At 35.2% G+C, this 65,000-nt stretch overlaps 3 protein-coding genes and 1 long non-coding RNA gene across 6 annotated transcripts; 2 read left to right on the top strand and 2 right to left on the bottom strand.

Moving 5' to 3' along the window:
* Positions 1-19,966: 19,966 nt before the first annotated feature.
* Positions 19,967-38,533, bottom strand: LOC136271456 (uncharacterized). The gene is made up of 8 exons (XM_066071515.1): positions 38,450-38,533; positions 27,449-27,485; positions 26,395-26,486; positions 25,176-25,359; positions 24,560-24,625; positions 20,506-20,571; positions 20,142-20,180; positions 19,967-20,049 (listed from the first exon to the last, which is right to left on the bottom strand). Exons 1-8 carry the CDS (start codon positions 38,483-38,485, stop codon positions 19,967-19,969), a joined length of 603 nt encoding a protein of 200 aa, XP_065927587.1. The 5' UTR covers positions 38,486-38,533.
* Positions 30,160-35,100, top strand: LOC136271679 (uncharacterized). Of its 2 annotated transcripts, none has more exons than XR_010709617.1 (4): positions 30,160-30,192; positions 31,887-31,997; positions 32,362-32,397; positions 33,865-35,100. It is a non-coding gene; the product is annotated as an uncharacterized lncRNA (long non-coding RNA). The 2 variants fall into 2 exon arrangements; XR_010709618.1 differs by lacking the exon at positions 30,160-30,192 and adding an exon at positions 30,533-30,863.
* Positions 38,534-49,980: 11,447 nt separating the features above from the next.
* LOC136271455 (uncharacterized) lies at positions 49,981-50,649 on the top strand. The gene has a single exon (XM_066071514.1). The coding sequence runs from the start codon at positions 49,981-49,983 to the stop codon at positions 50,647-50,649; it is 669 nt and encodes a 222-aa protein (XP_065927586.1).
* Positions 50,650-55,602: 4,953 nt separating this feature from the next.
* On the bottom strand, positions 55,603-63,516 carry LOC109617411 (uncharacterized). 2 transcript variants are annotated; one of them, XR_010709284.1, is made up of 3 exons: positions 63,333-63,516; positions 56,257-62,803; positions 55,603-55,727 (listed from the first exon to the last, which is right to left on the bottom strand). XR_010709284.1 is itself a non-coding variant. In XM_066071228.1 (2 exons), exon 2 carries the CDS (start codon positions 62,644-62,646, stop codon positions 56,650-56,652), a length of 5,997 nt encoding a protein of 1,998 aa, XP_065927300.1. In that variant the 5' UTR covers positions 62,647-62,803; positions 63,333-63,516; the 3' UTR covers positions 55,777-56,649. The 2 variants fall into 2 exon arrangements, 1 of the variants encoding a protein (XP_065927300.1); XM_066071228.1 differs by lacking the exon at positions 55,603-55,727 and having other exon boundaries at positions 55,777-62,803.
* Positions 63,517-65,000: the final 1,484 nt, after the last annotated feature.

Here is a 65,000-nt window from a genome sequence, read left to right as displayed (position 1 = left end):
CATTTGAGGGCTTAAAATGTCAATCTTACTGTGTACGGTCTGTGTCTAAGAAGACAATTATGGTAGAACCAAATGAATCAGTAATGGTCAAAGGGTTTACTAAGGGTATTCCTGTCAAAGAGCATATGACGGTAGTTACTGAAAACTGTAATAGTGATTCAACTTTTACGGTGTGCCCCAGAATAGTAAAGTTGTCCACTCTGACTTCAAAACCATGTGTACAAGTTAAGATATGTAACATCTCTGCAAAGCCTATTTCGATAAAAACGTGGTACTGTGCTTTGTAGTCTACAAGAGGTTAAGGTGGTAGATGACCTTATGCCCATACAAGCAACCCAACCCAATACTATACAGTGTGACCCTATAGAGTTAGGAGTCAAAGTTGATTCCAATGCACTGAGTGACAAGCAATATGAGTATGTGAAGTTCATCCTTAGGGAATATAGTCATGTATTCTCAACAGGTCCATTAGACTTGGGGAAAAACTAACTTAGTTAAGCATTCAATTGAGTTAGAGGACAATACTCCGTTTAAACAACCATACCGCCGCGTACCACCTGGTATGTATGACGAAGTGCGTCAACATATTAAAGAAATGTTAGATGCGGGAGTGATAAGAGAGTCAAATAGTAATTACTCCTCCAATGTCGTACTTTGCCGGAAATCGGACGGTTCATTGCGGTTTTGTTTAGATATGAGAATGTTGAATGCAAAAACGCGAAAAGATTGTTATATGTTGCCACGGTTCGATGACATTATTGATACCCTTTATGGCGCGAAATTTTTCAGCAAACTTGACCTAAGATCAGGCTACTGGCAGGTGGAGTTAGAAGAGAGAGACAAGCATAAAACGGCATTTTCAGTGGGTAACTTGGGCTTTTTCGAGTGTAACAGAATGAGTTTTGGTCTCACAAATGCACCAGCCACATTCCAGAGACTCATGGAAAAGTGTATGGGCGAAAAGCATTTGCGAGAATGTTTAATATTTTTGGATGATGTTTTAATCTTTTCAAATTCTTTTGAGGAACATTGTGGAAGGTTGAAAAATGTTTTTTCCAAATTGATTGAACATGGTCTCAAGCTCAAACCATCAAAATGTGAATTGTTTAAAAAGTCAGTGACTTATTTAGGACACATTATTTCAGAAAAGGGAATAGAGACAGACCCGGAGAAATTGTCAGCTGTGAAGGAGTGGCCTGCACCTAGAAACCTCAAGCAGCTGAGACAGTTTTTGGGGTTTGCCGGCTATTATCGTCGATTTGTCCCACATTTTGCCCAGATAGTTGCTCCTTTGAATGATCTTCTGAAAGGACATGGAACCAACAAGCAGATGAAGAAATACACAAACAAGGTAAAACCTGTTCCCTGGAAGTGGTCTGATAAAGAGGATGAGGCATTTAAGGCTATTAAACAGAAACTTATCCAACCTCCAATTCTTGGTTTTGCAAATTACAAACTCCCATTTACTTTGCATACAGATGCTAGTAGTGTTGGTTTAGGGGCAGTTCTTTACCAAGTGCAAGACGGTAAGACAAAGGTTATAGCATATGCCAGTAGGGGATTACGACCAAGTGAGAGGAATTATCCGGCCCACAAGTTGGAATTTCTGGCTCTCAAATGGGCGATCAGTGACAAATTTCATGATTACCTATATGGAACATCTTTCCAGGTAGTCACTGATAACAATCCTCTTACCTATGTGCTTCATAAAGCTAAGTTAGATGCAACAAGCCAAAGGTGGGTAGCTGCATTGGCAAGTTATAACTTTACTTTAACCTACAGGCCCGGTCGGCAGAATGCTGATGCGGATGGATTGTCCAGACAGCCAGAGCTGTTCTCCGATGCTGTCAAGGCCATTTGCCAGTCTGTGTTATGTGCTGTACCATACTGTCATAGTATAGGAGCTGACTCTGTAGCTAATTATGAGGAGTCTGGAGATGTTCAACACATAAGTGATATAGATTGGAGAATAGAACAGAGGAAGGACAAGGTGATAGCAAGAGTGATAGGACTTATTGAACAAGGATTTTATCCCAACAGATTTACCAATAATGTGAAGAGAGAGATTTTTCCCGTCCAGAGATTTTGTAGGGAATGGAGGAAACTTCATCTTAAAGATGGGATTTTATACAGGAACGCGAAAATTGAGGACAGAGAGGTGAATCAGTTAGTTATCCCAGAGGTGTACAGAGAAGTAGTTTTTCAGGGAATTCATAGAGATACCGGTCCTCCAGGTAAGGACAAGACTCTTTGGTTAGCTAAGCATAGGTATTTTTGGCCAGGTTTGGAAAGGGAAATTAGTCAGAAGGTAGACGATTGCCCTAGATGTATTAGGCGCAAAACCCCAGCAAAGCCTTTTGCTCTGTTGGTCCCAATTGAAAGTACACACCCTATGGAATTAGTGTGCATTGACTTTTTAAGTCTTGAGAAAAGCAAAGGGGGGACAGAGGATATATTGATCATAACTGATCATTTTACACGCTTTGCGCAGGCCATACCTTGCCGCAACCAAAGAGCCACGGTCACAGCAAAGGCATTATATGAAAATTTTTTCCTGCACAATGGTTTTCCAGAAAAACTGCATAGTGATCAAGGCAGGAACTTTGAGTCTAAGGTTATCAAGGAACTGTGTAAAATGTTAGGCATCAAAAAGACTCGCACCACTCCGTATCATCCAATGGGTAACGGATCAGCTGAAAGATTCAACCAGACCCTCCTAAAAATGTTAGGTACATTGGAACATGAACAGAAAGCAGATTGGATATCACATGTAGCTCCTTTAGTCCAAGCGTACAATGCAACAAAGAGTGACGCGACAGGTTATTCTCCACACTTTTTAATGTTTGGGTGGCACCCACGGCTTCCTATTGATTCTTTTTTAGGTATCAATCCTGATGAGGAGGAACATAAGAATCACAGCGACTATGTTGGTAAGTTACAGATGAGAATGGAAACAGCTTTCAACATAGCAGCAGCTGAAGCGAAGAAGTCTGCAGAGAAGAACAAGGAGAGGTATGATGCTAAGATACGTGAAGCAAGGTTAGAAGTGGGAGACAAAGTGTTGACCAGAAATGTGGGGTTAAAAGGAAAAAATAAATTGGCTGATAAGTGGGATGAACCAATTTATATTGTGAAAGAGAAAATTCTTGATTTGCCAGTTTATAAAGTAAAAACAGAGGGCTGTAGAATGCGGACATTGCATAGGAACATGTTGTTACCCTGTCCCAATCTTTCAAAGGGGAAGCAGCCCCAGCCTAAAGAAAAGCATGACAGAGTGAGATCTAAAGGCACATCTGATGGTTCATTGATTGAAGAGCGGATGTCTTCTAATTCATCAGATTCTGATTCTGATGTGGCTATTATGAGATATGTTACTCGTACGACTGATAGGAACAATGATTCAGAGGATGTGGGTTCAATTTTTTCTGAGGAAGAAAGTTCTTTAACCAAAAATATATCTTTTCCTTTACAGAATGTTAACCAGTCACATCCGAGTGATCTTACAGAAGTGGATGAGTTTGCTGAACAGAATTTTAGTCATCCAGCCTCCATCGATCCTATGGAAGCAAATAAGATAGCAGAACAGAATTTTAGCCTTCCAACCCATATGGATTTGACAGAATTGAAGGACATGGCTAAGGAAGAAAACGAAGAGAATGAAGAGACGAAAACTACAAGGGAAAAGAATCCGCCTCTTAGACGATCAGGCAGAGAAAAGAGGAGACCAGATTGGTATGGGAATTGGACAGACAAGTAGTGAATAGAATGTTTTTATGTGGAAAAGACAAAGTGAAAGTGAATGATTTGATATTTTATCCATCTTTTATATTAATTGTCATAATTGTTGTCATATGGTTGTGTTTATAATTGAGGGGTAATAAACTGAATTTGTACCTAATCCATACTGAATGTTGTTTAACTGAATCCCCAATGTACAATATGCAAATTAAGCAACCTTAGGCAGTAATGCTATTTGAAAATTGCTGTTGATGTGAGAATTGATCGGTTTCAAATGTAAAGTTGTCATGGGTGCATTGTGCATTTCTTGATCCATTTGTTGTTGATCATGGATGTTGGTCATCTGGGGAAAGTCTCAGTTAGAGGAATTGGTTTGGATTAAGGTTTATGTATATGTTTGTAAATAGTGATTATTTGTTCTGATGATGGGTTTTATATATCAAGCTGGTGGTTATCTTGAGTGAAGTTCCCTGATATTTAGTGTTTGTGCTATGGTGGTTATGATTGCTTGGTGATCAATAGAATTTTATTAATAAATAAATTGTTTATTTCAGACCATGTCAGGAGCCATTTAAACAAAAGGGGGGAATATGTAACCAGTGTAAGTAATTAATATATAATGTTTGTCTATTTGTAAACGTAATTGTTTCTGTGTGCATGTGTGTGTGTTTTATTTACATCTCCAGGTGAGATTGTCCACGTGTAATTGTTTATTTTTATTTGACCATTCGACTACCCGTTTGACCTGTCTGACAACATTCTAAATTTAACTTCTACTAACCAATATTCCCGCCTAACTAACCAGGCCCGCGCACACTTTGTCTTGCCTTGAGAGGGGACAGACCTGTATGAAGATTAAGCGCAAGCTTTGTCTGCGATTAGCTGCCGGTGTCTGGTAATTCTTGTGTAATTTATTACTTATAAATATATTCTATGGTTATAATTTAACAATTCCATGCTATATATTAAATAATCTTTATCCAAGTTATTGTACCGTATTCTGAGATAATTGTCAAATGAGTCAATGTTGTATGTTTCAGGTTTTTCGTATATATTGAATAAATACATTGTATGACCCTCACTGGTGTTCTGTCTACTGCCTGGGTTACATATGTATTTTAAAAAAATAAGCCCGAGCTTACAGCACTATTTCAATCTATCATGCCCTTACCATTAGGCACATAACAGAATAGAGGGTTCAGCCCCCCCCCCTCCCCCCACTTGTTTTCGCAGGACACATAATTGTTCCGTAATGTACGTTTGAAAGATTGAGAAGTTGGAGCCAAAGGCATACTAACTATAGTTTACAATCGTTAAACCTAGTTTATCGACTGTGAAACTATGATTAGCTCATTCTTAGCCGGGCTCTGCTGAAAGCAGAGTACTGGATGTAGGCAGGCAAGTCGCCAATGCTACTATAAATAGCACATTTTCAAAAGTAAACAAAAAACCGAACAGCATCAAAGTAAAACCTTCCGCTATACCAAATAGTTACACGAAGAGCCATGTTTTGTAAAAAAAAAAAAAAAAAGTGTTGGGTTTTTTGTTTGTTTGTTTTTTATTTTCGAGAGAATTGTCTATCTTTATAGTTTTCTTATCAATTACGTGTTTTAAAAACAAGACTATGCATTTTGGACACATACAATGCGCATGAATTTCTATGAACTACTTTGCTGCGCATTGAAGAAATGGGGATTGAATTTATAACGCTTGTTGCAAAATTCAAGGCAGCAACTGTTGAATGTTTTTCTATTAGACAGACATATTTTTGTTAAAAACCGCTTACAACATTTGGTCGCTCTCTGACGCTTTGTCGATATTAAAAGCATGATTAAGAGAGAGAGAGAGAGAGAGAGAGAGAGAGAGAGAGAGAGAGAGAGAGAGAGAGAGAGATTTTCAGTCCTTACTATAAAGACACATCAAAAGAGCCCGGCTTTCAGTACTCCAGTACTTTGATTGTGAATTTGGTGTGCCATAGACATACGGACGTATGTAATCAATATCAAATATAAAAAATTAGATACTCTTAATATGTAAATGTCTGCTAAAAGGCTGTGTGATTCGTACAATGTGTGTGTATGTCTGTGTCTGTGCTTGTCCACCCCTGGCTAGCAGTTTACTGTGAAGGAGTAAGCAATTCTGTAAGTCTTACTTGCTAAGTATAGCCTCTCCATAGTTAGACCTATGTGGCCCAGATATGGGATCCTCCTCGAGGTAGCAGATGGAAATTGGGTACCTAACGGCCCCAAGCAGAACTACATGGTCTTAGAGGAAACTAGGCCACTAAATGCACGGCGTGTATGGCCTACCGGCGAGTGGATATGCCCTGGTGCCTGTAATCCTAGTTCCCAACTATGGGTTAAATAGTTCCACTGCCTTGTGGGAGGCTTGGGAAAGTCAAAGGCAACGGAAGAAAATCTAAGAAAGGAAAACTCGGATACAAACCTGGAGAGAGTGGCTTCATGAGTTGTGGCAGGCAACCATTCTAGAGGAAGGTAACCTTGAAAGCAAATCTCTGGTCCAACAGGTTGGAGGTTTGGCAAGGGGCTTAACTCCCCTTCCTGTGAATCATTATTGATTACGGAAACAAGGACTAAAAATATATCTACTAGCATCGCGTCTTAAGCATACCAGCAGAATTCTGCATGCTTGACTGTGAACAGTGAAATCCGACAGGAAGCTATCCACACAAGAAGTACATGTATGCTGAACACAAGATCCAAAATGAGAGTCGGTTTCTGGAACGTACGCACCATGTATGAAACAGGAAAAAATTAAGGGTCAAGTACTAGAGTAAGAGATGAAGGAAAACCGGCTGCATGTACTAGGCATATGTGAATGTCGATGGACGGACTTCGGGAAGAGTGTTACCAGTACAGGTGAAGTAATTGTATACTCTGGAAAAAGAGACAACCAATATCACGAGGAGTATCAATCATCCTAAGTAAGACAGCAGCTCAGGCACTAGTAGAATACCATCCTACTAATGAAAGAATTATCGAGTCAGATTAAAAAAAACCTGTAGAGACATCTACAATACAGGTGTATGCCCCTACAAATGATGCAGAGAATGAGATTAAACAAGAATTCTACGAGGCTCTAAAAGATGAACTCCAAAAAGTTCCAAAGCAAGATCTAACAATCTTAATGCGATATCTCAATGCAAATGTTGGAAGTGAAAATGCAGGCTATGAAAGAGTTATGGGAAGGCATGGCTGTGGAAGTATGAATGAGAACGGAGAATGCTTCACAGAATTTTCTGGAAACAATTTGGTCATTGGTGAAAAACTGTTTCAGCGTAGGAGATACACAAATTAACATGGGCGTCACATATACATACATGGAGGGAAAGATAAAAACCAAATAGACCACATTGCCATCAATGGAAAATGTCTTTACAAGATGTACGAGTGAAGCGCGGGGCTGATGTTGGGAGCGATCACCATCTTGTTACTGCTAACATAAAACTCAAGCTGATGAAGCATCATTAGGCGAATAGATACAGGAAAGATTAAGGTCAACAAAGTGAGACAAGACTTTAGACTAGAATTCAAGAACAGATTTCAGGTCTTGCAATATTATGGGGATGAAAATGGGGAAGTGGTTGACGAGCAATGGAGTAAAATCTGCAAATTGTTCAGCGAAGCAAGCAGGAAGACCTCAGGTTTTTAAAGACAGGTACGTATACACAAAGATTGGATTACAACAGATACCTGGAAAATCATTGATAAAAGGAAAGTTCTTAAAGCCAAGTTGTGTAACACCCACTCAGAGAGAATAAAAGAGAGACTGAAAGAGCAATACTCCAGTTGTAACAGAGATGTAAAGAAAGCAACAAAGAAAGACCGAAAAAGCTTTTTAGCTCACCTGAGCTGAAAGCTCAAGTGAGCTATTCTGATCACATTTTGTCCGTCGTCCGTCCGTCCGTCTGTCCGTCTGTAAAATTTTTACATTTTGAACTTCTTCTCTAAAACTGCTTATCCAATTTCAACCAAATTTGGCACAAAGCATCCTTATGGGAGGGCGAATATAAATTGCAAAAATAAAAGTCCGATCTGTATTCAAAGCGGAGAAAACCTTGAAACTGTAGAAAAAGGGGGTGCATTTTAAAAAATCTTCTTCTCAAGAACTACCGAGGCAAATTCAACGTAGTTTAGCATAAATTATCCTTATGGGAAGGAAAATATAAATTGCAAAAATTAAGGGGTAATTTTGTTTCAAATCTAAGTTATTACGAAAATGATAATAAAGGAAAGGCGTGTTTCAATCAGTTTAATAGCTTCGGGCTCGGTATCCGGTAAAATGGGTAGGCAAGACTTGGCCTGGGCAAAACAAAAGATTGGCAGTTATTAATCTGCCAATCTCATTAAAATGTCAGGATATTTGATGGACTAGTATATTTGTATTCGCTGTAGATATTGCTGCAAAATAATGCGTATTTGGAATTGACGATTGCCGATTTGCCCCGGCATTTATTCTGCCACGGCCCGGGTTTGCAAACCCATTTTAACAAGACTCGTATTCCATACCTCTAAAACGAGGTTCTTTGTTTAAAGCAGCCATGACATTATACGAAAAAGGGTCGATCTGACGATGATGAATTTGCTTGTTGTGCAACAGTTCGCGTATGAAGGGAAATTTTGAAACATGAAAAATATATTGGTGCCGATTTTGTGAAGTAAATTGAGGCTAAATATTTCAATGCGTTGACAGTTTTCACACATGACGTTGGTGTTAGCCTGTTCTGATTTTCGTTTCGTTTTCATTATTTATGCTTTGTAACCTGGAAACTATCGTCTGTATTTCGTGATTTTTACGTATCAAAATCAAACAGAGACTTCGGTAAATCAAACAGTTACGTTAACTGTTTACCTGCGCAAATTAAGCAAAATCTGATGTAGGGGTACTGAAATACAATTCATTCTATCGGTAATTCGGCATTATCTTTTGCGTAATGGTAGATTATTGCAATAGGTTTTGTTGAGATGCTCGGCATTTTCTCTAGTTTATTCAGTTTAAATAGAGTTTGATATCGCTGACGGAAATATGTAGGTATATACATGTATATATATATGATTCATTTCGAAAAAATAAATTGTGTTCTTTATTTGTTTTACATGTAGTGCATGTTTCTTGTGTTTAATTGTTTACAATTTCTATTTACTAACCATATTTGAGTGTTAAGCTTCGAATTATAAGCAAGATACAGAGATTTGCTCACAATTCTATGTTTGTACACAGATCTTAAAAGCTAAAGATTAAAAAAGTTAAAAAAAAAATTGTCAATATTTATTACGAAAATTTTCAAAATCTGTTCTTCGAGAAACCAACTTATTGAATTGTAAACTTAACCTTTTCAGCTCACCTGAGGATGGGGTCACAATGGGGGGTCGAAGTTTAACAAATGAATATATAGAGTAAATCTTTAGAAATCTTCTTCTCAGAAACTAATTGGCCAGGAAAGCTGAAACTTGTGTGGAAGCATCCTCAGGTAGTGTAGATTCAAAGATGTGAAAATCATGACCCCTGGGGGTAGGTTTGGGCCACAATGGAGGGTCGAAGTTTAACATATGAATATAAAAAGTAAATCTTTAAAAATCTTCTTCTCAGAAACTAATCGGCCAGGAAAGCTGACACTTGTGTGTATGCATCCTTATGTAGTGAAGATTCAAATTTGTGAAAATCATGACCCCCGGGGGTAGGGTGGGGCCACAATGGGGGATTGACGTTTTACATAGGAATATATAGAGTAAATCTTTAAAAATATTCTTCTCAGAAACTAATCAGCCAGGAAAGCTGACACTTGTGTGGATGCATCCTCTGGTAGTGTAAATTCAAAGTTGGGAAAATCATGACCCCCAGGGGTAGGGTGGGGCCACAATGGGGAATCGAAGTTTAACATTTGAATATATAGAGTAAATCTTTAAAATTTTCTTCTCAGAAACTAATTCGCCGGCAAAGCTGGAACTTGTGTGGAAGCATCCTCAGGTAGTGTAGATTCAAAGTTGTGAAAATCATGACCCCTGGGGGTAGGTTGGGGCTACAATGGGGGATCGAAGTTTAACATATGATTATATACAGTAAATCTTTAAAAATCTTCTTCTCAGAAACTAATTAGCCAGGAAAGCTAAAACTTGTGGGGAAGCATCCTCAGGTAGCGTAGATTCAAATTTGTGAAAATCATTACCCCTGGGGGTAGGTTTGGGCCACAATGGGAGGTCGATGTTTTACATAGGAATAAACAGAGTTATTCTTTAAAAATCTTCTTCTCGGAAACTAATCAGCCAGGAAAGCTTAAACTTGTGTGAAAGCATCCTCAGGTAGTGTAGATTCAAAGTTGTGAAAATCATGACCCCTGGGGGTAGGTTGGGGCTACAATGGGGGATCGAAGTTTAACATATGATTATATACAGTAAATCTTTAAAAATCTTCTTCTCAGAAACTAATTAGCCAGGAAAGCTAAAACTTGTGGGGAAGCATCCTCAGGTAGCGTAGATTCAAATTTGTGAAAATCATGACCCCTGGGGGTAGGTTTGGGCCACAATGGAGGGTCGAAGTTTAACATATGAATATAAAAAGTAAATCTTTAAAAATCTTCTTCTCAGAAACTAATCGGCCAGGAAAGCTGACACTTGTGTGTATGCATCCTTATGTAGTGAAGATTCAAATTTGTGAAAATCATGACCCCCGGGGGTAGGGTGGGGCCACAATGGGGGATTGACGTTTTACATAGGAATATATAGAGTAAATCTTTAAAAATATTCTTCTCAGAAACTAATCAGCCAGGAAAGCTGACACTTGTGTGGATGCATCCTCTGGTAGTGTAAATTCAAAGTTGGGAAAATCATGACCCCCAGGGGTAGGGTGGGGCCACAATGGGGAATCGAAGTTTAACATTTGAATATATAGAGTAAATCTTTAAAATTTTCTTCTCAGAAACTAATTAGCCGGCAAAGCTGGAACTTGTGTGGAAGCATCCTCAGGTAGTGTAGATTCAAAGTTGTGAAAATCATGACCCCTGGGGGTAGGTTGGGGCTACAATGGGGGATCGAAGTTTAACATATGATTATATACAGTAAATCTTTAAAAATCTTCTTCTCAGAAACTAATTAGCCAGGAAAGCTAAAACTTGTGGGGAAGCATCCTCAGGTAGCGTAGATTCAAATTTGTGAAAATCATTACCCCTGGGGGTAGGTTTGGGCCACAATGGGAGGTCGATGTTTTACATAGGAATAAACAGAGTTATTCTTTAAAAATCTTCTTCTCGGAAACTAATCAGCCAGGAAAGCTTAAACTTGTGTGAAAGCATCCTCAGGTAGTGTAGATTCAAAGTTGTGAAAATCATGACCCCTGGGGGTAGGTTGGGGCTACAATGGGGGATCGAAGTTTAACATATGATTATATACAGTAAATCTTTAAAAATCTTCTTCTCAGAAACTAATTAGCCAGGAAAGCTAAAACTTGTGGGGAAGCATCCTCAGGTAGCGTAGATTCAAATTTGTGAAAATCATGACCCCTGGGGGTAGGTTTGGGCCACAATGGGAGGTCGATGTTTTACATAGGAATAAACAGAGTTATTCTTTAAAAATCTTCTTCTCGGAAACTAATCAGCCAGGAAAGCTGAAACTTGTGTGAGAGCATCCTCAGGTAGTGTAGATTCAAAGTTGTGAAAATAATGATCCCCAGGGGAAGGGTGGGGCCACAATGGGGGGGGGGGGTCAAAGTTTAACAAAGGAATATAAAGGGTAAATCTTTAAAAATCTTCTCAGAAACTAATTAGCCAGATGATTCTTTATAATTGTTAAGACTTTGGCCCCAGGACAATTCTTTTGCCTCACGAGAAGGTTCAGAGTTTGATGTACGTTTATATCCCATATATAAACTATTGTTAGGGATCTTTTTAGGGCTGCAATACTCAACATATGATATGACTATAAAATCATCCTGTTAGAAAAGGGACTAATAATTATAAACATAAGAATATCCAGGGGAAAATGGATTTTATTTATACAGGATTTACATGAATTATTGTACATTGTCCAGAAAGTTTGTATTATGACTCCATTGAGCTGATTTTATCATACCTATTGTTCCTCAGTTGAGCGATGTGGCCCATGGGCCTCTTGTTAGAGGATATAGTGAGAGAAGCTGAGAAAGCTGCTACTGAACAACGAATAGGAGATTTATATCAGATTGCTAAAAAACTGAGTGGAAAGAGGAGAAAAACAATCATGCCTGTAAAGGACAAGCAAGGCAACCTCAGTGCATCTGAAAAAAGAGCAAGATGAAAGATTGAGAGAGCATTTGCGTCTTGAACCGTCCAGAGCCAAATGAGCAGGCACACATACCGGAAGCTGATGCTGATTTAGAGATTGATACAGAGGAACCATCAAAAACTGAAATATGCAATCTGGGGATGACCAACTACCAGCAGAGTTATTCAAAGCAGATCCAAACCTAGCAGCTGACTTTTACACCCATTATTCACTAAGATCTGGAATAATAATACTATACCTACAACATGGTCAAGGGAAAAATCATCAAACTGCATATGAAAGGAGATCTAAACCACTGCAATAACTGGAGAGGCATCACCTTACTGTCAATACCTATAGGAAGATATTTAGCAGAATAATAATTGACAGAAAGAAATTTATTCACTTACTATTATAATAGTAGTATTTTTAATATATACACAAAGGAAGTTACATTCATTGTTTTGATAACTAAAGTCTGTCCCAAGATATTAGGCCTAATGCTGCATATTTATCGATGAAAGAGAAAATTCCCAAGATAACTTCATTCACACATTATCATTTTTCCCTTGTAAAAAGTCACAGGAACGAAAACAGATTTCCTATACGGAGATTTATAATGGACATTTTTTCTCAATTCGGAAGTACATGTACTCGTGGCACCTCGCGCAATTTTTCAACTTTGTAGACGGGCGTCTTCATCTCTTTAGCAATAGAAAAACCCCATAGACGTTTTATTTTTAGCCATGTATTGATACCTGACAAGCTAGAGGGGACGTTTCAAAGGGGAAATTTTGGGATGTTTTCATACTATTGAATGAACATCGTCTGAACCAAGAGGTATTTATAAATATCGAATAATGTAAGGAAATATGCGGCAAAAATATCTTGGGACAGACTATAGTACATGTACCGGCCAGAAAATTACTAATACATGTATTCAAATGTCTTTGGCTAAAATGTAAATCTTCACCGGTTTATATAAGCCATGCGTGATCATAATAAAAAATTTTCACTTCAATTTTGAATTTAATAATCGTTAAAAAATCGTTTTGTTGAATAAACTATTTATATGTACTTTCGAGATAGATTACAACTTATTTCTTGTTCAACATGTACGTGTATATGGTTGCGTGTGTGCATGTAACGTTAAATTATACAAAAAGCGCGTGCTTATGTATTTCTTGAATGACAAGAGTATCAAACGTAACTTACACTCAAAGAATGAACATGTGTTGCTTAATAAAGGGGCATAGTCACGATTTTTGTCAAAACTTATTTTTTCGATTTTAATTTTTATAATGCTTCAGTAAGGCATTTTCGATAGGCAACCAAAATTTGAGTGTCATTTGACGAGTCATAAGCGAGTTACAGAGCTTACAATTCTTCGCTATGTAAACAAAGCGTTTGTTTACATTTTGAATGTTAAAGTGAAAATTCCAGTTTTAGACCTAAAATGAATGTTAGTCGTTCGAAACGGTTTATTTATGTTTAAAATGAAGAATAAGATACTAGTAGACAAACCAGCTTTAAAAAGATATTTTTTACTGGTATATTGAACCTATGTAAACCAAAACAGGGCACGAGCCTTGTTTAAATGACGAAGAATTATAAGCCCTGTATCTTGCTTAAAACTCAACGACTGGCACCCTAATTTCATTTGATTACTAGAAATGCATTTCTAACGCATTGCAAATAATAAAAAAATAAAAATAAAACTTGAACAAAATCGTGACCATACCCCTTTATATGACTATTTGTTTGTATGCCAAAAGCTGCACATCCTTATAAATATTTTCTTTACCCATAATAGCCCTTATTTTAATTTCTTTTCCTTTGTTTTGGATCAATTATTATCGATCACTTAAATATATCTAAGAAAATGTATGTTTAAAAAAAAAAAATTAAAATTACTGGTTTTAGGCCTAAAGTTTTACCAACACCGAAATACTTTTCGTTTTGAGAAGTCGAACCGACATGTGATCAGTGAAACTATTTCATGATTGATTGCTCGTTAAAAAAAATCATCATGCGATTTAATATTTCATATTATATTAATGTTTTTAATTTACACATAATTTAACAGAATATTCCTATCGTTCTTTCTATGTCATTTATAACAATTTTTAAAAATAATTAAATACATGTCAAAAATCTGCGTATTTTGATACGAGTAATCGGTTAATCCGTCGGGACGAATTGCGATTAGCATTTCTGCAATCGATTGCCATCCCTACTTAACAATGAAATAAGACTGGACTCTCTCTCTCTCTCTCTTTTTATGTATATATATATATATATATATATATATATATATATATATATATATATATATATATATATATATATATATATTATACAAATATTGACTGGGGTTGAGGGCAACATTGATTATATTAGCCCCCGAGGGACGAAATATTGCCCGACGCAAAGCGGAGGGCAATATTTTCGTCCCAAGGGGGCTAATATAATCAATGTTGCCCGAAAACACAGTCAACATTTGTTTTGTTATTTGAAGAAACAAACCAAAATTTAAGAAAGTAATTGAAAACGGATCGCCGTAATTTTCTCAGCTCAACAAAGAATTCACGAATTCAATTTTGTGCAAAGTTCATTTCCAAAATATCCTCAGCATCAAACGGTCACTGGTGATATTCCGCCGACCGTAAGAATTAACATACAGATGTTCTACCTAATTTTACTTCACACTAATATTCGCAAATCCTTACATCCGTATCGATAGCAAACCGTCGCATTGCGCGTCCGTTGTTTACTTGCCTTGACTGACTGTCTATTATGACGTCACCTTGTTTTTGGAGTCGCGAAGAGTTATTTACGTCATAGTTTACGAATCCTCAAATCAGAGGCGATTATTTGAAATAGAGGGAATGTTCTCTAGATATTATTCCTAGCCGGTCAATATCAAAAAAATATTGACCGGTCAATATTTTTCGGACGAGCTAATATTACATTTATTGACTATTCATCTATATAGAGTTATATAGTGAGAATATACTACTGAATATAACAAATATATATATATATATATATATATATATATATATATATATATATATATATATATATATATATATATATATATATCTATATCTATATATCTATATCTATATCTATATATATATATATATATATATATATACAAACACACCGTGTGAGTGTGTGTGTACGTGCAAGCGTGTGATTTTAATGATCAAGTCCACAAGTATAATATACATCTGACAGCAAAAGATATCTTTAAAAAAACCACGATTACAGGTTCAATAAACAATTTATATTTAGATTATAATGTACATTCAAATACTATAAACAATATTAATGTACACGAAGATTCAGAAAAGGGAAAATAGAAACTATGATAATTATAAAAAAAAAAGACGGACTTTACCAGAACTGAACAATTCAAAATTTTATTAGAGTAAACAGTAAAGACTTTTTTTTGTTAATAGATATAATATAAGTAATTTATTTATTTATATTTACATACATCAAGTATGATTTCCTGCAGTTCTTACGAAAATTGATTGTAATACATAGCTCTGTAGAAAATGACAGGACTGAGTTTATCGATTGGTCAATACGTTTAGCAACCTAGGAAAATTGTGGACTGCACGAAATGATCATGATGATGTCAGACTCAAATTCCCACGAGAGATGATTCGGCTGTTTCTGTTAGCTAACGTACTCACGGACATTAACATTAATTTTGTTATTTGACTTACTTTTAATAATCAATTTATTAATTTGCTAAAGAAAGATGAACATATTATAAGCAATAAATGCTTTCTTTGATGATTTATGCGGGATATGAAGGTAGCGATCATTGCAGAATTTTTTTTTTTTTTTTTTTTTTTTTTTAATTTTTTTTTACAAAATCCGCTGACGCTAGATAAGCATTTTATTGTTTAAATAACGCAGCATACATTTGTTCTTAAAATAAAAAGCTGACTCTCAATTTCTAACATAAAATTTTATTTTACTTGTACCTATATATACAGTACATATACATAATTACATAATGTAAATGTAAAAAAGAAAAAAGAAAAAAAAAAAAAAAAAAAAAAAAGGTTATCACATGCACATTGATATGGAATGTTTTTGTATATGTTAATTGGTCAAACAAGGGAACAAAAAATTACATTTGCAACAATAAGTAGGTTTGCTTTTATTACTGTGTTTAATTTAATTGTGATTTGAACAATTTAACCCAACATTTTGTATTTTTTTTGTTCATGCTGCACAAATTTTTTTTGGCATTAATGTTATTAAGTGATAATTTAATTACCTTCCTTATTATTTGAATTATAAACACCTAGTAAATAAAGTATCATACAAGGATACATTTCATCACTTATCACAAACTTAATGAGTAACACTAAAACAAAAACTGTTTTTAAAAAGGAATTTTATTGACAAAAACTAGGGAATATTCAAGGTACCAGTAATAACATCATTTGATATGTTTGTTTGTATTGATATGTTGAGATATGGTACATGTATATTGATTTCATATTAAAGCTTTGTAGTTATAACTGCCAGTCTACATTCAAATGTAAATGATGTTTAAAATGTTATAAAAAAGATAAATGTTTATGTTAAAATGTTTTTTAAAAAATCAGATCCATTGAACAACAAGTTATAAATTCAATTCTTCATAATTGCTAAACAATTATATATTTTACCTAAAACAAAAAAAATTCCTCTCCTCATTCCAATTATCTCTATTGTTCTCTCTTCTACATAAAAAGATATATGGACAATCATTATAAAAATACAATGAATATAAAATGTCATCTAAAAGACAGCGAGAATGATGCTATAGATATTCATAATAAAAACATTAGTGATAATGTAACCATGCATGAATAAATTGTAGAAAACATACATAATAATAACAACGTTAATATAAACTTGATCAAAAGTCAAGGGGTCAAGAAAAAACCATTCACTTTAACATTTTAATATCTCTCTCTCTCCTTTTTCTCTCTCTCCTTTCTCTCTCTCTCTCTCTCTCTCTCTCTCTCTCTGGTTTGTTTAAAATATTTGCATAATAGAAGAAAAAAAAAATAACAAACATAAAAAAGCATACACAATTACAATAATAACTAGACACGATCTCGTTGCGAGCAACGAGGAGGTCTTCCGTCTGATTTTAGAATTTGAGATACATTTTCGATCTTGATTTTGCTATTTAACAGCTAAACATGATTTAGAATAGAAAAACGGGGTCTACATTCTAAGGGCCAGATACTATTTTGTTTCAGGTATAAGAGCTTTGTTCAACTAGTGTTTAGAAATTCGTCACCGTTCTTGAGATATCTGAGAAAAAAAAGTTTTATGGATCAGTCCCTTACCTCCTTATTGGAGCCGCTGAACCAAATTTTGAAGGTTGCATTTTGTAAAGTACATCATTTTGAGCATCTTTTCTTCTACACTGCATTTCAAAATATTTTCATTTTTGAGATATAGCTGGTTTATGGACTCATGACCCCTAAAAGATCCTTATTCCATAACACATGAATACATCATTACATTACTTGGATACCGAACTGTAAGATAAACATATTTGCTTCTATATATATTTTTTTTATATCAAATAAAAGGTCATTTAAATCTCAACACATTTTGTTCAACAACTGTTTAGAAATTCGTTACTGTTTTTGAGAGATATGGGAAAGAACGTTTAAGGGGCTGATCCTTTAACTCCTTATAGGGGCCGTTTAACGAAATTTTGAAAATTGCATATTATTTAGTACACCATTCTAAGTATCTTTTCTTCTTTACTGCATTTCAAAATATTTTTCCTTTCTGAGATATTGTTGATCAAATTTCTATAATTTTGGCCACTAAAACCCCCTTATTATGTAACACATAATAAAATCATTACATTACTTGGATACATAATTGTAAGATAAACATATTTGCTTCTATAACCGTTCACAACAAATCCTCAGTAAAGGGCTACAGATAAAAGACTTTAGAGCCCTTTGGTCCCCTAATTTTAGGGGCCAGCATCTTTTTCTCGATATCAAATAAAAGGTCATTTAAATCTCAACACATTATGTTCAACAACTGTTTAGAAATTCGTTACCGTTCTTGAGATATATGGGAAAGAACGTTTAAGGGCTGATCCCTAAACTCCTTATAGGGGCATTTTAACGAAATTTTGAAAATTGCATATGATTTGATACACCATTCTGAGCATCTTTTCTTCTATACTGCATTTCAAAATATTTTCCCTTTCTGAGGTATATGTGAACAAAATTCTGGACTATTGGCCCTTAAAAAACCCTAATTACGTAACACATGATAAAATCATTACATTGCTTGGATACATAACTGTGAGATAATCATATTTGCTTCTATAATTGTTCAAAAAATATCCCCCAGTAAAGGGCTACAAATAAAAGACTTTAGAGCCCTTTGGTCCCCTAATTTTAGGGGCCAGCCCCTTTTTCTTGATATCAAATAAAAGGTCATTTAAATCTCAATATATTTTGTTCAACAACTGTTTAGAAATTCATTACCGTTCTTGAGATATATTGGAAAGAACATTTTAGGGGCCGATCCCTTAACTCCTTATAGGGGCCGTTTAACGAAATTTTGAAAATTGCATATGATTTAATTCATCATTCTGAGCATCTTTTCTTCTATACTGCATTTCAAAATATTTTTCCTTTCTGAGATATTGGTGATCAAAATTCTGGACTGTTGGCCCCTAAAAACCCCTAATTACGTAACACATGATAAAATCATTACATTGCTTGGATACATAACTGTAAAATAAACATATTTGCTTCTATAACTGTTCACAAAATACCCCTCAGTAAAGGGCTACAGATGAAAGACTTTAGAGCCCTTTAGTCCCCTTATGTTAGGGGCCAGCCCCTTTTTCTCGATATAAAATGACAAGTCTTGTAAATATAAACTTTTTTTGCATTACATGTGTTAACAAAATATTTTTCAGAAAAGAGATAAACTAAGAAAACCATGAAAAATTACGACGTCTTTTTGGTCTCAATTTTCGGGACCGGGCGAGCTTTAACGCCTTTTGAGCATGACAAATATGAATGCCAAATTGCACATCTACAATCTCTTGTCTACAATCCCTGAAAGTTTGAACTCAATATCTTTTACCGTTTAGGAGGAGATCCCTGGACAAGCCGACCCTCTGAAAATCGCTAAAACGTCATTTTCTCAAGAACGGAAATGACGTCATCAAAATAAAAAATGTATATTAAGTTCGGACTAATATTTATTTGATTTGAAAGTTTTACGAAAATCGGTTCAGCCATTTCCGAAAAATCGCCTGCACAAATTTTGTAAGAAAAAAAAAATAATAATAGGGAAAAAGAAACCGAACGAAAACAATAAGGTCTTCCGTTGGAAAACGGAAGACCTTAACTAGATTCGATCTCGTTGCGAGCAACGAGTGGGTCTTCCGTTCAATTTTTGAATAGATTAGATCAAACTTATCAATTCAAAGATAAAACCGTAGATCTAAGCGGAAAATAGTAAAAAAAATTTTGCGGCACTCGAGGCTTGAACCCGGGTCGCCTTCGCCATGTCCACGACTCTATCGACTGAGCTACTCGGACTCTCGCTTCAGAACTTTGACGCTTAATTTCTCGAGAATGCCTCAATCGATTTTAAAACAAATTACATATTCTGAATCAGTGAAAGGGTCACTATAAGGTTTAAAAATTTCAGAGAAAAATATTAAAAAATAAAAAAGTCGAAAAATTCAATTTTTCGAATTTCCTTCCGGTGACGACCAGAAGTGACGGCGGACATTCTCTATACCGAGGTACACCAGAAAAACGGTAGTGCTATCATCTCTGAAAATTTCAGCTCTATATCTTCACTCGCTTTTGAGAAACGTGACAGACAAAATTGACTTTTAAAAATCGTAAAACGGCGATAACTTCCGACCGGAAGTAAATTTTGAAAAAATGTCACGGGGGTACAAACTTCAGATGACGAGGCATCATCAGTAAAAATTTGACGGAAATCGAATCAGCCATTTCCGAGAAATCGCCTGCACAAAATATGTAAGGAAAAAAAGAATAATAATAATAATAGAATTGAAAAAGAAACCGAAGAATAATAGAAGGGTCTTCCGCTGAAGACGGAAGACCCTAATAATTCCAAAGACTGGAGATGTCGAGTCTACAATTGCAAATATATCTGAATTATTGTTTTGCTGTATACATATGTATTTAATGTTGGGTACCTCAGAATTAATATACAAGTCTGTAAAAATGACATTGGCTATGTTATGCAACAACATACAATGTTACAACAAAAATTTCATTAAAAAAATTAAATCTTTATCCATTGTCATATCTTTCTGATAAAGTAATCTTTAAAATTAATTAAAAAAAAAACACAAGTCGAGTTAATTCCTATTACATGTACTAGATTGATCGATTTACAGGGTTTGATTAAAAAAATAAAAATTAGGCAATAAATGAACTTTGTTCTAAATACTCACCAACAGTTTGTGGTACTGGTATTGGACTGGTGACATCACGCTTAAGATTCTTGCACTCTTCCTTTCCTTAATAAAATAAATCCAGACCTCAATTTAGCATAATCTAATCTTCTTTCAAATGTCATGCAAATATTTGTTAATTTTTTCACACTTGCTTATGCAATGAACAATATATTTTCAATAAAGGGTCATTTTTTCAAATCATCTACAACTTTTTAAATACAAGTGATTAATTATAAAATATAAAGATATAGGAAATTGCCAGGCTTGGGGTAATGCTAAATGTAATGGTAATGCATTGCAATGCATTACATGTTTTCAAAGTAATGCTAGTAATGTGTAATGCCTCAAAATTAGCATTACAAGTAATGCTTATGTAATGCATTACTTTCCAAAATCTAGTGTAATGCTGGCATTACATGGCATTACTTTGCATTACTATGCATATTTATGCATGTTCACTTTAAAAAATGTGATGAATAAATGAATAGTTGAAATTGAATTTGATTAAATTTATTTTTTAAGAAGAGAGAAATAATTCTAATTAAAAAAAAAAATTTTTAATTGTACATGTTTTATTAAAAAAGGTTTTTTAAAATTCATTTTTGAATTGTTTATATTACTAAAGATAACAGCACAATTTCATAACATTTTTAAGAGTGTTGTTATTAAGAGTTTTTGATCATTTGAACAATTTACTCCAATTAGTTTGCACTTCAATAAGAAATGTGTCAACAACACACTATGCCCCCAGGATAATCTAAGTATCAAAACAATCTATTGTTATAAGAAGTGCTAAACACCCCAATCCCCTTCCCTTCGCTATGTCACAATAAAATAGGAGACAGACATGCACCTTTAAAAGCAAAATGAATGCACTGTCCATCCATGATGAAAATCAATATCACTTCCAATATTATAACCCATTTGAAAATAATCTTACTTATTTTCTCTCTCTTTCTCTCTGTCTCTTTGTCTGTCTCTCTCTCTTGTATATTAATTACACTGTACATTAGTTTGGACTGATAGAAAATACAAGATTTATGTATTTAATCTATTATTGCACTCAATATATCCTAAGATAAAGATCGTCAAACAGTATTTTCCAGCCCAAGCTTTGACTGCTCCTGCAAAACATTTATTTAGTATAGCCCAGAAGATGGATGCATTTAAAAGATGAACCCTTTGAAACTTCGATTATAAGTGCAACAGCAATCTTTTGTCTTAAAGTGTCCTCCGTAAAAAGAAATACGATTAAAATATATTAAGAAATATAACTGGGAAAAATCATCTGTTTATAAATTAATAAAATTAAGTGTCCAAAATTATAAAGATTTGTGTAATCTGGGGATATATCTATATTTAGCTTTTAAAAACCGCAACATTATTTCATAAATTGTTTTTTGTTACGCATGTTATCCTGTGTCTCTATTTCATACCTGATATTGTATCATGCCAAATGTCTATAAATATCATTTTACTTATGTAATATGTTGTTCATATTGCCACAATATGATTATATATTGAGCAAATAAAGAATGACTCTTGTTTATTCATTGAATTTAACCTGATACTGAGCATGAGGCTGTAGATATGTTAAAGAGTGTTGTATATTTGAAATATTTGCAAAAACTCTTTATTAGCTTTACTTAAAAAAAAGAAAAGTAATGGTAATGGTAATGCATTACTTTACTCATATAATGGTAATGTAATGCATTACTTCAAGAAAATCAAGTAATGGTAATGGTAATTTAATGCCCAAATTCATGAAGTAATGGTAATGTAATGCATTACTTTACAATGTAATTCGCCCCAAGCCTGGAAATTGCATACTCTAGTATTTTGCAGAAATGCCTGGTATGGTATCCTAATTTTTTTGCAAGAAAGCTTGTCAAAATAGTAGTAAATCAAAGAAATTCCTGGAAAAGTTATATAAAGTAGAGGGGGGAATAAGATGGCGCAACTGCCCATTTGGCTTAGTCGTAAAATACAATTCCAAATTTAACATTTTTCAATTAAATATATTTGAAATGTTATAATACAAGTTTACAAAGGGGTATTTTTACTATATTCACTTGGAAATATTTCAAAAAATGATAAGAAAAAAATATAAATCCTTAAGCTTTGGTGGTATCGAACCCACAACCTAAAAACCCAAGTTGTATAAATGTACCTAACATCTGGTGCTCTAACCACTGAGCAATTTCATTTACAACAAAGTGCGTTGTTTAAATGCTATATGGGACACTGGCCACGGTTTAACGGACTTGTATTATTTTACTACGTTCAATTGTTGGGCTACAAAATGACATATTAAAAGTATAGTGGGTCATCTCTCCACATTTTTGTTGATGAAAATCGGTTTTAATTTCATTAACACGCATTTAGACTATGACAAAAATATCAGGCTCAGACCCACTCTATAAAAGAAAAGGCATTGAAGTTATAAAAATAACACTATTTTGGAGGTTTTACGCCAGTTTAAATCAACATATTACATGTATTTAAAATATTTAAGGGTTACAAAGCGATGTTACGTTAAATATACATTGTTTTAAATTATTATTTAAAAAAATTATCAGATTTAATGATATTTTAATTTTGCGGTATCTAATCATTCCTCATATGGGCATTTTACACGCCTTAATCGCCCATCTTCTTAAGGAATGTGTCGTCTGACCTTAAGAGCATGTGGGTAAAGGAGTGCGGTCATCTTGAATCAAGTTTCCAGGTCAAAGGTGTGTAAAATTCAATTTTAAATTTTAATTCTCTTCTCTTTCTTTTAACCAGTGAATATAGCTTATATTTGGTTAGCCAAACAATGACCATAAAAAGAGGAATGTACAACTAATTAAATGTTCAATAAACCAAATATTCAGGTAAGAGGTCATGCTTAGTGCATACAGGTAGATATCAAGGTCTGGTCCTTGTTTTTTCTACTCATGGCTCAATTTGGCTCATGCTTCATCCAAAATTGTTTGCTTGTGCATAAAAAATGTTAAGTAATCTTAAGGTCAAGGTCTAGTAAATAGAGGAGCATATATACAGATTTGTAAAATCTGAGATAACAATAGCTTGGTTTTAAGCAAGACCCAGTGTTATAGAAATTTGTGTCAAAGCAAACTTTATAAAAAAAAAATTTGAACACTGTTCCCAAAAACAACTTAAAAACTCACTAAAGAGGCCCAAATATATATCTTTGCATTTTTGTTTCAAATTGTAACAATGAGCTTCAGCTAACAAGGTATATACATTCAATTTTCTAACAGCCAAAATTTTACACAATGAAGCATGATCTCATAAGGACTTTCTGAAAAATACGAGCAATATATTTGTACTGAAACCACCAAACCTGAACTTTTTTAGCCAGATTACCGGAAAGCTTAATTACTAAAGACTAGATTTTCCCCCTTTTAACACTCTGGTAATGCTTATTATTAATCATATCTAGCAAGATAATCTTTAGAAGATATCTTAAGATCTATGATGCATCAACTGGCAAATCTCATTAGCCTAGGCCTCAACGTGTTGAAGATAACAAAAATGTAAAATGAACTAAACATAATTATAAAAAGTGAAAGAAGGTCACTGTGACCTTGATATGAAGACATGATGATGTAATACATAGTTAAATAACCAAACGTAGCATTGTTTTTCAAGAAGAAGATTTTTAAACAATAATAACAACTAAGAATTTACTAGTACACTATGCTATTTGCAGTTTTAATGTAGTAAAACAAATTTTAGTCACAGAAATCCCAGCTTTCTAGAATATTTTAACCTAGACGCCATATTAGTTGTTTCCGAATCAGCAATGCTTGAATGACGAAGAGCTGCATGTTAGAGGGATGAAGAGCCGTTAAATTGACAGACTGATCACTCACAGTAGGGTGCCATCTTTACAGTTAGGGGTCTTGTGAACACAGGTAATTGGTTATTTTAATCAAATGCATAGTAAAATATAAACATGCAAATTTGTTTTCTTAAAAAATTGTTGTAAACTAAATCTATTAAGTTGCGTGATTATAAAAGATAATTATCATTCGATCCTTACCATAGCATTGAGCCACATATTTGTCCAGTTTCTGAATATGCGTTACTTTAATGCACTGGTCATCTACTTTGAAAATTAAAAAAAAAACACCACATACCAAATTAAACACATTTATTTATAATTTTGATAGTTTTCAGATCTTAACAGTCCAGTCCACAGTTTACAAAAGTTGTTTTTCTTTGCCGGGTCAACCCAAAGGTCAAAGGGAAAAAAAATCAACTTTTTCCTTCTTTATGCAACCAAATATGCATTTTGTGAAGAAATCTGTTTGAATTTAGTATATTCCTTCCATGTGTGGGTTGCCCCATCCTGGGACAATCAAAATTCACAATAGAAACAGAATTTTGCTGTTAAATGGCTAAGTTACAACGGTTTTATCTTAACAAAGGCAACTGTGATAAATCTATTTTCCCCAAAAATGGCGGTGAAGGGACATAACTTTTGTAATGTATAGATTGGTCTATTGTTCATGTACGTTTTGATATTTAAACTTTTAATGCTTTTATGTCAATTAATAACATGCTTGTTACATAAGATTTTTGTAAAATAAGATTTCGAGGTTCTTTTTACAAAACTATATAAATGTACACAAGTAGAGTATGCATTTAATCCATACCATTCTGTAGGCCTGATGCATTGATGCAGCAAGCAAATTCATCATTATTTGCAATGAATGGTAGACATTTTTTTTTCAGTCCACTCTGACACTGGATTTTTTGTAGGTGGATGATACACATGCTGACATTCAATGGACCAGAGCTGTTATATAAATCTGATATAAAAATGGCACATTGTTCATCCTGAAAAAGAGAAAAAAATATGTCACAATCTTCTTAATTTAAAAAGAAAATTTATTTGTTTATTCACACAGGATCTACAGAATCAGCTGATAATTAACATAATAAACATAGGCCTATTTATCTTTTTGGGAATTGATTTTAATCAACTCTCCTATGCAGTTACTCTGACAAACCGAAAGTGAAACAGTGTTTGGACCAAAGCACAAATCATCGCTGCTGACAAGAATTAGTTCTTTAGAATAATTGATAAATTCGAAATAATGTATGCTAAAGCATTGTTTTTCAAGGAAACATATTTATAAATACCTTGAAAATAGTCAGATTTTAAATGGTACGAACAATTTAGATATGTTTTGTACTTGTATGTATTCTTACGCCAGAGTTCAATATAGTCTCGTTCAACTCGACGCCCGGCTGTCTCCGTAAATCTCCGACAAGCAGAGAGTCTCTCTTGCTTGTGGGGGATTAACGGCGATAGCCAAGCGTTTGGTTGAACGAGATGAGAGTTCAATATTGCTTGGATCCATAAATTTTCCAGAAATATTTCTATCACTGATACATATTTTGATTGAATTTATTCTATCTTTAAATATTACTTAACATGATTCATATGGGGTTTTATCAACATTCTTGTGTCGAAAAAGTCGAAAATTCATATGATAAAAATGTGCGTAATTCAAATACAGATTAGAAACTACCTGTTCTTGTCATGCAAAATAACATATCATTGATTTTAAAATAAATAAACATCGATAAAATCAACTCCCGTCAGTTCTTCGGTACTTTGATTTTTACTTTGTATTTGTCCATTCAGAGAGTTCAAAAATATTGGTATGACATACTATGCTAGTTATAAAACTGTGTTTTACTTAAACGCTTTTGGTTCTATGGTCTTAATTAATGAAGTTAAGTGGTATAATTGTATTTTTTTATCAATTACCAAGAATGAAGAAGTACATGGACGAGACTAAAGCCATGCATTACGTGGCTTATTAAGAATCCTTAAATGTGTACATATAATTGTGCATAGTGTACCTGCTGATTTTGATGACCATCACCTGTTTTGGTAATATTTCCTTCAGCACATGAAAAGCAATAGAGACACAAGAACACAGCATATATAATGCCTGAAATTTAAAAAATTTTACTATAAAATTTATCATAATTTATCGTAATATTAATACATATAGTAATTAAGTTAAGTTAATTAAGCTTTTTTTAATGAAAAGTCAAAGTCAATATTTCCTTTGATTTAACTAAGTGAAATAAATAGATCAAAGTATATTCATGCGCTTAATTGATCATAAAATGTCTCAAAATTCACAACTTGGTTTAATTGTCAAGTTCACAAATAATGCAACAGGCATTGGAAGACATAAATAGTACATAATAAAAATCGATCTCTAAAGAGTAATACCAGGTTATAATTTATTGTTGTACTCGAACTCATTCCAAACCATTTACCTTCAATTGAATCAAAATACACAATTTTGCATAGCTGCAGGTCTGTAGCTCCCGGTCTGAAAAAACTGGGTCGTCCATCCAAATTTTTTCAGACCGGCAGCTACAGACATGCAGCTAAATTTTACATATTAATCTTTTTTGATTGCCATATAAATTAATACAATGGAAAACACAATAAGAATATTTTTATGTGTAAATCCTAATGAAGGAATTTGATTTCTACTTGTGTCGTTTGTTAAAACATAACTTAGGACAGTATACGCTCTATATAGAATTTTAAAATATCTAATTTTTTCTTCTTTAGTCTGTAGTACTATTTGATTACTGGTTTTGTAAACAGTAAATAACCATGTTCTGACCAAGTATTAAATGTTGATCAACATCCCTGAGTAAAATAGGTATTGTGGGATGATATATTCACAAATTTAACGTGGCCTATGTGTTTGACGTGATTCATCATTATGTGACTGAAATTAATTATTATATGTAGATCATTCTCATTAAAGTGAACTTCCAATTTGGTGCCGTGACAAAGAATGATCCAGGATACTTTTAATTGTCATCTTTACCCATAGTCATTTCATGACTTTTCATTTAATACACAATATTTCTTAAGTTTCTTTACCTATTCTAATAACAGCTTCTTTGATTCCAGTAGTGGTCTGAAATTAGAATATATTATTTTGTAATTTTACATTTCTTGCCTAAATTGCACTTTTTATAAGAAATAAAAGATTCGTAGTATTGCATGGATTCAGAGTTTTTATATAATAGTGTTGTGTTGTGCATGTACTATGCCTAAATAGTAGTCAGGGTCTCAAACCCTGACTACTATTTAGGCATAGTACATGCACAACACAACACTATTGTTATTATTATGCCGAGTGTTGTATATACTGACGTGTTATGCTCTAAGTAGCTGTGACGTTTGAGTGTTTTTTGTCCCCAAAAAAATCACCGGAAAAGCTAGCATCACAGATTACAAAGCTTACATTACATATTAATTCATCGAGAGGTTCCAACTTCAGATTTTTTCCTAAATTCAGTAGATATAATTAAGAAATTGTTTCAAACAATTTGAAATCAAATAACTTCAAATATTCCTTTATTTCTAATTAAGAATTATTTAGAATCTACACAATATAAAAACAATTTTTCAAAAGTTGAAATTCCTATTTCTTTATATGGACGAAATTTGGAAACCATGCCTCCGAGAGCGCGTCCACCAGCTTTTGATAACGTATCGGCATTGTTTTGGAAATTCAGTTTTTCATGCAATATTACATCAACATATTTATAATCTGTATCGTATACTGGAGAATATTGCAGTCAATTTAGAACTGAAAATCGCTTCGAGATCCTTCTTTTTTGAAAATGTATAATTCCTGATTTTTTTCATATTTATTTGAAGACGCCATTTTGCACACCAGTAAGACACAGTATTCAATATCTTTTGCAAATTTTCTTTGAGTCTGATATTAAAAGAACATTATCATCTAAAATGAGGTGGCCTCCCCGTGGCTAGAGCCAGGCAACGTTATTTCAAATTATATAAAGGCAAACTGCCTCTTTTTAAATGAGACAAGAAACACATCGATATTAGAGTAACTTAAAGCGGGTCATGCCATTTCCTGAATATAATCCACAGCAAACTTTGGTGCGCTCGTGGAAATAATTAAAAAAAATCGAGGTATGTATTATGGGGCGCTCGGGATAATAAGGTGTATGTTTAATGAGATTCCATCGAAGATTAATTAAGATTAATAAGCAAAACCATTTGATTTTGGGGCGCTCGTGAAATTAATCCAAACTTGGGGACTCATACACAAACGTTCATTTTAGTTCAAAACATAACAATCATGTTTTTGGGGAGTTCGTGTCAATGATGCATATTTTACGTAAAAGTGAGATTCTCCAACAAACATTTTAAAGCAAAATTGGGTTTCAAATAATTATAATACATGTAGTCATATATTAACTTTATAGCAACACAGAATGCTGATTTGAGAGCAAACTTAGGTAAACTTTTTTTTGGGGGGGGGGGGGCGCTCGTGGAAATGATATCTAATCATAATATAGTTTTTTACAAATCGTAGGCAACTTTGGGGCGCCCGTAAAAAAAATCCAACAAGATTCTATGCAAAATCGAGGCATCATATTTTTGGGCGCTCGGAAAATGATATCAAGAATGTGTTCATTGAGATTCTACGAAGATATTAAGACATAATCAGGAAAACCATTTTGGGGCGATCGTAAAAACGTTCCCGATTCTAGTACAATATTTGAAAAACCAATTTTGGGGCGCTCGTGCAAATTATCCAAGACCTGAAGACGTAAGGTGTTATGTTAATTTTACTTCGGGGCGCTCCTGAATACATTTGGGGCGCTCGTGACACGTAATTGGTGCACTCCAGAAATAATTTGGTGCGCTCCAAAAAAATTTGGGGCGCTCGTGCATGGGGCGCTATGGCTTTGGGGCGATACGACAGTAACCCTCTAACCTTGAAGTCGAAATAATTCGACAAATGCACCTCTTACTACACTGGCGTCGGAAGCAAATTGAAAGTGGGGGGGCTAGACTAATCCTCTGAAATATTGAGAAAAAAGTAATTCCCAAAATCATGGAAATCCTAATCCGTGGGGGGGGGGGGGGGGGGGGGGGGGGGGGGGGGGGAGGATGAGGATACCTATACTTCCCGTAAAAAAAAATTACTTACCCAAAAATTTTTTTCCCCAAAAATCAGGAAATTCCTAATCCGTGGGGGGGGGGGGGGGGGGGGGGGGGGGGGGAGTAGTATGCTTGTGAATCCAACTTTTCAATCTTTCAAGGTAAATTTAGAAACAATAATCTTTCCTGCGAGAAAAAGTGGGGGGGCTGAACCCTCTATTATGCTATGTTTCTAATGGTAAGGTATAAATTTGCAAAAAAAGTGGGGGGGCTAAGCCCCCCCTAGCCCCCCCGGTTCCGACGCCTATGTACTAAACATCTCGTTTGATTATACAAAAAAAAACCCACCGGAAATACACCGCCGCTCTTTAAATTTCTGAAGAACGGTCAGTCCTTCGAATTCCGCTTTTAAAAAATGACCTGTAGTTGTGTATTTCTTTTACCCTTTAAATTATTTATATTCATAATGTTATGAATTAGACGTTAGAAAATTGTTATTAACATGTTATGACTAATTAAATATATTCTTGGGAAATTCAGATTTCGGAATTTGAAGATCCACAGAAATGGGATGGACACATTTGCAATTCTTGAATACCCTCTACTGGCAATTGATAAAAATGGCCGACGCAGTGGAATTTGTGGTCTATATATGCATGTCCGTAGCTTAGTAGACTGTTATTCCATTGCATAATTTTATGGTAATATAAATTTTACTGTATTGTTCTACTTTTTAAAAACAATTTCACAATTGCTTCGTGTGCATAACAGAATTGCTAAGGAAAAGTCCTTGGAACATTTTTTGTCTTTGCATTTTATGAAAAAAAAAACCAAAACCCTATGCCAAGATATCACTCTACAGTCTACTACAAAGTGATGAAAAATGGATTGAAAATTTTAACTTAACTTAATTTTAACAAGAAAATGAGGATGAGCACTGGTTTTCTCATTAAAGAGTTTTTCACAGGTTTGTGGACTAGCTACCACCAAATTTGTACAGTACCATGCAACCAGATACAACCTAACAAAAAGCAAGCACCAACCTAGATAGAATGTTCTATCGTTAAAATAACAGATGTCCTACGGACCCAGTTTAACGATAGAATTTGTCCCATATACTCGCTTCGTAGCAAAGAAAAAATAATATGTTTTACGGTGCTACCGTTCTGGCGAGCGCAGCAAGAATTACACATACCTTGCATCATTGTCAACTTATAGTTTTATTTAGGTATCAACGAACGTCAAAGAATTTTTGAGAGAGTATTGCTCTACAATAAGTATGCCAAAGGTACTTATTTTAATGGTTATGATACATACAGCGCAACCCCCTACCCAGAGAGAGAGAGAGAGAGAGACCTGTACCTGTTTGTAGGTGTGTAATTTCCCACTTTTAAATTAAATGGTCTGACTATATATGCTATATCTACATAATTTTTTTACCTGTTTATTTTTTTATTTTATTCCTTTTTATTTAGTTCAAAATGTCCTATTGTTTATTTCCTCCCTACTCATATATATACTTACCTGCCTACTGTACATGCATGCACAATTAGTTTAAAAATGGATCGATATGGCAGTAAAGTATGGCTCTTGCTAGTATATATATATAAAATCTCTATATTAAAAAAAGATTAAAAACAAATCATATGTCAATGAGGCAGGTATCGCAGACTATACTGAAATAGCCAGTACACTCATTACAGATGTTTGATCCACCTCTAAATTTATCGCGGGAAATATAACGCGAGTGCACTGTGACGTCATCCATGACTTTGTTCGTATTTGTTTACGTTTCTCGACTCAATACGAAGGTATGGAAGCATGTAACAAATCTTCTGAGTCTCGCCAAAGCATATGCGGTACTCAAAACGTGTCTTCAAACCTTAAGACACCGTAAATTACGAGTTAAAAGTCGGCCATTTTTGGCATAGCACAACGGGTGAAAACATTAGAGAGCATTATGGGAGGTAGACAAAAAAATTTGTTTGATAAAATGTAGGTTTAGCTCGTTCTTTTTCCCGCGCACACTGGTTCTTAGAGCTCGCTTCGCTAGCCGGCGCTGCGCTCGCTATTATTTCGCACTGTTTCTCGCCTAAATTTTCATATGATTGGTCTAAATTGTTGTTCTTTTATAATCCCATATTAACTATTTTTGCAACGAAATCACTGCCACTTCTAACATCACGTTTGAAAATTCGCTGTTTATGGTCGCCATGTTAATGATAAAATCCGAGACATTCCAAGTGCGATTTACAACAAAATGGCAGGCAAATTCAAACATGTATATTAACAAAATGCCTAGGTACGACTCATTAAATGGATATTTTGTGGATTAAACTACATATGCCTCTTCATAACGGTTTGTAATGTATAAAAATGTGTTTTTCCCATGCAGATTATTTTTAACAGACTTAAAATCGACGCCAATTTGATCCGCTTTGCGGCTGCTACATTGCAAGTATATGGGACGAAGTCTTACTGTCGGCCTGAGCGTAGCCTGGTCACGGTAAGATTATTCTTTCTATATTTTTCAAAGCTGTTTTTGAAGATTTTTCCCCAAAAATTAAAATTGAAAAACACATTTTTACACAAAATATATGTAATAGGGATACAACCTACCAACTCCTACCCAATACCAATAATCCTTAGAAAATTCCCCCTTAAAGTTTGTTGAATATGCTGAATTTTCAGAATGAATAATATAATGGTATGGTTGAATTCATCCCCCTGATTCAGCATATAAAATTACAACTTCTTTTTATATTGAATTCTTGAAAATTTGGGTCGGCTGGTTTTGAAAAACAACAGACTTACCAGTAATCTTTCACATTTTTGGAACTTATTTATAATCTTTTTAATATTTATTGCAGACTCTTGTAACGGATATATTATATTGGAATGACCAGGTAAGAGTTTTAACCTTTTGATAATAAGGACAATACTAATTTTTTTTTTTTTCAGAAAAAATACAAGTTTTCTAGTGCAGAATTACCTCTGAGGTTGAGAAATGTTGTTTTGAAATACAAAAACTGATGCTTTTATATTTCAAACAACATCTCAAGATCGAGCCATCACATTTCAAAAGCTATAGAAGAATTATAGATAAATTGATATTCATCTATTACCACTCAATATAAATTGTTTCTGTCAAGTTTTTTATTTTAGGTGGACAAGCTATAAAATTGGCTTTTGAATTGTTAGGTTTGCTATTTACCTTCTTTAAGAATCAAATGTTTATAACTTGCTAGCATCCAGTTCCCCATTAAGCACTGTATACAGCCCCTATTAATATGGGGGAGTTGCCAAAGCGTATGGGGGAGTGAATTTTTTCCTTTTTTGGAGAAGGGAGAAATTTAGGTCATGACTTATGTAGTATTTATAACAATTTCTTCAAAAATATATACACCACACGGAATAGGGCTGGGACGATACTGTACTGAGCCGATTCGGTACATATCACGATACATGAGATGCGATACGATACATATCACGATACATTGCAATTAAATAAAAACATGAATAAAAGTTGAAAATTTATTCAATCTGCCGATGTATTACCGCATGTCCAAAGTTATTTTGTTATATTCATAATGAGCGTTGCACAATTTACAAATTACTTTAGTCTCGTGTACACTAGTTTTTCATAAACAAGTACTCCAAAAGTTTTCCACACTCCATATTTGGCTTCCTAACAGTTTTGACAACTTTACGAGGTTTTCAGCCATCTTAATACTTTCATATTAGGCGCGCGGACTAAAAATAGCCGATATATGAAGCTCGGATATTTTTGAAAAATAAAAAAAGTTTGGTAAGGTATCGATGTATTAATGGTAAATGTATCGATCCAAATATCGTCAAAATAAATACCGCGATGCATCGGTGGATCGTCCCATCCCTAACACGGAAGACAGCAATAGTCAGGCTTTGTGTTGGTCATTGGTCCAAATGCTCTATGCATCTAGTAGTCTCAAACACTTCAAGACAGGGTAAATGGTGGTCAAAATATGCATGGTTTGTAAAATATACAAGTTGCTTTGGGTTACAGACAGTTGAAACAGCAAAAAAAAAAATGATAAACCTCCGAAGTGCAATTATTCAATCTTAACTTAGGAAAAGAATGGGGATGTTACGCTATAAGACATGCCCATTTTGTGTCGTTCATCTTTTATGAAATTATTTGGCTATATGCTTCAAAATTGATTTATAATGTTATCACAAAGACATTTGAAAATGTAAATACCCCAGTAATATACAGTTTATCTAATATGGATTATGAAAGTTTGCAAATATTTTTATATTGGTAGTTAATAATTGATAATTACATGTACATGTGTGACTCTGATTTTTTTCTTCATTTTTTTTTTCATTTATAGAAACTGATGGGGATCATTAACACAAAGACAAAGACACTCATGGATTAGAGAGAAAACCATGGAAGGACCCTTGAATTTATGGGGACCTGAATACTTTTTACCAAATTGGACACTGGAATATTCTTAATCAGCTACATAGAACCATTTTAACAAGACCTTGAACTTTCAGTAACATGTAACAATCTTTTTTATGGTCAAAACAAGTTAAAAATGATGCTGTTTTTAAATGAAATATACACAGATTGCGTAGTCTTAGTTCAAAAGCCAGACAAATCTTGTTGTTTTCAAAGAGCCATGTCTGAGAGGCCAGCAATGAAATAGACAGGCCTACGTCAAATTGATGTTTGACACAACTACCCAAAGTCCAAGCTCCTGTTAAAATGGTTCTATTTTTTTCTTGCCAAAATAAGCAGCAATATTGCCCTTGCATGCTAACCTTAAGGAATGTCTTCAATGTTAAAGTTAATGGAATTCACCAGCAAAGAAAATTATAAAAATTGTGTAAAAAAAAATCGGAGGTGGGACATGTGCTATTTGATATTATGTCAATTTGTGCTTTTGCCTACCGATGGTGCCAGCATTGAAAAATCTACATACAGTTTGCCTACCGATGGTGCCAGCATTGAAAAATCTACATACAGTTTCCTTAAAACACTTTTATTTATGAAATGAAATTTGCCAAAATTTGACAAAAAACTCCCAGATGATTCGCTATCTAGCAGTAAATCACAAATAAAAAGAAAAACCAAGCTTGCAATTTGTTCATTAAGAAATTCTTTAGGAAATATGAAAAGTAAAGGTACAGAGGATCAAATACTGTACATTGTGAAACAGAAAAAATTATCAGCAAAAAATGGAAATGAAGTGAAAATCAGACGAAACAGGGAAACGTGGAAAATCAACAGAAAAGGGAGTGCAATCAGATGTGTTAAGCTTCAGGGGACTTGTTTTGTAACCACATAATAACAGTTACTCCAGCAGGAGCTTTCAAATCAAATGCACAGCATGTTGTAGTGTTGTATGAATGTACATTAAAACATGCTAGAATGATGCCGTGTGTTTGTGGTTATGCACGAGTTCACGGTTGGATGTCGTCTAGTCACTGTGGATAGTGCATGGAAGTGACTTTTTATATGCATTGAAGACTGTTGTTAGATCATGTGAGGAGAAATTGTTATACATTAATCTGTAAGTGTAACTGTTTTGTGCTGATCAATTATAGTCTGTTCCAAGATATTTTTGCTGCATGTTTTCTTAAATTATTCAATATTTATAAATACTTCTTGGTTCAGACGATGTTCATTCAATAGTATTAAAATATCCCAAGATTTCCCATTTGAAATGCCCCCTCTAGCTTGTCAGGTTTCACTACACAGTCTACTGGGATTTTCCATTGCTAAAGAGATGAAGGCACCTGGATGATAACTTGGAAAATTGCGCGAGGTATCCTGAGTGACTTCTGAATGTACAAAAGATGGCAACATTCCCCATTATAAATCTCCATAGGAAATCTGTTTTCGTTCCTGTGAATTTTTACAAGGGAAACATGATAATTTGTGAATGATGTTATTTTGGATATTTTCCCTCTCCGACATGGATTTCAATTGCACTTCTTCCCAAGGTATGTGTATTTTTATTAGAAATCATCCAAATGTATGGAACGCCTCAACTGCCTTATGTAGATAATCTTCATAATATGATGATACTTCAACATTACATGCTGATACTTTAACATTACAAGATGGTACTTTAACATTACGTGCTGATACTTCAACATTACATGCTGATACTTTAACATTACATGATGGTACTTTAACATTACATGCTAATACTTCAACATTACATGCTGATACTTTAACATTACATGATGGTATTTTAACATTACGTGCTGATACTTCAACATTACATGCTGATACTTTAACATTACATGATGGTACTTTAACATTACATGCTGATACTTCAACATTACATGCTGATACTTTAACATTACATGCTAATACTTCATTATATAATGGTACTTCACTTATATAATGGTACTTCACTATGCGGTAGTTCTAAAAATAGGGTTAGGGAAGTGTCGCCTAGGGAACGAAATACGCTAAAACTCAGAACACGTGGATGCCTGTAAAGTTTTTAACACTGAGCTGTTTCTCTGTTTCAGAGATTGGTCAGGTTGGACTAAGGTCCACTAAAACTAGTTTTGATCGAGATACTCAACAAATGCTACTATTTGAATAAGTGTTGTCTTTTAAATGGGTCATTTTAAATTTTAAAGAATGGCTGCATTGTGAGTTCATTGGGGCTTAGCGCATAAAAATCAGGGGGTACCAAAAGTCCTTCAGGAAATTTTGGTCTAAAAATGTGCATTCAGAACCCAATCTTTTGGCGCTTAGTCAGAGCAAACAGCTAATTTAAAAAAAAAAGCAGCACCTAAACAAATACTTCTGTCATTCATGTTACATGTAGATTCCTGGAGATCCACGTGAAAGAGTGGGCAATGAAAGCACTGATTTATTCAACAGTACAGTTACTGTTAAAATCAGATTCAACAGCAATGCAATGCTTTATCCTTTGCATGATCTTATAAGTTGCATGTGTGGTTGTCGTTTGCCTAAATACATTGCACCAAAACAAATCGTATTTTTCGACAATATTTTTATTCAGTAGAGATCCTCTCTCATCAGCTGTAATGTATTGTGTACTTCTTCAGTTCCAGCTTTTTTTTTTTTAATTTTGTTTATTTTTGTTTACACATAAATCCACATACACACATAATCCAGACATATTTCATACATTTCAAGATTCTACATATTGTAATATCTTATTAATCTAAAGGAAATAGATTATCCATGTAGTGTGAAAACGTGTTTTCTTGCAAAAAAATAAAAAAAATTTATATATATATATATATATATATATATATATATATATATATATATATATATATATATATATATATATATATATATATATATATATAAAATAGCAGTAAATGAAAAGAGAAAAAAGGAGATATTGAAGAAAAAAAATACAATAGAAAAGGGGGTACATGTATATTTGTTCACAAGTCAATATAATTAAAAAAAAAAAGAGAATAGTTTAAGCAATCACATATGTCATAAAACTTGTTATAATTTCTCACAAATTGTTTGCCAGTGGTTTTCATAATCTGAGTATCTACAGTTTTTCAATAACCTATATTTTTCAAGCAGAATCCTGTTTTTTTTATTATTTGTAGTTCCAGCTTTTTGACAATATCCAAACTAGTCTCAGTGGACCTTAGTCCTATATGATCAATCTCTGAAACAGAGAAACAGCCCAATGTTAAAACTTCCCTATTTTTAGAACCACCGCATAGTGAAGTACCATCATATAATGAAATATCAGCATGTAATGTTGAACTATCAGCACGTAATGTTAAAGTACCATCATGTAATGTTAAAGTATCAGCATGTAATGTTAAAGTATCAGCACGTAATGTTAAAGTACCATCACGTAATGTTAAAGTATCATCACGTAATGTTGAAGTATCAGCATGTAATGTTAAAGTACCATCATGTAATGTTGAAGTATCAGCACGTAATGTTAAAGTACCATCATGTAATGTTAAAGTATCATCATATTATGAAGATTACCTACATAAGGCAGTTGAGGCGTTCCATACAAATGTGCAGCTTAAATATCTTGGGACAGACTATAAACACTATACTGATAATTGCATTCGTTGCAAGTTATGAATAAGAGCATATTATACTTCATTGTCGCTGAGAGAAATCAACTCTGCACAAGTGAAAATTTTGAAACACGTTCTTGTGGTGGGTTGCGCTAAAGTGCCAAGATAGTCAAACACAGCATTTATCAGTTATTTTATAAAAAATGTATGAAATTAGGTTGAACGATTTAAGTTGAAATTAAAACTTTAAAAAAAAACAATTGAACAAATAAGTTTATTTCTAAAATATCTAAAAACTGCATACATATACGGCCGACTTTTCTTTGATTTAGTATTGGCGATTTTCGACGCTGTGTCTGAGGTTATAGTTTTAAAATTGTTGACGCAGGAGACAATCATTAGAGATATCGTTTAGCATAGGCGTCGGAACCTAGGGGGGGGGGGGGGGGCTTAGCCCCCCCCCCCCACTTTTTTTGCAAAGTTAGACCTTACCATTAGGCACATAGCATCATAGAGGGTTCAGCCCCCCACCTTTCTCACAGCAAAGATAATCGTCATAAATTTACCCTTGAAAAGATGGGATTAATGAGAAGATAGAGGCATAGGTAAACTCCCCCCCCCCCCCACGGATTAGAATTTTCATGATTTGGGGAAAGGAAATAGGGTTTTTTTTGTTTTGTTTTTTAGGATCAGTCTAGCCCCCCCCCCCCCCCCCCCCCACACACTTTCAATTTGCTTCCGACGCCACTGTTTAGTGTAAGACTATCGGAAACCCAGGACGCCAGGATACTTTTCTTATCACCCCCCCCCCCCCTTTATCGGTCCGAAATATAACGTATTCATTTCTGATCTCCAGTATAATTGATAACTTTAAATTACATACAAACATTAAAGTAAATTAAAAACAAATACCATTATGTTCGCTTTGATAAGAATTCCACAATCCATACTTCTAGGGCTGCCCTTTACTGTCGATTTCCCAGTGCAAGGACACTGAAGTCTATAGGCAGGGTAGAGTGGTTTCGAATTACACTGGGCCTTTACACTCAATCTCTCAAATATACACAATTAAAAAAAATATAAATAACGAATATACAGTAAAATGTTAACGTGTTATGTTTATTAATGTTATTACAAAAGTTTTTTTTATCGAAAATAATTATTTTAAAAAAATTACAACCGCGTATTATGCCCAATATTTCTGTCTTGCGGGAGTTACGTGCCCTTTGTTTTGGTTTGGCTTAGCTAATGTGTTCAAAGAGGCGTGCTCAGCCACTCGGAACTAAATTAGCTAAACCAACTCGTACCTGTAAGTAAAAAATGACTTCTGTTAAATTACACCTGCCATCAAAGAGTGATAAGAATTTATAAATTTGTCAATATAATAAATCGGTTTCTTAAAGATAAGATTGCATGTAAACATAAATTTTCTATCAAATGTTGAAATAAACCTCAATCTTTGGCAAACTTTTTGGAGATGACATTATATTATCAAAAATCTACATTCATTTATCTCATAATTTCTTAATTATTGTAAATATATCAAAACCTAACCTTAACAGATTATCTTTTACATTTACAACCCAAGTATCAATGTTTACTACCGGACTAATGGATTATCAGTCTATTTGGGTACGAGTCGGTTTAGGTACGACTTCACTTGACTCCCCTGCTACACAGTTGCGCATGCGCACACAGACTTCCGATTTCTCTTCTTCCACTTCGTTTCAACATGGCGGGTAGACGAACTGAAATGAATCTTGAAGGTTTTTTCTTCTTGGTAGGTTCCATTTTAATCAAGTGTCATTTAATTGCAATTAGACATATGTACAAATTTGGAGTGATGTAACTTAGCTCATCTAGGGTTTTTTGATCAAAATTTGTGCAATGTTGTTGTCAAAGTAAACTATTTTTATTTCATAATTGTAAATAATTACATTTCAATTTTAAACAAATAATAATTCACACTGGGCATGCATTAAATGTATTTAACCCATAGCAGCATTTACAGTAAAACTTGTCTAATCCAGTGGAGGGTGGTTCTGATGTTTAAATGTAATTAAGAAGTTGTATGATCAAAGGAGTTATGCAGGTACTTTTATTATTTGAAACAAAAACCATTTTTGAACTTTCTAAATAAACAAATAGAATTGTTAGTAGTAAAGTAATAATTGGATAACCAAAATCACTGATAAGCAGTACATGCGAAATGATTTGGGTATAAATGCAAGACGGTATGAGTGTTCGTGAAGGTTGAATGTTCAAAGCTAAAGTGAGTAACATATTATACCCTTTAAAGCTGTTTCTTTTTGTAAATGCCCACAAGGAAAGTTTCTGTCTGCCCCTGGGGATGGGGGATGGGAGGTTGTTCTTTTTAAATAAAACATGTCTACTAGCCACCTTGTTTTAGTTTATCTGTGAAAACATAAACACTTAAAACCTATCTTGAAAGTTAACAAATATGAGAAAATCATTTTCTATCAGAGTCTTGCACCTTTTCAATATCAGGTCATGCACTCTATAATGATCTTGAAGTTTTTTGCTAAAATGATAGATTTCATAGTCCATTTTGAAAGATTTTAGGCAGGGAGGTGGTCAACATTACGATATTATAATTTTTCTACTCCAGATTGAGAATTAATTAAATGCATATATGAGACCCCTCGACAAGTTTGTGTATGGGCTATGGTACTAAGGTGACCGTCAAGGCTTATTTGTCTCTTGATATGTTTAAGATCTTATTGAGAACTGCAATGTCCAATATTTGGGATATGGCTATGAAATCATCCTGTTACAAAAGGGACTCAGTATTTAACATAAAGAAATCTTTTGTATACATGATTATTTTACTACATTGTTCATATATTTTTATATGACTCCATAAAACTGATTTTATAATTGCTTAGGTGAGTAATTTGGCCCATGTAACTCTTGTTATGTTTTTGTGATTGAACAACAAATATGTTGCTGATAAGATTTAATAAGATTGGAATAGTAACTTTTATGAAGATGTTTGAAATTATTGCAGGATTATGAAGAAGAAGATTTGGGTTTGATCCCCATAATTATATATAACTCTATCTTGCTTAATTGTCTTCTGCTTTCTTTTTGTACATTAACACTTGATATATAGAAATAACAATATTTAGATGTATTTACCTTGCACCCTTTTTATCACTTTTATGCACATTTTACTTGGAACTCGCATTGCTTTGTTTATCTTGAAAAATACTTATAGATTGATGGTGTAAAATCAGTCAGACCAGTGATTAATCTAGGTTTTGGGGAAAACTACCCTCTCTGGAGATTTTGGGAAAATCAGTCTGGGGTCAGAGTCCTGTTCAGGGGACCAGAGGGCCAAAGCCACCTGGCTGTAATTGAATTTCAACATTTTATGACCTTTAACAGTACATAAAATGCTCACACAATTCAAATGCTCACATAACTTACATATTTAACCCCATTTGGAGTAGCTATAAGCACAATAAAAAGAAAAACAATATATGAGCTTTTTATATAGTAAAGGGAGAATATTTACTTATCAAATGGGGAAAAGAGGAGATTAGGGGAAATTTTCTCTTTTTTTTTGGGGGGGGGGGTACTGAATATAGGCTGAAAATATGCCCTAGATTAATCCCTGCATACATTAATAAAGTTCAAAACACTAGCCTACTTTATATCACTTCCTTTTCTTGCCTTGTCTTGCTTACACTTTGCTTACCAAATTCTTTGCAACTTTCTAACATAATATAATATTTTGCTGCACCAAACTAACATCAGGACAGGTAGTGTATGGACAGTCTAAGACATGCATGGGTTCAATTCCCATCACTGCCAGAGTTGAATGGCCTTTTGTATGACTAATGGATTATAGCATATTTGTCACTGCCTTAAATTAACAAACTAATCTATTTTTGTTTGAAGTACAAAAACAAAGTACATATTTATTATAATTATTATGCCTCATAATTTTTTTTTCTCTCATTTATATGATTTAAATTAACTTAAAATGTCTTGTTAATTTATGTTATGAAAATTACTTAGAAAATTCCACTATTTTATCTTCAACAAAAAACTTTTCTTATTTGAACAAAAGTGAATCAAATGTTTCAAATTTCTTTTGTTGTTTACAAATGGTCTTTTTGATGCATCTTTATTTCGATTACTTTCTATTTTCTTAGGAACTTCAGTCAACAGAAAACATTTTGCATGAAATAAGTAAAACTCAGACAATAGAACTTCAAATTGTTGATGAACACCAAATGCAAGTAATTCAACAGGATGAATATTTGCATCAGTACGGTTTGTATAGGGCCCATATTCAGGGAGATGGTAACTGTTTATTTCGTTCTGTTAGTTTTGGTTTATATGGCACTGAAGACCATCATTATGCATTGAGAGAATTGGCTGTGAATCACATCCAGGAAAACTTAGATGACTTTAGGTTTTATTTGTATGGAGAAAATGGATTACCCATGACTGACACAGAAACTACCAGGTATCTAAATAATTTAAGACAATTAGGAACATTTGCTGGGCAGGAATCCATACTAGCTTTATCAAGAGTGTTAAATTTGAACATACTTGTAACTATAGGGGGGGGGGGATTCTCAAAATCCAGTGGTTAATACTTTAGAACACAATTTTCACAACTCAGATAATATTATTCATTTGGTTTGGACACGGGCTGGGGGTGGGCATTATGAATCAGTAATAGAAAATCCAGCATTAAAGGAACACACAGCTCCAACTGGGTCATCACAAAACACTGCCAGTGTTTCAGACAATAATACGGGTAAAAGCAGTTACAATTGATGCCAAAACTTGCAAACCTTTTAGTTTAGATGTGCTGGAAGATATTAAAAGCCACAAAGTACAGAATCAAAATACTGAACATTCATATGGTAGACAGTATGTTGACAAAGGTGATAGTTCAAGGTCTCAGACAAAATGCCCTAGGTGCAATAGAAGTTTTTACAACAAAGCAACTATGATGCGTCACCAAAAGTTGGCTCATGAGAAAGAAAATGGCCAAAAAATATTGTGCTCTATATCCACATGTGCTTTGAAGTTTCATAATGTGGATACATTAGTTGATCACCTTCGAAATTTTCATGGAGCACGTATAGATGTTGAAAGTCTTACTTTTGAAAGTATTGATTTATTTGAACAGTTTAAAGAGCAGGAGAGTATTAAAATACACAGCAGATATGTAAAGCAGCGGAAAAATAAAGTAAACAAAGATGGTAGTCAGTCCTATACTCTTGTGTGTCACAGGGATGGGGTCAAACGTATTCACTTTAAAAAGGGTAAAAGTTATTTAGGAAAACGCAAAGAAAATATTAAAGGGTCTTGCAAAATTCAAAAATTGTGTCCTTCGAGGATGTCGGTTAAACTTAAGTCAGATGGATCTGTTCAGGTAAAGTATATCAAATCGCATACACACTCATTGTCCTTTGAAGAAAGCAAATTTTTGCACGAACGTGATGACTTAAGTAAATTAAAATACTATCATTTGTTGGATAGGAAAACTATTCACAATTTAAAGAAAACTATTGTTGACTCATCTGTAATGAGACATTCTGACGATGCAACTTCAACCTTTTTGAAAGTTAATGAATTAAGAAATGAAATTTGCAATCCAGTATTAGTGTACAAACAGCAAAACATTGACGATCCATTGACAGGTCTACAGAAGGAAGATTTTATGCTTGCAATAATGATTAAACAACAGCTTGAAATGTTTAAAAAATTTGCTTCACTTATACTTTGTATGGATTCAACCCACAAGACAAATGTTTATTCTTTTAAATTGATAACTCTCTTGGTTTTAGATGAATTTAGGCATGGTTATCCTGTGGTATTTTGTGTTAGCAATAGAGAGAGTGAGGATGTAATCTCTGTCTTTTTGAACTCAGTCAGAATGAAATCTCCTAATACTAAAGTTAATATACTGATGACAGATGACGACAATTCAGGTTGGAATGCTGCGAAGAAAGTTTTGGGGGGACCTTAAACATTTTCTTTGTCATTGGCATGTTCATGAAAATTGGAAAAAAAAGATTCCACAACTTATTCAGGATGAGGAATTACAAGCAGAAATTTATACTTATTTATGTGCTTGTTTACAAGCACAGTCTGAAAATCTATTCTCTTCTTATGTCCAGGAATTGTTGAAAAAACTTCAGGAATCTAATCAAGAATTTTTACATTACTTTCAGAATTTTTACCTGAGCAGAAAAGAAATTTGGGCAAAATGTTTTCGAAGTGGGGAATTTGGAAATGTTCATACAAATATGTTTGTAGAAAGCTTTCACAATCAACTTAAAACTATATATTTTGAAGGAAAACGCAATAGACGGATTGATGTTTTGGTTGATACCCTCTTCCAAATTGAAAAAAATCTGTTCATGATAAGACTTCGTCGTTTAAGTTATAATTTGCCCTCTGGTGAAAATATTAATAATTTTGATCGTCATCAGAGAAGTTTAGAAATTGATGATTCCTGTATTTTTCAAATCAGTGACTTTTTTTTTTACAGTTACTTCATCTGATTCAACGTATGACATAAAGAAACTAGTTGACATATGCAGTGAGAAGTATTGCTTCAACAAGTGTAAAACATTTCCTTGCATCGACCTTTGTAAACATCTTTTTTCATGCTCCTGTCTGGATTACAAAAATGGTCATGTTTGTAAACATTTGCACAAAATACATGCATTTGCCAACCTTAATTCTTATAAAGATCATCCATCTAATGCCAATACATACTTTTCGTCAAAACAATATGCAAGTAACAGGGACATTGATTCTTCAACATCTACACGTGATTGTTCTGAACTAAAGATACAGCACATTGAACAGAAATTAAACACAATAGCTGAACAGATTAAAAACAACCCATCAGTTCAAAAACACAGACTAGACAATATTTTAAGTGCATTAGACCATATTATTGCAGCAAATGAGGGTAGCAATCAAATACACAATTCTAAGATTTCAAAAAGACAGAGAAAATTTCTTCTAATGCTAAGAATTTGTTGCAGCCTAGATTTAGACCAACTGTCAAAAAGCCTGGTCGGATCCCAAAACCCCGTCTAAGGAAACCAAAAGAGGAAGAAATGAGGAACCTTCTTCCTAATGTCTCTGGGTATGGCTTCAATCTTCTCTTTCAAGAACGATTTTAAACATAAAATTTCAGTGTGAATGATGCCAAAATAATAATTTCAAATCTTAAGATGATGTGATATACACAGTAAAAAACGCTTATAGCGAAGTGCCAGGGATTGGCAATTTTGCATGTTCATTATAACGATCACATTCACAACTATGTTACTTTGAAGTTGGCCGTATAAAATATAATTAATCTTATACGTTTGTGTGTAAAAATACAGGTATATATGTGAGAAAATCTTACTGCTTTAGCAATTCAATGTTTACATCCTGTTACTTTCACTTTGTGAGTGACGTCACAGTGATGGTCATGTAGTGTATTTTGGGGGTAAATTTAAATGTTAATTGGGATCGGGTTCGGGATCCGGGTTAATCGTTGCAGTGTCGTCCCGTTCGCCAGGCCGAGGCCAGTTGCACGTTGTCTGTCTTGTGTTCTTGTGGTTTGTTTGCTTTTATCTTCTTTGTTCTTAGTTCTTAATATACGTTTTTATATAAGTGATTTGTGTTGTTGTTTCGTTCAATAGTAAAATCACTTTATTGGCGCTGCGAGCAGGGTATTTTAGCGGTCTTTTTAGACCGGCGTGGTGCTTAGGGGACACCACGTTGTTCAGTCATGTTTAAATTTTGGTAGATTTTGGGTTTGTGTTATGTTATTATTGTGGTAGGGTAGTGCATTGTTGTTTAATTGTATCTTGTGACAATGGAGGGGAAGCTGGGGTTGAGTAGTCAGGGTAGGAAGAGTTCCTGTTTCGTGAGTGGCATGGGTGTCCCGGGGGGCATGGTAGTTGAGCCGGACGGCTTAGCAGGGGCCCAAGGGAGGGATACAGTTGCCTGGGAGGGATTCAGGTCTGACTGGAATGACCAGCTTTGCGGTCTTTCATCTCCATTTAGTCCACCAGGGTGTGCTGAGGAGGTAGAGGTGTCTCTCCCCCAGGGGTGTAATGGTGGTGGCACAGCTAGGGATATAGACTCTGTTGGGACTGCACAGGGGGATCCTATGTTAATAGCAAGGCTTGAGGCCTTGGAGTCCCAGTTGGCCCAAGTGACACAACTGCTGATCGGGCTGTCAGGCTCAATGGTAGGCAGTTGCTCTCAGGGACTTAGTCCCAGGGAGGACAACAATAGTGTACATAGCACACCAGTCAGTGGGGATGCCATTTCCCATTCTAGTAACACTGGGGTCACAGATACAGTTACTAGGAGTGTAGCAAGTGTTCCTTGCTACACTAGTGTCACACCAGTCAGTATGGGGGTAGTTCTGTCCCAGGGAACTCTATTTGGGCAGAGTCAGGTAAACCATGCTTTAGTCAGTCAGGCTGGGATACATTCTGGCCAAAGTAAGGGGGCACTATCCTGTTGGAAACCTTTGTATAGTGATGGGGGCCCGTCCATCCTTAAGGTATATGAGGCTTCTCTGCCTGTGTTGGGGAGCTCACATGAGGGTAGGGATTCCCCTGGAACCAAAGGCCACTCAAGTCTTACGGCAGGACAAGGGTATGGTAGGAGTTACTCTGGCAGCGGGGTGACACCTGATGGTAACCTCGCAGCTGGTATGACACAGGGGGATAGTGGTGTTTCATTAGTCCCTTCATTGGCTAGGAAAAATGGGTCGCATAGTTGTTCCAGGTCAGTGCGGAATGTCCCAGCAGAGGCTAAGTGTCTTCAGTATACTGGTAGCTTAGAGTGGGGTCTGTTCTATGCTAAGTTTAGAACACTTGCCAGGTATTATGGGTGGAATGATGATGATTGTCTGTTAGCTCTAAGTGTTTCAGTGGAGGGGCCAGCACTCAAGTACTTCTATATTCTCTCGTCGCGGGGTGAGGAATTGAGTTTCCCTGAAATAGCCTCGCGATTTGAGCAGAGATTTGGTAAGGGAACACTTCAGGCTGCATCTCAGGTAGAGTTCTACTCTATGACCCAAGGGGAAGAAGAGAGTCTAGAGCAGTGGGGTGACATTGTCATGGAGATTGCACAGCGGGCTCTAGGGGCTCAAGTCCCAGGAGAAGTGCTTCAGGAGCAGGCAGTCTTGCGATTTGCAATGGGTTGCAATGACACGAGAGTGGGTAGAAAGTTGATAGAAAGTCCCCCCTCCACTGTAGATGAGGCAGTCCACCGAGTGAAGACATACCAGCTCAGCCATCAAGTCTTTGACCCATGTCGCAGGGAAGTCCGCATGGTGTCCGTTGGCAGGCAGTCACAAGGACTTGGTTGTACCCCTGGCGGTAAGGTTATTCCATCTGACCAGGGAGTATCTACCTCTGGGAAAGGCAAGCGCTATCGGTGGTCGGTTCTTTGCTTTAAGTGCAGGCAACGGGGACATTTTAGGAGGGAATGTCCGAAGAAGTATTCAGAGTCCTTGGCTGGTACAGGTGTGAGGAGCAAACATGCTAGGTCAAAAGGGTCTCCGACAGTTGGAGCCTAGAAGGGCATTGTGTCGTCAGTCGGGTCTTGTGGTGCAGTAGGTTATGTGGAGGGCGCATGGCAAATACCAGTAAAGGTAAATGATGTTCCGGTCAGCGCTGTGGTTGATACAGCTGCTGAAATAACCATTGTGGCCCAGAACATTTATGATCAGATGTCTCCTCGCCCGGAAATTATATCAAGCAAAGATGTGAGTCTAGCTGGGGGCGGGGAAACCATGACGGTGGGTTCCCTTGGGGATGTTCTTGTAGAGATTGGAGGGACCCATGTCAGGCATCATATATACGTTGCACCATTACAGGCTGACATGCTCCTGGGGATTGATTTCCTGCATGGGAATGCTGTTGAGCTTGATTGTAGCACTAGAGACCTCAGCGTTGGAGCAAACTGGGTGCCCATGTTTAAGGCAAACTCACCCTCTGGATTGCGGGAGGATATCTGTACGTCAAGACCACCCTATGGATGTGAGAGGCCAGCGTGACCCGGAGCCATGGACCCCGCACATTGCGTATCCTGATGCTCGGATGAGATGATGGACTGTGTGTGAACTTTCCGTTGTGATTGATTGACTGTTAATGTATGTGTTCTTATTTTAGTTTAAGTATATTATGAATTGTCCATCACAGGGGTTATATATTTTGTTATGTATCATTGTGTATTTGTGATGTAAATGGCTTCGGTGGGTCGGAATTGGGGCATTCCTCCTCAAAATGGGGGGGAATGTAGTGTATTTTGGGGGTAAATTTAAATGTTAATTGGGATCGGGTTCGGGATCCGGGTATCTTTTGTAGTGTCGTCCCGTTCGCCAGGCCGAGGCCAGTTGCACGTTGACTGTCTTGTGTTCTTGTGGTTTGTCAGCTTTTATCTTCTTTGTTTTTAGTTGTTGATATAGGTTTTTACCTAAGTGATTTGTGTTGTTGTCTCGTTCTATAGTAAAATCACTTTAGTCACATGGTGTGCAGGGAGCTGCCTTTAGACTCGTTCATATCGAAATGTACATTTAGTGACTGATTTACGATTGTTGGTTTACTTAAAAAACCTTCTAATGCAAGAACAGTCTATGTTTTATTCGGGAATTTGCACATCCTTTTAGGTTTAGATTTAGACATGTTCCTAGAAGTCAGAAAATTTTACAAATATTCATATTTGCTGCAAGGAAATGAGAAATGACAAATTTTTCTACTTTTTGTCCCTGTGTAATTTTAATAATCATAGTTGGGCATAAGTGGTTTGTCTGTCATATCTCTCTATCGTCTGCTTCTCTACAAAACAATGGCTTCCAGTGAACACCAAGATCATGAAGGCTCCAGCTCCAGAATTTCGAAGTAAGATGCAAATGAAAACGAAATGTAAACACTGGTAAACAAAGCAAACAGAAATGAGGATTATACATGTATGTTAAAGAAAAAATATATTTGAAATTGATTTTGTGATGACTATTACAATATTTTTCTTTGTCTAGATTAGGATGTACCCAGTACATGTACATATGTCTATGTTTGATGTAGGTAATATCACAGGGACCTGAATTTTTATCAATCAGTCATACATGTATATCGAAAAAGTCATATATCGAAAAATTCTACCCCTACTAATATAAATTGGTGTACCTGTTTATCATTTAGTTATTTACACACATTAAATGCTTAAGTTACCACAAAATTTAAAATGTGTCTCATAAAACAACAATTTTATTTAAATATGCATGATAAATATTTTATGTCATTATATATTACATGTATCTACTTAAGAATCTAACAGGTGCATCACATGATTTTATTAATCTGAAAAAAATGTTGATGCTTTGTTTTGAATTGAAAAAGTCAGTGGCATTTACATTGAGGTAAGGATGTATCCATGTTTGCTTTTCAAATGGGCTTGCACTTGTTCCTTATTAAAAGCACTTATTTATCCAAATCCTTGCAATCTCTACACTAGCTCTTATATATATCACTGTTTTCTAAAGTGGTAATTGTGTGGATATAACAAAAAATGTTTTAACTTTTTAAAAAGTATATTCTTTTTAGAGGTTTCGGAGATCCTCACAGAGTATTGAATAAGCTAAGTTTGTGCTAAAACTTTTGATTCTTCTTTTATATCAAAAGATGACTATTTAGTAAAAATATTTCTATGAGAAAAACAAATATTAAGCTTTTTAGATTGGGATGGAATATGTTTAATATATGTTCCAATAATTTCAATAACACTTCTTTTGCTTGTTGCATGTAGATCCATATAATCCCTATCCATATTTCCTTTTCTTAATGCATGTTCCCTTTGATCCTCCTTCCTTTTACCTATCACAAATCCCTTGTGTGTTGCTAACTGTCTTATATGAGAGTCTATGGGTTCAAATCCCATCACTACTTTTGTACATAGATTTTTGCAGTAGTGAATATAATGGACAGATTCACATTTTCTTGCTAACCACCTACACTCTTGGTTTTTTTCCTCTATGATTTTGTCATTAAACTAGTAGTACCGGTATTTTTAATGTAGGGTATTCCTTGTGAATAGTTGTGTCATTTATATAATATGTAGTACTTGGGGGTGAATATGTGTCATCTATATTTCTTATGCCATAACACAGTGCATCTAGTTCTGGATGTATAAGAAAAAGCCATTGCCAAATTAATTGAACTGGTTTGTTTTTCAGGAGCTCATGAATATCATTGGACCGAAATTTGAATCCATAAGAAGTGTTTCCTTGGAGAGTAGACCGTTTTGACCGTTTTGACATGAGCAAAGGAACTTTACATTTTATTTTAGGTCAATTTAACACTGTATTTAAAGATCATGAGATGCTCAAATCTCTAATATCGTGGCCTACAACTGATGATCAGTGGAACATGTTATCAGAATCATTTGCAGAGAGAGCAGGGTTCCCTAATGTAGTGGGGGCCATTGATGGGACGTATGTTCCAATCAGCGGACCTTCTGCATTTAGGGAATCCTATATTTGCAGAAAAGGTTTCCCAGCAATGCATTTACAAGCAGTCTGTGGGCCTGATTTAAGGTTTTTGGATGTCTTCTGTGGATACCCTGGATCGGTTCATGATGCCAGGGTATACAGAAACAGTCCTCTTTTTCAAGAGGTTCAGGTATTGCCACCTAAATTTCATATTTTATGTGACTCTGCATACCCCATGTCAATAAACTTGATGACTCCCTTTCGTGACAATGGTCACCTTACCCTTGAGGAGAAAAAATACAACAGTGCCCACAGCTCCACAAGAGTGGACATAGAGTGGGCCTTTGGTCTTCTTAAGGGTAAGTTTAGGAAGCTTAAGTTTCTTGACATGAGGAATGTAGAGGACATTCCCTGTACAATTGTAACCTGCTGTGTATTGCATAACTTTATTTTAATGAATGAGACTCTGGATGAGAGTGAAGTTGTTTTGGAAGATGTAGATGTGGATGAGAGGATACAGAGTGAAAATGTGCAGTGTGAAAATGAAGCGAGAGAGGTTATTACAGGACAGGAGAAAAGAAGAAGTATCATGCATCTTTTGAGGTGAAGTACCTGTAGTTGTTTGTACTTGTAAGTACATGTATAAGTTCAGGAGAATGTTACATGTTATTGTATATTTAATTGAAGAGAATGACAAGTTATTTGCATTAATAAAACATGCAGGTGAAAATAATTTATTGACTTTAAGGACAATGGATGCAGGTCAAATAAATTACCCATGAAATATGGCCTAAGGGACCTCACTACATCAAGGCTTATACTTTTCATGACATTTCATTACAAGATGGTAATTTAAATGTTTTGTTAACTTAAATAGTTTGTAACAATAGATTTTGTTAAACATCACCGTAGCTCAGCAGTTTAAGTATCGGGCTTGTAAACCACACATCACAAGTTCCAATCTGCGTGGGGATTTTGTTCATATTTTCTAAATCAATTTTTAAAAATCATAAATTTTTATTGCAAATTTTTTCACCTATTTGACTTAATTAATGCATCATGCTGTCTTTCATAATCATGTAATTGTCTGCTGATTTGAGAATTAAACTATTCCAAGGTGTAGTGAGCCACCTCAAATTTTTAAATATGATATTATCTTTATAATATAGTAAAGAAATAAATGAAATACTTAATTTACCGGTAGATATACTTAAAATATTTTCATACAACGTTAATTAATTTTATATCTTTTATCATGTGACATCATCATCTGCAGAGCAATTATACTTTAAGCGGCAACCTTTCGACTACATGCCCAACAATATTAATCAAAGAGCCCTGCCCACATAGCATGTAGAGATATATATATATATATATATATATATATATATATATATATATATATATATATATATATATATATATATATATATATACATATACATATATATATATATATATATATATATATATATATATATATATATTACATGTACCAGTAACAATCACTAATTGGCAAAATTATGACTCATAAATTCATACCTTGAAAATAACCAACAACAACAATTAAAGATTTCTATTTCTTTACTTCCTCTACCAGTTTTTCTAGGGCAATAACCCTCCGCTCGTCCAGTTTAATGCGTTTATCCTCTACATGCATCCTCTCTTTATGCATGCTTTGCAATTCCTCACGGAAATTTCTTATCTAGCTTGGTTCCCGATCCTTACAGGATGATGCCGTGCGCTTCCCCTTCCTTGATGGTCCATTCTCAGTTGCTACTGGGTCTTTCTCCTTTGATTTGTCCTCTGGGATGGCTGCTTTCAAAGAAGAGGCTACAGCGATTGGAGATACTGCTGGGTCTCCATGCAACAGATCCTGCATCTGGGAGAAGAATCTCCAAGACTGATGACGGCCATGTTCAGTCTTGGAGTTTCTTTCATTTATGATTTTGTACCTAAAATTCACCATTTAAATGTGTTGATAAGAAGCATTGTAAATGTCTAATGATCACTTAAAGTGTGGTGAAAAAATGTATAGCTATACAGGGTGATCAATATGTATTAAAATATAATTTTGGGGAATTTGATTTCAATTCTATCCTGAACAACCCTGGTGTTAAATAGATGAGTGAGTCAATAAATCAGATAACTTTCAATAGCCACTACATGCATGGCTTCATTCGTGTCTGAATACACAATACACAGTCTGCAACTTGGGACTACAAGTATATTTAATACCTGTCACTTTATTTAAAACTAAAGTTATGAATGCAAAATAAGTTTTTTTAAAAGAATTATACTGATAAAAGCTAGAACGGTATCAATTGTCTATTGAGGGTGAGAAATTGACAAATCAATGGAGAAATTACTGTACAAAGCCCTTTAATTAGCCCACACAATCTTCAGTGGCTGGCACATGTGTGTGGGTGTATTGCACAAGCATAAATACGGAGTGCAAAATCTAGCAAAATTTCTGTAAGCGGAAGTTTAATTGTGTTATTGCATTGTTGATCTGGCACTATCTTTCAGGTAAAAATTAAGCTGACACACATGCAAGTGAAAAATTGAATGAGAGAGAGAAAAGAGAGAGAGAAAGTGAATTGAGTAAATTATATGTGATGCCGATGAAAAAATCACCATTAGCTATAAACTGGCAAACAAATTAAATAAGATCTGTATATTACTTGTGTATCCTTTTTTGGTGTAACTTTTAGGGGTTTTAACCTTTCAAAAGAGGGAAATCTTGTGTAAGAATGACGTAACTAACCAACTATAAACCTGGCATGGAGTCCGAGAATACGGACATTAAATATTTTGTAATGCGAAAGAATGATCAGTTATGAATTAAGATATATTAAAACGGAAAGGCGAAGCAGGCGGATGCTTAGTAGAAAAATGAAACACTGAATTGCGGACAAATTCGTCCTTAGGTAAAGAATGTTTCACACAGAGTAGCCATGAATTTAAGAAAGTATTTATACAGAGGTACAACCTATGTTTAATTCCAGGAAGATTCTGCATGCTTTTATAAGATTACTAACGGTGACACTTGATATGAAAACAGTTTCTTAAATACTCGTACAATCTTCGATGTTTGACATTCAGTGAAAGAATTCCAAACCACTTTAAAGTTACATTTTGTAAAATATACTAGACCTTGACTTGTCACTTTATAACTATTGAAAGAAACATGTAGTTCGCTCATCTGCGTCATCTATAATTCAATATGATTATTGTCTCAATATTCCCGCCTAATACGATCTGATTGGACAGAACAAGATAAGTCAAAACAGTACGTAAACATTACAAAAAACTTTTCTGGAGTTAACGCCTCTTGAACGCGTAGTCATGGGGACCAAGTCCGTTTTGATTACATTGAAATATATGTTAAAACAGGCTTTGCCCCTGTGCGCGTAGTTCGCTGTATATGTGTACTGTTCCAAACAGTTTCATGATATGGCAAGTACTGATTCTATTTACTGATTCTATAAATCTAGTTAAAACCACAGGCACCTGAATTTTTATCAATCAGTGGCTTAATAATTAGTCATATATCGAAAAATTCTACCCCACTCTCAAATCGACCAAACGAATACTAGCACACCCAGTTGCCACTTGCAGGTGTAGGGGTCATGTGATTAAATTGACAGGCTGCTTGAGCATGTGTTTAGTCAGAGATCATCGACAAGTGGAGTAGCAAGTTGGTAATATTGAGTAGTGGAATTATTTGTGATTGTTGAAGGTTATTTACTGAAGCCGAGACATTTTAGTCGATACGTTCTGGTGAGTTATTTCTGGTTTTAAATTGTTTTATTGGCATTGAAGTTGAATTCATTTAATTAAGTGCAACAATGTCTTACGATCACTTAAAGTGTGGTGAAAAAATGTATATCTATACAGGGTGAACAATATGTATTAAAATATAATTTTGGGGAAGTTGATTTCAATTCTATCCTGAACAACCCGAGTCAATAAATCAGATAAGTTTAAATAGCCACTACATGCATGGCTTAATTCGTGTCTGAATACACAATACGCAGTCTGCAAGTGAATGTCATCTGAGTAACCACGACTATTTGTAGAGTTGTAAGTGTTTTAAACTTTTATATTTACACTTACCAGGAGTTAAAAAGATCAACAATCTATCTATATGATTTTATAAAGTGTCACGATTAACAATTCAATGAAAATGATAGTGCCCAGTATTGCTGTACGCAGTTACTGTGTCGGTGGGCTTTTGACTTAAGGCAATTTAAAGCTCATTTTGTATCTGTGACGTTTAAACGAACATATATATTGGAGAAAAATCAAATTCATGATGTTCTTGTTCAGGGTTGCTGTCTAAATTGTAAGGGTGGGACAAATAATTATACCGGAAATCATGTCTGTGAAGATGCATCAAGTCTCTTGTTGATTTACCAAGTGTGAGCTAAATCGATCATATAAACCTCCATCGATTATAATCCAAGTATCCATAAAATAAAAGCTCAATCTACTTCAAAATTAATTGTCAAAATTCATGGCCCCTTAATGAGGGGTTTTGGTTTTTGAGGGTCAGAGCTGACCATGTAAGTATGAATTACAAATCTTTGAATTCTAACAAAATTTTCTACCCCACATAAGTAAGATAAAAAAGTAAATGTTTAAGCATGTTACATGTACATTTACTGTGTCATTTGCGTGGAGCCTCCTATTCTATGAAAATAATAGACCCTATGTACATATAGCTGTGTTCAAATTTAGTTTCGGATCTTATAATATATAAGATTGGCAAATGTAGTTATTTACAGTTTATATGCTGAGAGTAGATGATTATAGACTTAAAATTGAAAAATACTTTTCTTGGCCTTTGATCATGATGCCCCAAATAGGCGAATACACATGGAAGTGATGCATATAACATTTTGTTTATAAATCTTAAAAATTGAATTAAGCAATTTCCAAAATGTAAATGTGAATCACGAGAGAAAAAGAGATCAAGAAATGATTTAAAATTTGCTACTGTACACATGTAAGAATGTATTAAGAAGACTGAATCTTTATAACCAGGTTAGATTGGGGGGGGGGGGGGGGTGAATGTGGAGTATAAACATTTATAATTTGAATCGTTTATTGTTATTAATTTTAACTTGTCAATGAATACTACTTATTGATCCCAAGGTAGAAATATGACCTCTGATCATATCTCAATAGATCATTTGTCAATTATGCAAGGTGTAATATAATTTTTTTTAAGAATAACATTTTTTACCAGTTTATAAAAGTTTTTAGACACCCAAATTATATTTTGATTTTAATAGATCATTCGACAAGGTGGGGGGGGGGGGGGGAGAACAGTTTATATTTGAGTTTGTTTGGGAGTGGGGGTTCCAAGTCATATATTTGACAATTTTTTAATGTAATTTAAAATAAGACTAAGCCATACTACAGTCATGAACATGAACAGTATAGAACAAAACACAAACTAATACATGTACATGTATATATACATAGGAAGTATTACAAAACAGCTGATTGATCTATATATGGGTTCTTAAATTGAATCATATATCATGAACATTGTACTGGCCAGTGAAATGAGGAAACTGGTACTTTTGTAAATGCGTCTTTATTTTCTTTTGGAGGGTGACAAAACATATAAGATGTATGACGAATGACGAATGACGAATGACGAATGACGATTTACTACAAAAAATAGAGAAAAAATATTGTAAATAAACTAATTCAAAAAACACACACATACAAATTCATCCTTGACAATGATGAAACGTATGACTATCTGATGTATCAGTATAACCTAATTCAATTAGTCACAATAAGATATGCATCTAGATATATAAATCTGAAATGCTCTAGCAAAGTTTGGCGACAGAAAAATGTAAACAAAGAGGCATAACTCTAGACAACCAAATGATATCATACATGTTGCAAATGGAGTTACCTCCCGTAATATATCAATTATAAACCTAACATAATCCAGCGAAGTTGCACACATGCCTCATAATTACATATAAGTACCTCTATATAGCTTTATCAATATATCATTAATTATGACCTTGAAATATCCATGCATATGCATAAATAGTAACTTTATACCTACACTAAAGTATGAGAATTATCAGAATTATCAGATGTACTGTAATATAATTCTACTGCACAATGTACATATGCATTGGAAAACATTCTAACAATATACATATATCATAACACTCACCAATTAAGTAGTTTCCTCCATAGAAAAGTACATTCAGTACAAAATGATTGAAGACATGAGCCCGCCTCACACAAGTTCACGGGCTCTACACACAAAAAATATTGAGCTCAAAAACTGATGACGTCAGATCAGGTATGACTAACTGCAGTACCAGCATAGATATGACTAATTGCAGTATTGGCGGTAACAACCCAGCCCCCTAATTGTGGAATGAATATGACACAATTACGTCGAAAATACTCTACATCATTAAGTTACAAACAACCTAGTTTTTTTATCAAACTTGTGTCTTCACTAGCAATTGTTCCTAGAAAATGTCAACAATGAACAAACATTCAATGATCACAAATAATAATACAGAAATTTGCACAAGTTCGTAATAATCAAACAGTTCTAACAATCTCCTTCTAGAATCCGGCAGAGTTTATCAACGGGGCGGATCAGAATATTTGTCGCAGTTTTAACTTTAACTTGTCGCACAAGTCCGTTGCAGTCCGGTATAGTTTCACAAATAATGCCCATAGGCCACGAATTTCTCGGAGAATTAGAATCGACTATTAACACAACATCACCAATTTGCAAGTTCCGTTTGATTTCGTGCCACTTCTGTCTTTCTTGTAAAAGTGGTAGGTATTCCCGTACCCATCTATGCCAAAACAGGTTTGCCATATATTGAACTTGTCTCCACCTTCTCCTGTGATAGATGTCGTCCTTATCAAAAACTCCTGGAGGCAGGTTCGGCTTCCGCTTCATTAAGAGCAAATGGTTTGGTGTAAGTGGTTCCAAATCAGAGTGGTAATCTGTATTCTTTGTGATTGGTCGATCGTTGATCATATATTCGATTTCACACATCAGGGTATTAAGTCCTTCGTCGTCCAAGGTCTGTTCCCTTACAACGCTGTTCATGGCCTTGCGAATAATTCGAATGATTCTTTCCCACACTCCACCATGATGTGATCCAGCTGGTGGGTTAAACTGCCAGTCTACATTCTTCTGTAACATTGAATTTTGAATCTGGTGTTGATTCCATTCCTGTATGGATCGGGCAAGTTCACGTTCGGCACCAACAAAATTAGTTCCATTATCAGAACGTATCTTCGTAACTTGTCCCCTTCTGGCAATAAAGCGTCGCAAGGCATTTATGTAAGAATCAGTGTCTAATGAAGCTGCTACTTCCAAATGTACAGCTCGACTTGCCAAGCAGGTGAATATTACGCCATAACGTTTCACACGACTTCTCTTTTGTTTTACTTCGAACGGTCCAAAGTAATCGACTCCTACTCTGCTAAATGGTGGTTCATCTGGAACGATACGATCCTTTGGTAGATTTGCCATCTTCTGCTCTTCAACTTTCGACTTGAATCGTCTACATGTAACACATCTTGATATCAGCTTCCTGATAGCTGACGGAGCATGGATAATCCAATACTTTTCTCTTAACTTTGCCAACATATGGTTTCTACCACTGTGCATCAGTTCTTGGTGAATTTGTCTAAGAATGATAGTTGACACGTGATGATCTTTGGGTAGAATAACTGGATGTTTCATCTCTGCTGGAATACTTGACTGGTGTAGTCGACCGCCGACACGTAAAATTCCATCATCCAAAAATGGATCCAAGTTCCTGATTCTACTTCTACGATTCACATGAGAGTTTCCTGATGCAAGAGCATTGATTTCTGTGTCAAATTCTTGCTGTTGAACAAATTTCAGTATTGACTTTTCTGCCTCTTTAAGGTCTTGGTGCGATAGAACACTCTTATCATATGATTCTTGTAATATTGGACTAGAATTGAGTCTTTTCATGTTCACACGCCTTAACAATTCTTTCCGCACTTTCAGAATCCATGCCACTGTTCGTTTCAACAAGTACCACGAAGAATAATGTTGAATCAACTTATTAACACACTCTGTAGAATTGTCTGAATTCTGTTGCTCTGCGATGACTGCTCTGACGTTAACTCTTTTCACCTCTGGGTCATTGTCCAATAATTCTGTATCAGCGATCTCCATTGGATGTTTGGGCCACTGATCCTCTGGTTCCAATAAAAAACTAGGGGCCTTGATCCAGTTTTCTTGCATGATAAGGCTGTTGGCCGATATACCTCTTGATGCGTAATCAGCTGGGTTGACTTTCGTGTTAATGTATCTCCAATTGCTTGGCTGCGATCCTTCATGTATCACTGCTAGTCTGTTAGCTACGAAAGTATGAAATCTTGCCGTTCTGTTCTGAATATAACGTAATACTGCCATACTGTCGGTCCAGAATATAACGCGATCGATGGGCATGTCTAGCTCAGTCAGTAACATCTTGTTGGTTTTGACGGCTATTGTAGCTGCAGTCAACTCCAGTCTTGGAATGGTTGTCTGTTTGAGTGGTGTAACACGAGATTTTCCCATGATGAAGGAACAATGACGTTCTCCGTCTGTATTCTCCAGTAGTAAGTAGGACACTGTGCCATATCCTGTTTCGCTTGCGTCAGAGAAGTGATGTAACTGCGCAATGACTGGATCGAATCCAAAGGGCTTGATACATCTGTTCACTTTGAAGTCTTCTAGTTTCTGGAGGTCCTGGTACCAATGATTCCACTGAATTACAAGGTCATCTGGAATTCTATCGTCCCATCCTAATTGCATCTTGCAAAGTTCTTGAAGGATACATTTGGCCTTGAGTACAAATGGAGCCAAAAATCCTAATGGGTCATATACACTACTGACCATCGACAGAATTCCTCGTCTGGTAAGCGGTTGTTTGTTCAATTCCAACTTGAAGTTGAAGAAATCAGACTCGACGCACCACTGGACTCCAAGGGCTCTTTCAATCGGCAAAGTATCACGATCTAGATCTAAAGTCTTAACTTCTTTAGCTCTCTCTGACACAGGTATTGAGTTCATGACATCTCGACTGTTGCTTATCCACTTTGAAATGTGAAAACCACCTTTGTCTAAAAGTCTTTGTAAGTCTTTCACTAATATTACAGCCTCGTTCACAGATTTGACAGACTTAAGACAATCATCTACATAGAAGTTTTTGAGAACGGTGTTAACAGTCTCTTCACTGAAATATCCTTTCCAATCCTGAGCTGTTTTTCGAATACAAAAGTTGGCACAACTAGGTGAAGATGTTGCACCAAACAAATGCACAACCATTTGGTATTCAGTTACACTTTTCGAAGTATCTCCATCTTTCCACCATAGGAATCGAAGAAATGAAGCATCCTGGAGAGGTACACGCACTTGGTAGAACATGCTGTCAATATCACCCATAACAGCTATCTCATCTTCCCGAAATCTGATCAGAGTTCCAATAAGTGTGTTTGTCAAGTTAGGGCCTTGTAACAACTGATCATTTAGTGAAGTTCCCTTGAACTTGGCTGCACAATCGAATACAACGCGCAGTTTATTCTTCTTGGGATGAAATACACCATGATGCGGCAAATACCACACACGTCCATCGTTTTGTTGTAGGTTCTCAGTAGGAACTTGTTGTGCGTAACCTTCACTGATAATTTTGTCCATAAATGCTTTATAACTGTCACAAAATTCAATGTTGTTTTCAAATTTTCGGGATAATGAAATCAGTCTCTGTTCTGCTTGTTTTCTGTTGTTAGGCATTGTAACAGTTTTAGATTTGAAAGGTAAGTCAATGATATAATGTCCTTCCTCAAAATGAACTGACTTTTTTACCAATTCTAGGAAAGTTTTATCTTCCTTTGACGGCTCTGGAACATCATCGATCGCCCGCTCACAAAAGTCATGATTAAACTGGTATCTTATCTGTTCTTCTAATCTTGCATCAATGCGATTGACCGTGACGAATGTGTTGAAAATGCCATTTTCTGGAACTGTGTCGATTGGTCCATTGATAACCCATCCAAGGATAGTCTTCATAGCGAATGGACCATTGTCTTTACTAGGAATTATGTCCCATGGTTCCATTGCTTTAGGAACATTGACACCAATTAACAAACCGATATCACTATCTATTGGTATTCTGTCAATGTGAATGTCACTTAAATGCGGCCATCTTTGAAGGTCCTCCAGTGAAATTATGTCTTTCCTGGACACAGGTAATTCTGGTTGTGTGTAAATAGGAGGTAGATCTATTTGATTGTCACCATTCACGTCAGTTATTTCAAGTCCAGAGAGAATATAACAATTTTCTGTCTTCTGTTGTCCCATGGTTGTCAGATTTAACAAAGTCTTTTTGCCTTCAATGTGAAGTAAGTTTGCTATTTTCTCTGTACAAAATGTTGCTGTACTCCCTGAATCCAAGAAAGCATATGTATAAATGTATTTGTCACTGTTTCTTGATTTCAGTCGCACTGGTATAATTGGAAGCGCTTGCCTCACAAGTTCCCCAGCCCCCATATGCGCTGCCGAAGACACAGATGCTGAAGGTACAGACAATCTGTTGTTGTTCTGGTCCGGAGGTTCAAAGCTCTGTCGAGGATCCAAGTGGAGTATAGAAGGATGACATCTCTTACAATGAATACAATATGACTTGCGTTGACAAACTCCCTTCTGGTGTCCAGATTTTAAACAAGAAAAGCACAGTCCTTTCATTTTTAAAACTGCATATCTGTCTTTCAGAGGAAGTTTCATAATGTTCTTGCACTCTTCCAAGGAATGTGACGAACCTTCACAATAGATGCATGGTTTCACAAAAGCACAAAATTTTGGTTTGTATTGAACAGCAGCTGTGTGATTTTCTGTAGATGAATGGGACTCCATAGTTTTTGTAGCAAAGTTCCGGCTCGGTCTTGAAAATGTGTTCACTCTTTCATTCTGTCGTTTTGGTGCACTTGAACTAGAATTCATGACTTCTTTTCCATAGATAGGGTCATTCGCCTTTTTAGCTTCTTTGCGGACGAAGTTTACCAAGTTTTGAAATGTAACAGCTTGTTTTCTGTCTTTAAGCTCATACACCACATTTCGCCACTTTTCTTGTAAGTAGAATGGTAGCTTCCTAATTAGAAGTTTCATATTTTCTGAGTATTCAAGAACTCGAGCACTGTTTACGTTATTCACAGCAAATTGACACTCGGTTAAGAATATTGCATAAGAGTCTAATGCCTTCGAATTGTCTGGTTTAATTGCTGGCCAATCCAACGCCTTCTTGACATAAGTATGAGCCACAACATCTGGATCACCATATCGATCCTTAAGTTCATCTAAAGCTTGTAGGTATCCTCTTTCTGCATCCAAATGTGAATATCCAGTTACTATTCTGTTAGCTTCACCACTGGTAAATTGAAGAAGAAAGTTCAAGCGCTCTTCATATGAACTGGTGTTAGCGCACACTTTGGTGTTGAACTGTCGGATAAATCTTTGGTAGTCCATTGGATTTCCTTCAAACTTTTGAATGTCAGCTTTAGGTTTGTTGAGCTCTCTTGCAACTGTAAATAGATCATCTGTGTTGTGGTGATTTTCTGCAGTTGTAAACGTTGGCTCTGACAGATGAGAATAAACTTGGGTCTGTGGTTGACGACTTGTTTCATAACTTGAAACAGGCACATATGGTGTACTGTGGCGTGTTATTGTTGGCACATATGGAATACCAGGTGTCATTGTACATGTAGATCTGTTAATGTGGTTAACTGTTTCACATGTTGGTAATGGTCTTGAAACAGACGAAAACACCGGTGCATATGGACTCAACTTTGACTGCTTCATAGATGTAGACACATGCATGATGGGATCCTGTATTGATGTTGTCACTGTTGATAAAGGAAGATGAATGTCACCCGCGGCCTCTGACAGACGTCCCACTTCCAGATCAGCTTTTTCCAGTTGTTCGATTATTTTAGTTCTCTCATCACATATTTTTAAAGCTGTCTTTATATCCAGTTCTTCTTCCTTCAATTTCAACTGTAATTTGGCCTCTTCTATCTGTTTTTTCTCTTGAAATGATGCCGCTCTGGCCTTTAATTCCGCTTTTCTTTGACTTTCCTCCAACTTCGCTTGCGAATAACTGCTCTTGCGACTTCCACTAGAACTCACGGAATTGTTATCAATCACAACACTTTTTGAATGTTTTGTAAACCAGTCCTCTACAGAACTTTTCAAATCCATAAGGTATTCATCCCTCTTCTGGAATCTTTCTTCATCAGGGACCTGATCACTGGTAGAAAGCCAAGCCCGTACTTCATCCTGAGACACTAGAAATTCTTCGTATTTATCGAGCCATTCACTATACGCTCTTCTAATCGTTTCTTTATCCTCTGATGATAATAATAATTTCTGTAAGTTGTCACTAAGTGTCAACAGTATTTTGAAACACCTTTCTCGGTTTTTATTTTTACTTTCCAGGGTAAATTCAGCACCTTTTTGAGTCATTTTCCTACTTCGTTCACTCCTACGGTACTGTTCTATCTTCTCACCCTCCATCCTCCTCCATCATCTACTTAATTGTAAATATTTGTACTGGCCAGTGAAATGAGGAAACTGGTACTTTTGTAAATGCGTCTTTATTTTCTTTTGGAGGGTGACAAAACATATAAGATGTATGACGAATGACGAATGACGAATGACGAATGACGATTTACTACAAAAAATAGAGAAAAAATATTGTAAATAAACTAATTAAAAAAACACACACATACAAATTCATCCTTGACAATGATGAAACGTATGACTATCTGATGTATCAGTATAACCTAATTCAATTAGTCACAATAAGATATGCATCTAGATATATAAATCTGAAATGCTCTAGCAAAGTTTGGCGACAGAAAAATGTAAACAAAGAGGCATAACTCTAGACAACCAAATGATATCATACATGTTGCAAATGGAGTTACCTCCCGTAATATATCAATTATAAACCTAACATAATCCAGCGAAGTTGCACACATGCCTCATAATTACATATAAGTACCTCTATATAGCTTTATCAATATATCATTAATTATGACCTTGAAATATCCATGCATATGCATAAATAGTAACTTTATACCTACACTAAAGTATGAGAATTATCAGAATTATCAGATGTACTGTAATATAATTCTACTGCACAATGTACATATGCATTGGAAAACATTCTAACAATATACATATATCATAACACTCACCAATTAAGTAGTTTCCTCCATAGAAAAGTACATTCAGTACAAAATGATTGAAGACATGAGCCCGCCTCACACAAGTTCACGGGCTCTACACACAAAAAATATTGAGCTCAAAAACTGATGACGTCAGATCAGGTATGACTAACTGCAGTACCAGCATAGATATGACTAATTGCAGTATTGGCGGTAACAAACATATTATATTATTGTTTCTTTGTTCAAGGCATTTAAGATGGTATGTAGGTCATGATCCCAAGTGCTCTTCCTGAAATTATTAAATATCATCAAAACCATTGAGATCCCCACCTTAATCCAAAGATATTATTCCTCCTTAGGTCATGCAGGCGCATCAGATCATTATGGCATGTAAGTCATGACCCTAAGGGGTCATCCTGACCCCCTTAGAATCAGAAAATGTCAATTATCTTTAAATTATTGATGTTTGATGATCCTGTCTCTATTTAATCTTTATTATTAAGTCTCCCAAATGAAATTTGGAGACTTATTGTTTTTGTACGGTTCTTAATACGGTTCATGTATTATTATTCATCTTCTTTTTCTTCTTTCCTGCTCTGAACTTGTTTCTCAAAGATGGCTGAACAGAATTGTACAAAACTCTAGGATATGATAGGCCTGCATGTAGTTGTGCACCCTGGTTTGATTTTTCTCATTTTGGGTTAGACAACCACTTTTCGGGGGAGGGGGGGAGGGGGGTGTCAAAAGGGTGGGGGGTCTAACAGTGAACCTTGTAGGAAGAATCGTAGACTCTATTGTAAATGGTAACTTGAAAACGGACAAAGATAATAATATAGGGTTTTCATAATCATATATTGGCTGTTACTGGCAATATATAGGGTTTATTAGATCTGACCCCTGGGGTCAATTCCCCACCCCCAAGGAATTTGAAATTACCATATATCTCAGAAACTGTTATAATCATGACCCCTAAACCATATATATTCATGTTTCTGATGTCAAGGAGCATAAAATGTTATGTAGGTCATGGGCCCTGTGGGTGGTCCTGACCCCCTCAAACAGCAAGTCCCTTAATATCTTCAAAACAGTTGAGATCCCCACCCTTAAACCATATATATTCTTGTTCCTTATGTCAAGGGGCATCAAACGGTATGTAGGGGGTGGCCATGACCCCCCTTGAACAGGAAGTGCACGAATATCTCGAAAACGGTTGAGATCCCCACCCCTCCCCTTAACCATATATATTCTTGACCCTTAAAGGGCATCAAAAGGAAAGTACCGGTAGGTAATGGGCCTCAGGGTTAAATTTAATTTTTCAAAACTGTAATGCACATCTATGGAACAGTTCCTATCATATCCCAAGATATGATGTTTCTATCCATTAAATCATAAAAGGAGTTCTAGGATCTATGTTTTTTTGAAGTGATAAACGTCAATTTTCTGCTACTCTTTGACTCCCTGGATGAAATTTAAATTTTGAAAACCTTACTGCACATCTATAGAACAGTCCCTATCATATCCCAAGATATGATTGTCTATCCATTAAATCATAAGAGGAGCTCTTGGATCAATGTTTGTTTTTTTTAGTGATAAACGTCAATTTTCTGCTACTGTTTGACTCCCTGGATGAAATTTAAATTTTAAAAAACCTTATTGCACATCTATAGGACAGCCCCAATTATATCCCAAGAGATG

Source organism: Magallana gigas, chromosome 9, assembly GCF_963853765.1.
Source record: "Magallana gigas chromosome 9, xbMagGiga1.1, whole genome shotgun sequence".
NCBI classification, from domain to species: domain Eukaryota; kingdom Metazoa; phylum Mollusca; class Bivalvia; order Ostreida; family Ostreidae; genus Magallana; species Magallana gigas.
Note: the sequence above shows the minus strand (reverse complement) of the source record. Positions and strands in the feature narration are given on the sequence as shown.

Coding starts and splice junctions, on each gene's coding strand:
- LOC136271456 (XM_066071515.1), bottom strand. CDS start 38,485: ATGGATTGTGGAATTCTTATCAAAGCGAACATAATG. Junction 20,181..20,505: donor ACCAGTACCACAAACTGTTG/GTGAGTATTTAG, acceptor TTGCAATTGTAG/ACTCGACATCTCCAGTCTTT. Junction 20,050..20,141: donor TGGAATTATTAGGGTCTTCC/GTCTTCAGCGGA, acceptor TATTTTGTGCAG/GCGATTTCTCGGAAATGGCT.
- LOC136271455 (XM_066071514.1), top strand. CDS start 49,981: ATGTTATCAGAATCATTTGCAGAGAGAGCAGGGTTCCCTAATGTAGTG.
- LOC109617411 (XM_066071228.1), bottom strand. CDS start 62,646: ATGGAGGGTGAGAAGATAGAACAGTACCGTAGGAGTGAACGAAGTAGG.